Below are 72,089 nucleotides of genomic sequence, written 5' to 3' on the forward strand. Positions count from 1 at the left end.
GAAGAAATCAGAGCTCTTGACAAGATTTAATCTTTTTTTTTGGCTTTTTATCACTTATTCCTTACAAAATAATACCAATATAAAAATTTATAAAAATTTATTTACCTTAATTACAATATAAAATGAATAACAAATGATTGAAATAAAAGAGAACCAATAACTTTTTAACAGAGGTAAAAATTAAGAAAAAAAGACTAAAAAAGGATTTGATCACGAAAAGAAAACTGATCGATCTTCTGTATATCCCTTGGAAATTTATGGTTTTCTTTATTTTTTATATATTTTTTTTTCGGACAAATTTAGCACGCATACACATCCGGACATTAGGATTTTTGGGTATTGTTGAGAGTGGTTCAACGTTGTAGGAGCTAATGAATAAGAAATGAAGTCTGAATGCTTTGTCTTCTTTATTCGGACAGCCTTTAAGCTCACTTAATTGTGTTTAAGTTTCAAAAAGAATGCACTTCATTATCGATTTATGACTATGGAATAATCCTATTCGGACCAACATTAATATCTAACGTTTTTAAAATTGATTTGAATGATTTAATGACGTAACGTGTGAAAATATTCATGTTTCTTATTCCAGTAGAATCAACAACAATATTTAACTGCTGAGAATTTTGTAATACACAAATCAAACGAATTTTATTTTATATATTTTAATTTTTATCTTTCTATATCTTATCTTCTATCTTTCTATTTCTATTTCTATTTAATTTTTGATAACCATTCATACAAAAAAATAAGCATCCAGAATGTGCTATTCTTCTCTATCCTTGCGGAATTTCTTTGAAATTTTTTGCCTCTTTTTTTTCTCGATTCTAGAATATAATAGATTTAAATTTTTGATCACTGTAATTAAAGTCATGGCTTTTATGTAAAATAAATCTTAAAAAAATAAATCGTGAAAAAAATGAAATAATAAAATAAATTTTGAAAAGTCCTGAACGTCTTCTTCGATCAGTATAGCTTTGAAACATTAAAAAATTCTACAGAAATTTAACGTTTAATTTTTTTAAGCAATATTTATGCAATTGTTATACCGTATTTGCTAGGAAATTTGCGTGATGCTCGATTTTCTAACAAAAAACAATGTCATATCTTCCAATGCCATCATATTTCTGGCGAATGTTGTTTGATATTCTGTCATTCGCTTTAGAAAACATATTTTAGGAATTTGCTCGTTATTTTTTAAGTGAGAAATTCTCACTTTCTTACTTCTATATTGTCATTTATTCTAGAAACATCTATATAAAAACATCATATATGTACATTATGACTCGATGAAAAAAAACTGTAGTTTTTATTCGAATCGTATATGGAATACTACAATATGATGACAGAGAAATTGTATCTAGTAAGTATCTAGTAAACTAGATTTGTTATTCATTTCATAATTATAATTTCTTCTCTAGATCAATTTCTCATGCTTCATAAAGTTCTACGAATGTTCTCAGTCAAAGAATGATGGTAGAAATAGGCAAATTTACTCGATAATGAGGGATTTAGTCCGTGGAATTCCCGGAATATCTGCCTCATCTTGTTCATTTATTTGAAGTGTTGTCTGTTTTTTTAAGTGTTTACTGGTGTTTTTTTTCTGCTGAGATCTTCTTTGATGATAGTAAACAGATTCAACTTTTGTTATTAGTTTTTTTTTTCTGGATGAGAAGTGAGCATGGATTAACAAACTGCCAAACAATGCCTCATTTTAAGCGCATTTAAGAACATACGCCACCCATTCGAGTGGTTACGAGTTGCAATTTATCTTTACTTAACGATTTAGTGATTATCCAGAATAACCCATGATAGAATAATAAAAATTTATCTATTTTTAAATCATCTTTTGTTGCTTTTCTCTAAGAAAAATTCACTGATGATGTTTAATTCTAGCTTGGATGACGTCTCCAGGAGTTTACATTTGTAAATTTATAAATTTTTTGTGATGACTGACCTCTGGATGCTTCTATGCTTGTCAATCCTAGGAATCCTCGCCAATTTGCTTCCTTTATACATCTGAACTTTCCGAATCTTCCACGATAAACTTGTTTCACTTTGGAAAAACGAGAGATTCTAGGAAATTCTTCGACAATAACATCGAAACAAATAGTAGTTTTCATAAAATTTTCCACTTTCCAATAGCTTTTGAACAACTGTCACCAATAACCGCCTGTTTCATTCATTCATACACAACTAGATCATAAGCCTCATCCTCTTATTCCCTCAAAATATGACTCAATTTTACTTTAATATGTGAAAAAAGCAATGTGCTCGAGATATCTCTTATTTTTACGATTTGCGTCATTCCTTTTCATTCGTGTATTTTGATCCTTTCGCTACAGACATTTGTTTTCGGTAGATCTATTTCATCTGAAGATAGTGAAAAATTAAAATTAATATTTACTACCAATGTAATTTTCGAACAATCACACTAATTGTTATGCTATATGGTTAGGAATTTTTTTTTTGCTGTCAATGTATCAAAAATCATCTCAAAGGAATAAAATTAATTGTTAATTATAAGTAGAGATCTCTCAAAAACAGAACAATAAACAATTTGTGTGATGTTTTTTTATATGGGGAAGATGTCAGATGTCTTTATTTGCTCATATCTTCTTTTCCTGACTTGTAATAGATCCACAACTCTTCTATTACAATGTTCCGAATAGTGGTGAGAGTTTTAAAAAGGGGAATAAAGTAAACATCATATGTTATTCATATTCATACGACATAAACATCTGTATTGAATAGTGGATTCGCGTTAATTTAGGAGGATTCTCCTCAATAAAAAAAATTGAGTGCCATTGTGTACCTCGTAGCCTCGTACGAGAAACAAAAGCTCGGCCGTCTTTCAAGTTGTAATCTTGAACAAAAGGACCAAGTATTTGAAAACTCTCATCAATATAATTCCATAGTTCCAGACCATTTCTCCATCTTTAGCTCTTCCAGAAAGAGGGCGAAAGCGAGTGTGTGAGAGAGAGAGTTAAAGCGTAACTTTTTATTTTTTTTCTTCCCTATTGGTGACTTCTAGCCGACCTAGTGAATTGAATTTCAACGTGCGCGTGTGTATGTGTGTGTGTGTTGTGACGAAATGACGTGTGGATTTTTCCCTCCTCTTTTTTTTCCCCTGGATTCAACGTCATTCAACTTCGAAACTTATGTCTTCGACGACGACTGCTATTGTTGCCGATGATGATGTTCAACGGGTAATTCATGGAAATTCACCTTCATCCACACGGCAAATCCACTATGTACGAGAACTTATTGAATTTTACGTTCGAATAAATAGGGGTGTGGTCGAAAAACGACCAACGATACTCTCTCCGTACAAGCAGCGCTCATTAGAATCCAACAGATCATGTTTCAACCATCGAAAATGCCATTACGAGCTCAGTGATGCCTGAATATGCCCGTATATTCGTTTCCTATCCAAATCCTTAATCCTTAATCAAGTATAATTATTTTTTCCCCCTCTCCAATTCATTATACAATTATTTTCTATTAATTGGATTCGATAAATGGGCGATATAAATAATCAAAGGATTTTTTCCCATGCTACTCTAATATTATATTATGTTTCAGACACTACTCTTTTGTTTCATGTTCTCAATCCTTGCCTTGGCAACTCATATCCTAGCAAATGTTACGGAAGCAGCCAAGGTTCGAAAAAAATAATTGTATTTTTTTCTGTTTTTTTCCACAATTATTCATCGTATAGTGTTAAATATTCTTTTTTTTGTAGATGGTCGATGGCAACGATCTCGCACCTTCAAATAAGGTTATTTTAGTTCTTTTAAGTTAATTTTAGTTTTTTTTTTCGCTTTATCATCAGGAACGTACAACTTTTTGCATTTAAAAAATTCTGCTAGTTTTTTTTTTTTTTGCGTCAGTTGTTGGGAAAAAAGATTGTCATTTTGTTATTTTTAAGATCCGGAACGTCATCAATCATATGTTTACACAAAACATGAACTTGACAGGTGCACAAAGCTTAAGATCAAAACTAACGGATGACTTCAAGAGTTCCTGGATTTCAAAAAAAAACTGATGAAATCTAATCGCTAAAAAATTTTCTCTGTTAAGGTCCGTCAAATAAGGATAGCCGGCGATTTGATGTTGGGAGGTGTTTTCCCAGTTCATACAAAATCACAAAATCCTGACGAACCTTGTGGAGAAATTGCCGAGACGAGGTACGAGAAATTTCATTTTTTTTTCTCGCATGAAAAAAAATTTTTGAGAGAAAATTCGAGAATTTTCCAGAGGTGTCCATCGAGTAGAAGCTATGTTATACGCTTTAGATCGAATAAATGCTCAGAAAGATTTTTTACGCGGGTATAAATTGGTAAGTATGCGATTATTACTCAAATTACGTCTTATGGTGTTGGAAAAAAAAATGGATTGTTCCATTAAGAATCCTTGAAAATAATCTTTAGGGAGCTTTAATACTGGATTCTTGTTCAAATCCAGCATATGCTCTTAATCAAAGCTTAGAATTTGTTCGTGATATGATTGGTTCATCGGATGCTTCGGATTACGTATGTAGGTATGGATTTAAATTTATTTACATTATTTATGTGCCTAGAAAATATCTGAATAAAATAGTATTGTAAAAATTATTTATTATTAGTGATGGAAGTGATCCTCTTACAAGAAGTGCTAGTAAGAAAAAGAATGTTGTTGCTGTAGTTGGTGCCAGCTACAGTTCCGTCACTGTACAGGTTTGATGTTAAATTTCGTATAAGAATAAAGAAAAAAATAAGGAAATTTTTATTTTTAAAAAAATAATTTTAGGTAGCAAATTTACTTCGATTATTTCGTATAGTACAAGTTAGTCCAGCTAGCACTAACGCTGATCTCTCCGATAAAAGTCGTTTTGAATATTTTGCCAGGTTTGCTGTGCAATTACGGACACAACAACATTATGAAAATATTTCTTTTATTGCTTAGAACAGTACCATCGGATGATTATCAAGCGATGGCGATGGTAGAAATTGCTGTACGATTTAAATGGACGTATGTGTCTCTCGTTTATTCCGCGGATGAATATGGAGAACTAGGTAATCGTATGGATCCTTGGATAATTTTCAGTAATTTAAAATCTTGAAAAAAAAATCTAATTCTTTAATTTAGTACACTTTTCGCTACATTTTCGAATTCAATTCATAGTGGTGATTTCGGATTTTTATTCAGTAAAAGATTTTTTCCTGATTAGATCCTATTATTCAGCTTTACAGTTGTTTTATGACTGTTGTAGCAAATTTACTTCCATAAAAATAATGTTTTTTCCCAAAAATAGAATCCGTGAATTTTTAAATGATGATAGTGCACCTTAGCTTATTTTTTGTCTTTTTTTTTAGCTTTTTTACTCTTTTTGTTCATCTCGCATTGAAATCTTTGTACATATTTTTTCTCAACAATTAACAATAACAGAAAACTAGTTTTTATTAGTAATTTTACCTAGTTAGAACTTTATGGATTTCTATGGATGAATATATCAGAGTGTGAACAGAATCCAAATTTTAATGAAATGTATGGTGAACAGAGACCGGGAGAACTGAACTGAACCTCCGAGTTCGGAGTTTTTCTCCCTCAACATTTCATTCCATGCCGTTTTCGACTTCATTCACACAATTATCCCGTTCTTTAAATAAGGAAAAAGAAACTATTTCTGATTTTTTAAATGAATTTTTCCAGGAGCGGATGCGTTTAAAAAGGAGGCTCGAAAAAAAGGAATTTGTATAGCAATTGAGGAACGTATACAGAATAAAAAGGAAAGTTTTGTGGAATCGATAGATAATCTTGTAAAAAAGTGGGTTTTATAGATTTTTTCCTGTTTTTTTTTGTTTAATTCTGTAAAAACAGGAGTTTCTAATTTGTTTTCTGTTGATTCGGTGAAAAGCTTATACCACTCAAACAGAATTCTTTTTATACTTTATTATATTTTAAAGGTTACAACCGGATAAAAAAGTTGGTGCTCGAGTTGTCGTACTATTTGTTGGGACTGAATATGTTCCGGAACTACTAAAACATACAGCTGAACGAATGAAACTTTCGGCAGGATACAGTAAAAAAGAAGATTATATGGTAAGGTCCCATCTGTTTGGAAGGTTAGACTTTAGAAGAAAAAAAGGTCACATGATATCCACATCGTGGACGAAGGTATCGTTGTGAAACTTCTTTTTTTTTCAGGCAACAATCGAATTTAAATATATTGTTAACATTTTAACACATTTTAGCATAATTGCTTATTTTGTATTTTAGGTTAGCATCCGAAAGTTGGGATCGAAATAACGAAAAATATATGATTGGACATAATAGATTAGCTGCACAAGGTGCTCTTGTTTTGATGTTGGCCTCACAGAAAGTGCCTTCATTTGACGAGGCAAGTTTCTCTTACTTACTCGTATCACCTCAACCTCTTCGTCCCGTACATATCCATAACTAGCGAAAGGGATAATTAAGCCCACAATCCACTATGGTGCAGTTGGAACTAATAATGAGTAGCTGCTATATGTGCTTATGTATGAGGAGGGAGGAGGGTGGACAGAGTTGCTGAATGAGAACTTAAAATGGATTCAAAAAAGAGAGAGAAAAATCGACAGAGGAATATGAATGAAAAATGAATCCTCGTGAGAGAGTACGGTGGAAAAAATTGAAAATGAAATCGAAGGAAAAAATTGAGGAGCTAACAAAATAAATTTGAAGATTAAAATCCGAAATCCTACCTTCACAGAATACAACTACTAAAACTATTTATTCTGCTTCATACCTGCATATTTAATAATTTTATTAGAATAATTTTTTGTACAGCTGTATTTAAAACTCAAAGTGAACGTCATTTCTGCTTGAATGCCAAATGAAATTCTTTTTTTTTCATTTCATTGTTCGCATTTTCATCTAAAAGTTCTGCAAAAATTCCGCTTCTTTTCACATCCTGGGAAGATCCGAACTTAGAAATGAGGTAATTTTCTTGAAAAAAAAATCTCCGCTGACGTTTATTTATCGAATTCGCTAGAAATAAGTGCATTATTCATTTAAATGAGTCAATTTTCTTGAAAAATATGTTTTTCAAGGTAGCAATTTCACAAATTACTCTTTCTTGGTGAATAAAATGGAATTTTCATAGATCTTTCTCAAAAGAAAAAAGAGAAACAAGTTTTTTCCTCCGTATAATAAATTATTTATAAATATTATTAATTATTACTACTACCTTTCGTTATTCCTACATGTTCTTAGAATTACAAATTTAATGTACATAAGATCGTCTACATAGCCTGTGGTTGAATTTTTCAAGGATCTGAAAATCTGTTTTATTTTATCTAATAAAAATTTTGAATTCACCATTAATAATGAGGTTTATTGGACATTAATTATAATGATAAGCTTGACTGAAAACGAGAGGCGACTATTGATTAGTAATAAGTATTTAAGGGTGCGATCCTACTATTTTCTGGATCATGTTTCTCCATTTCGTTCATGTGTCCTCCTTTTGTTTACTTAAGGTCACATGAATACCTTCACTATCGCATCTGCAGTGAAGAACAATCTTTAAAACGCGTTATTCAGCAATATATTTGAAAGTGTGCGTAAATACATTATTTACATTTTAGGATTTTCAAGGATTAGATCCTTTTTTAGCACTAGTGCTTATCACTGTGAACCTAGTTTTACTGATTTTTTTAAACTTAATATCTTGCAGTTGTTGATTTCTTTCGTGGGACCGTGTTGTTTCACGTGTGCTTTATTTTTGCTATTTATTTTTACAACATTTGATGTGTGTGTGTGTGTGAAAGCGGGGGAAGAGAAAATAGGCGCTAATAGTCAGACCACACAAATTATAACTACAACCTCACAGCTATTAGGAATCCCTTCATCTCAGCTCATCCTGAATATTGTTGTCGTCAATAGGCTACGAATAAATGAAGCAAATTCGTATGAAATAGAAAGGTTCAGACAAACAAATACGATCATTATTATGTAAATTTGTTATTTAGTATCTACTATCTCTACATCCGGGATCGGAAAAATTTGAACGAAATAAATGGTTACGCGAATTGTGGATATCTAAATACAAATGTAGCTTTGATCTACCTCCAGAATCTACAGAGAATCGGTAAGAACCTGACAGGTTGCAGTTGACTCTTTTTTTATTGTAATAACATGTCTAAAATATCATCAAAAGTTTTTTTTTTCAAAAATAAAATTCTATACTTTGAGGAATCTATCTAGTAATGTTCTGGAACGTTAGTTTCTCGTCAGCGCTCACCGATTGGAAGTTCTCACGACCAACGTCGATGCAAATTAGTACATGATTTTAATCTTCCAGACATTCCTAGAACTCTTTGGGAAAAGATTATAAGCGAATAGTCGATAAAAGCATTGCGCAGTGGGATTCCATTAATGGGAATGCATCGAAATTCACAGTGAAGCAAGATGCCCTGGGAAACTAGACTTTCTGGAAATGTAATGCCTCGTTTTTTTTTCTTCGCTATCACAGAAAACTGGCTTCTTTCAATTTTGCACAATTTTGCGTTGCCTCCGGAAGCGCTCATCGACAGCTGCCGGTTTTTTTTTCCTCCGTAAGGGATCCGATTTTGTTTAATAGTCGAACTCAAATGAATTATTATTAAACCGTCTGTAAAACAATCAAATAATCAAATAATCACACCAGAAAATTTAAGTGAAGTACCGAAAAAGCACTTGAAAACGTTACATCTGAAAAATTTTGAAGTTTAAATGGAACTTTATAAAAGATCCGTTTAAATCTGGATTTTTATCCACCAATTATATTTTTGAACGTTACAAGCATTAATCTTTGACAGCTCAAATTTTTGCAATGAAGGATTTCTATCATTTTTTTAATTTACGTATATTATTACCAAGTAGGCCAAGGAAAAAGCAACATACTTTGTTTATACGTTTCCTTATTTCGCGTTCGGATATCGCAGAATTTTGAAATCCATTGAGAATTTTTTTGTTTCATAAATTCAGTACTTGAAACTTACGTAAAGTCAAAAATTGCTCTTTCTTCGAAAAAAAATAGTGATCTTCGATCACTCAACTATTCAAAAACTGTTAAATTTTTTAAAAACATTTTAAATAGAATTTTTACTGTTTCCATTTTCTTTTCTTTTTCTTAGATTAATGACAGCTTCTATCCAATTCTTTCTATGCACATACACAGGTCTTTTGGTTACGCCTACAAGCTTTAAATGGTTTCGGGGTGTTTTTTTTTTCTCTGGATAGAATTGTAAGGATTTAGTTCTTTTGAAAGTACACTTCCGGAATCTATTCCTAGATGTGAGGACGCTCGACAAACTAGTGAGAATTTTCATGCGGATGATAAGGTTCAATTTGTAATCGATGCTGTCTATGCGATCGCCCACGCACTGCAGGTGGGGAATTCAGTGGAATTTTGAGGATTCAAATTCGTAATCTCTTCGATTTTTTTCCCGCCAGTGTTATTCTTACAGGCAATGAAGAGTACGGTTTGTCCAGACGATGTGATTGAAACATCCTGGATATCACGATACTCGAAAAAGCCTGACATTTGTCATGCAATGCAAAGTATTGATGGTGACGAATTCTATCAGAAATATTTATTAAAAGTTCAATTTGAAGGTAAGTTTTTTGTTTACCTTTACTGTTGGTTACTTGTTGCTTATACGAGAGAAAACTGAAAAGACGGGAATGTTTAATGATTTTTCTTCTGGATCAATCTATGTATACCAATCAAATATTCTTTTCTATTAATTGCAAGGAAAATGTTCGAGGAAAGAAAAAGAAATGAGAAGGAAAAAGATTTGTTCTAAGGAAAAAAAACTGAGGGAAGGATTTATGCAAGAAGAAAATAGAATTCAGAATAACCAACTACTGTGCTGTGTTACCTCCATCACATATGTATTATAAATTTTCACATTTCCCGAAAGCACAAGTTTTTTTTTTCGCGATTACAGAGTTTTCTCTTTCTATTTGATAGAATTCTTTTTATTCTTATCATTAATATCCGGGTTTTTTCCTATGGAAAAAAAACCTTCAGTATAGTTATATTTTTAAAAAATTCACTATTAAAATTTTTCTGTCAAGGATTGAAGTCTCACACACATACATATTGAATTATTTCATAGTCGATACCGTTTTTTCAGTTTATTTTTTCCAAGAACCTTTTTATAAGAACATTTTCCGTGACCGACAAGTGAATTTTGAAGAAGATGCACTAAAGGCTTTCCAGAAAAATGAAAGAGAATTATAGGAAATGAATTATAGTGTAAATTAAATCCTAAAAAAGTTTTGTTCATCCTAATTCTGAAGAAAAATTATGAAAAGGATAGAATACCTCATATTTTGAAGAAAAGTTTAGAATAAAATAGAATAGAAAAATACCTTATTGATCATAGAATAGCCTAACGTTATTCCCAAACATTTCCTTTCTTAACGAGGAGAAAACAAATTAAAAATAAATAAGAATCTTGAAATAAATTCCCAAACTCTGCTTAGTCCTAGTGACAGTTTTTTTAGTATTAATAACTTTTTTAGAAATAAAAATTTCTTATAAATAAAATCTGAAAGATTTCTTTCAGTGGACTATAACAGGATTTTCCACAGGAATTTGATCTTTATAGAAAAGCAAAATATCTTAAATATCTAAAATTTTACTGTAAATAAAGACAATAAATTTATCAACTTAATCAATCTTTGTTGATTTCCTGAAAATAATCATCTTAAGGATTTTCTTATGAACTCTCCTATTTTTATCATATGCCATCGTTACTACTATTTCATTCTCGTTTTTTATCACGATTTCATTTGTTTGCATTTTCTGGATCTCCAGGAATCTTTGTGAAAGATGAAGTTCGTAATTAGGAGATATTTATGAAACTCATTATCAGTATGAATATTCTGAGAACAATCTTAATTGCACTTACGGCAAAGAATAGGGGCAGACCGAGTAATTAACATTCGAATCGCATCCCGACGACGATGATGAAGAGGAAAAATGAAATTCCAGTAGTTGGAACTCATTCTCAATGGCGGGAGTGCATTATTTTCCTGGAAATGAATACATACAGCGCACTCTTGCAAAGCGTTGAAATCTACAACACACAATTTGGATTTCTAATACGAATAGTGCGATCCTAAATTTAATCTACCAGCTAAAAAAAGAAAAACATCTTTGAAACTAGTAATAATATTTACTCTATTTATATTTTTTTCAAGAAAAATCCCCCTTCTTTGAAATTAAATACTGTTATTTAAATCTGAAGAAGTATAATTTTTCTAAAAATACTACAATCAAATTTCCAGACATTGTGGGGAAAGATTTTCGATTTTCACCGCAAGGTGATGGACCAGCTAGTTACACTATATTGACCTACAGGCCGAAATCATTAGGTATGAATTATATTTAAATTTACATTTAAAAAAGTTTTAAAAATTACGCAAATTTACGTAAATTTACCCAAAAACATTCGTTCAGATAAAAAACGTCGCGTGTCCGAAGACGATGACGATCCCAGTGATGGATCGGATTACGTTGAAATTGGTCATTGGTCTGGCAACGTCAGTTTTTTCATTTCTTATGGTGTAATTTGAAAAACACAGTTTCATGGAATTTCTGGATGGGCAACTTTCTATGTTAATAATTTTGCTCCTGAAAGAGTAGTCCATATTCGTTTCCTCATCCAAATCCTTAATCCTTTAATCAAGTATAATTATTTTTCCCCCTCTCCAATTCATTATACAATTATTTTCTATTAATTGGATTCGATAAATGGGCGATATAAACTGTAATCAAAGTTGATTTTTTCCCGTACTACTCTAATATTATATTATGTTTCAGACACTACTCTTTTGTTTTACATGTTCTCAATCCTTGCCTTGGCAACTCATCCTAGCAAATGTTACGGAAGTAGTTAAGGTTCGAAAAAAAAATAATTGTATTTTTTTCTGTTTTTTTCCACAATTATTCATCGTATAGTGTTAAATATTCTTTTTTGTAGATGGTCGATGCCTAATCGTCTCGCACCTTCAAAAAAGGTTATTTAGTTCTTTTAAGTTAATTTTAGGTTTTTTTTTCGCTTTTTATCATCAGGAACGTACAACTTTTTGCATTTAAAAATTCTGCTAGTTTTTTTTTTTGTGTCAGTTGTTGGGAAAAAAGATTGTCATTTTGTTATTTTTAAGATCCGGAACGTCATCAATCTTATGTTTACACAAAACATGAACTTGATAGGTGCACAAAGCTTAAGATCAAAACTAACGGATGACTTCAAGAGTTCCTGGATTTCAAAAAAACTGATGAAATCCTAATCGCTAAAAAATTTTTCTGTGTTAAGGTCCGTCAAATAAGGGATAGCCGGCGATTTGATGTTGGGAGGTGTTTTCCAGTTCATACAAAATCACAAAATCCTGACGAACCTCGTGGAGAAATTGCCGGAGACGAGGTACGAGAAATTTCATTTTTTTTCTCGCTTGTAAAATTTTTTGAGAGAAAATTCGAGAATTTTCAGAGGTGTCCATCGAGTAGGAAGCTATGTTATACGCTTTAGATCGAATAAATGCTCAGAAAGATTTTTTACGCGGGTATAAATTGGTAAGTATGCGATTATTACTCAAATTACGTCTTATGGTGTTGGAAAAAAAAATGGATTGTTCCATTAAGAATCCTTGAAAATAATCTTTAGGAGCTTTAATACTGGATTCTTGTTCAAATCCAGCATATGCTCTTAATCAAAGCTTAGAATTTGTTCGTGATATGATTGGTTCATCGGATGCTTCGGATTACGTATGTAGGTATGGATTTAAATTTATTTACATTATTTATGTGCTCTAGAAAATATCCGAATTAAATAGTATTGTAAAAATTATTTATTATTAGTGATGGAAGTGATCCTCTTACAAGAAGTGCTAGTAAGAAAAGAATGTTGTTGCTGTAGTTGGTGCCAGCTACAGTTCCGTCACTGTACAGGTTTGATGTTAAATTTCGTATAAGAATAAAGAAAAAAATAAGGAAATTTTTATTTTAAAAAAATAATTTTAGGTAGCAAATTTACTTCCGATTACTTCGTATAGTACAAGTTAGTCCAGCTAGCACTAACGCTGATCTCTCCGATAAAGTCGTTTTGAATATTTTGCCAGGTTTGCTGTGCAATTACGGACACAACAACATTATGAAAATATTTCTTTTATTGCTTAGAACAGTACCATCGGATGATTATCAAGCGATGGCGATGGTAGAAATTGCTGTACGATTTAAATGGACGTATGTGTCTCTCGTTTATTCCGCGGATGAATATGGAGAACTAGGTAATCGTATGGATCCTTGGATAATTTTCGGTAATTTAAAATCTTGAAAAAAAAAATCTAATTCTTTAATTTAGTACACTTTTCGCTACATTTTCGAATTCAATTCATAGTGGTGATTTCGGATTTTTATTCAGTAAAAGATTTTTTCCTGATTAGATCCTATTATTCAGCTTTACAGTTGTTTTATGACTGTTGTAGCAAATTTACTTCCATAAAAATAATGTTTTTTCCCAAAAATAGAATCCGTGAATTTTTAAATGATGATAGTGCACCTTAGCTTATTTTTTGTCTTTTTTTTTTAGCTTTTTTACTCTTTTTGTTCATCTCGCATTGAAATCTTTGTACATATTTTTTCTCAACAATTAACAATAACAGAAAACTAGTTTTTATTAGTAATTTTACCTAGTTAGAACTTTATGGATTTCTATGGATGAATATATCAGAGTGTGAACAGAATCCAAATTTTAATGAAATGTATGGTGAACAGAGACCGGGAGAACTGAACTGAACCTCCGAGTTCGGAGTTTTTCTCCCTCAACATTTCATTCCATGCCGTTTTCGACTTCATTCACACAATTATCCCGTTCTTTAAATAAGGAAAAAGAAACTATTTCTGATTTTTTAAATGAATTTTTCCAGGAGCGGATGCGTTTAAAAAGGAGGCTCGAAAAAAAGGAATTTGTATAGCAATTGAGGAACGTATACAGAATAAAAAGGAAAGTTTTGTGGAATCGATAGATAATCTTGTAAAAAAGTGGGTTTTATAGATTTTTTCCTGTTTTTTTTTTGTTTAATTCTGTAAAAACAGGAGTTTCTAATTTGTTTTCTGTTGATTCGGTGAAAAGCTTATACCACTCAAACAGAATTCTTTTTATACTTTATTATATTTTAAAGGTTACAACCGGATAAAAAAGTTGGTGCTCGAGTTGTCGTACTATTTGTTGGGACTGAATATGTTCCGGAACTACTAAAACATACAGCTGAACGAATGAAACTTTCGGCAGGATACAGTAAAAAGAAGATTATATGGTAAGGTCCCATCTGTTTGGAAGGTTAGACTTTAGAAGAAAAAAAGGTCACATGATATCCACATCGTGGACGAAGGCATCGTTGTGAAACTTCTTTTTTTTTTCTTTTTTTTCAGGCAACAACCGAATTTAAATATATTGTTAATATTTTGACACATTTTAGCATAATTGCTTATTTTGTATTTTAGGTTAGCATCCGAAAGTTGGGATCGAAATAACGAAAAATATATGATTGGACATAATAGATTAGCTGCACAAGGTGCTCTTGTTTTGATGTTGGCCTCACAGAAAGTGCCTTCATTTGACGAGGCAAGTTTCTCTTACTTACTCGTATCACCTCAACCTCTTCGTCCCGTACATATCCATAACTAGCGAAAGGGATAATTAAGCCCACAATCCACTATGGTGCAGTTGGAACTAATAATGAGTAGCTGCTATATGTGCTTATGTATGAGGAGGGAGGAGGGTGGGCAGAGTTGCTGAATGGGAACTTAAAATGGATTCAAAAAAAGAGAGAAAAATAAACAGAGGAATATGAACGAAAAATGAATTCTCGTGAGAAAGTATCGGTGGAAAAAATTGAAAATGAAATCGAAGGAAAAAATTGAGGAGCTAACAAAATAAATTTGAAGATTAAAATCCGAAATCCTACCTTCACAGAATACAACTACTAAAACTATTTATTCTGCTTCATACCTGCATATTTAATAATTTTATTAGAATAATTTTTTGTACAGCTGTATTTAAAACTCAAAGTGAACGTCATTTCTGCTTGAATGCCAAATGAAATTTTTCTTTTTTTCATTTCATTGTTCGCATTTTCATCTAAAAGTTCTGCAAAAATTCCGCTTCTTTTCACATCCTGGGAAGATCCGAACTTAGAAATGAGGTAATTTTCTTGAAAAAAATCTCCGCTGACGTTTATTTATCGAATTCGCTAGAAATAAGTGCATTATTCATTTAAATGAGTCAATTTTTCTTGAAAAATATGTTTTTCAAGGTAGCAATTTCACAAATTACTCTTTCTTGGTGAATAAAATGGAATTTTCATAGATCTTTCTCAAAAGAAAAAAGAGAAACAAGTTTTTTCCTCCGTATAATAAATTATTTATAAATATTATTAATTATTACTACTACCTTTCGTTATTCCTACATGTTCTTAGAATTACAAATTTAATGTACATAAGATCGTCTACATAGCCTGTGGTTGAATTTTTTCAAGGATCTGAAAATCTGTTTTATTTTATCTAATAAAAATTTTGAATTCACCATTAATAATGAGGTTTATTGGACATTAATTATAATGATAAGCTTGACTGAAAACGAGAGGCGACTATTGATTAGTAATAAGTATTTAAGGGTGCGATCCTACTATTTTCTGGATCATGTTTCTCCATTTCGTTCATGTGTCCTCCTTTTGTTTACTTAAGGTCACATGAATACCTTCACTATCGCATCTGCAGTGAAGAACAATCTTTAAAACGCGTTATTCAGCAATATATTTGAAAGTGTGCGTAAATACATTATTTACATTTTAGGATTTTCAAGGATTAGATCCTTTTTTAGCACTAGTGCTTATCACTGTGAACCTAGTTTTACTGATTTTTTTAAACTTAATATCTTGCAGTTGTTGATTTCTTTCGTGGGACCGTGTTGTTTCACGTGTGCTTTATTTTTGCTATTTATTTTTACAACATTTGATGTGTGTGTGTGTGTGAAAGCGGGGGAAGAGAAAATAGGCGCTAATAGTCAGACCACACAAATTATAACTACAACCTCACAGCTATTAGGAATCCCTTCATCTCAGCTCATCCTGAATATTGTTGTCGTCAATAGGCTACGAATAAATGAAGCAAATTCGTATGAAATAGAAAGGTTCAGACAAACAAATACGATCATTATTATGTAAATTTGTTATTTAGTATCTACTATCTCTACATCCGGGATCGGAAAAATTTGAACGAAATAAATGGTTACGCGAATTGTGGATATCTAAATACAAATGTAGCTTTGATCTACCTCCAGAATCTACAGAGAATCGGTAAGAACCTGACAGGTTGCAGTTGACTCTTTTTTTATTGTAATAACATGTCTAAAATATCATCAAAAGTTTTTTTTTTCAAAAATAAAATTCTATACTTTGAGGAATCTATCTAGTAATGTTCTGGAACGTTAGTTTCTCGTCAGCGCTCACCGATTGGAAGTTCTCACGACCAACGTCGATGCAAATTAGTACATGATTTTAATCTTCCAGACATTCCTAGAACTCTTTGGGAAAAGATTATAAGCGAATAGTCGATAAAAGCATTGCGCAGTGGGATTCCATTAATGGGAATGCATCGAAATTCACAGTGAAGCAAGATGCCCTGGGAAACTAGACTTTCTGGAAATGTAATGCCTCGTTTTTTTTTCTTCGCTATCACAGAAAACTGGCTTCTTTCAATTTTGCACAATTTTGCGTTGCCTCCGGAAGCGCTCATCGACAGCTGCCGGTTTTTTTTTCCTCCGTAAGGGATCCGATTTTGTTTAATAGTCGAACTCAAATGAATTATTATTAAACCGTCTGTAAAACAATCAAATAATCAAATAATCACACCAGAAAATTTAAGTGAAGTACCGAAAAAGCACTTGAAAACGTTACATCTGAAAAATTTTGAAGTTTAAATGGAACTTTATAAAAGATCCGTTTAAATCTGGATTTTTATCCACCAATTATATTTTTGAACGTTACAAGCATTAATCTTTGACAGCTCAAATTTTTGCAATGAAGGATTTCTATCATTTTTTTAATTTACGTATATTATTACCAAGTAGGCCAAGGAAAAAGCAACATACTTTGTTTATACGTTTCCTTATTTCGCGTTCGGATATCGCAGAATTTTGAAATCCATTGAGAATTTTTTTGTTTCATAAATTCAGTACTTGAAACTTACGTAAAGTCAAAAATTGCTCTTTCTTCGAAAAAATAGTGATCTTCGATCACTCAACTATTCAAAAACTGTTAAATTTTTTTAAAAACATTTTAAATAGAATTTTTACTGTTTCCATTTTCTTTTCTTTTTCTTAGATTAATGACAGTTTCTATCCAATTCTTTCTATGCACATACACAGGTCTTTTGGTTACGCCTACAAGCTTTAAATGGTTTCGGGGTGTTTTTTTTTCTCTGGATAGAATTGTAAGGATTTAGTTCTTTTGAAAGTACACTTCCGGAATCTATTCCTAGATGTGAGGACGCTCGACAAACTAGTGAGAATTTTCATGCGGATGATAAGGTTCAATTTGTAATCGATGCTGTCTATGCGATCGCCCACGCACTGCAGGTGGGGAATTCAGTGGAATTTTGAGGATTCAAATTCGTAATCTCTTCGATTTTTTCCCGCCAGTGTTATTCTTACAGGCAATGAAGAGTACGGTTTGTCCAGACGATGTGATTGAAACATCCTGGATATCACGATACTCGAAAAAGCCTGACATTTGTCATGCAATGCAAAGTATTGATGGTGACGAATTCTATCAGAAATATTTATTAAAAGTTCAATTTGAAGGTAAGTTTTTTGTTTACCTTTACTGTTGGTTACTTGTTGCTTATACGAGAGAAAACTGAAAAGACGGGAATGTTTAATGATTTTTCTTCTGGATCAATCTATGTATACCAATCAAATATTCTTTTCTATTAATTGCAAGGAAAATGTTCGAGGAAAGAAAAAGAAATGAGAAGGAAAAAGATTTGTTCTAAGGAAAAAAACTGAGGGAAGGATTTATGCAAGAAGAAAATAGAATTCAGAATAACCAACTACTGTGCTGTGTTACCTCCATCACATATGTATTATAAATTTTCACATTTCCCGAAAGCACAAGTTTTTTTTTCGCGATTACAGAGTTTTCTCTTTCTATTTGATAGAATTCTTTTTTTATTCTTATCATTAATATCCGGGTTTTTTCCTATGGAAAAAAAAACCTTCAGTATAGTTATATTTTTAAAAAATTCACTATTAAAATTTTTCTGTCAAGGATTGAAGTCTCACACACATACATATTGAATTATTTCATAGTCGATACCGTTTTTTCAGTTTATTTTTTCCAAGAACCTTTTTATAAGAACATTTTCCGTGACCGACAAGTGAATTTTGAAGAAGATGCACTAAAGGCTTTCCAGAAAAATGAAAGAGAATTATAGGAAATGAATTATAGTGTAAATTAAATCCTAAAAAAGTTTTGTTCATCCTAATTCTGAAGAAAAATTATGAAAAGGATAGAATACCTCATATTTTGAAGAAAAGTTTAGAATAAAATAGAATAGAAAAATACCTTATTGATCATAGAATAGCCTAACGTTATTCCCAAACATTTCCTTTCTTAACGAGGAGAAAACAAATTAAAAATAAATAAGAATCTTGAAATAAATTCCCAAACTCTGCTTAGTCCTAGTGACAGTTTTTTAGTATTAATAACTTTTTTAGAAATAAAAATTTCTTATAAATAAAATCTGAAAGATTTCTTTCAGTGGACTATAACAGGATTTTCCACAGGAAATTTGATCTTTATGGAGACGCAAAATATCTTAAATATCTAAAATTTTACTGTAAATAAAGACAATAAATTTATCAACTTAATCAATCTTTGTTGATTTCTGAAAATAATCATCTTAAGGATTTTCTTATGAACTCTCCTATTTTTATCATATGCCATCGTTACTACTATTTCATTCTCGTTTTTTATCACGATTTCATTTGTTTGCATTTTCTGGATCTCCAGGAATCTTTGTGAAAGATGAAGTTCGTAATTAGAGATATTTATGAAACTCATTATCAGTATGAATATTCTGAGAACAATCTTAATTGCACTTACGGCAAAGAATAGGGCAGACCGAGTAATTAACATTCGAATCGCATCCCGACGACGATGATGAAGAGGAAAAATGAAATTCCAGTAGTTGGAACTCATTCTCAATGGCGGGAGTGCATTATTTTCCTGGAAATGAATACATACAGCGCACTCTTGCAAAAGCTTTGAAATCTACAACACACAATTTGGATTTCTAATACGAATAGTGCGATCCTAAATTTAATCTACCAGCTAAAAAAAGAAAAACATCTTTGAAACTAGTAATAATATTTACTCTATTTATATTTTTTTCAAGAAAAATCCCCCTTCTTTGAAATTAAATACTGTTATTTAAATCTGAAGAAGTATAATTTTTCTAAAAATACTACAATCAAATTTCCAGACATTGTGGGGAAAGATTTTCGATTTTCACCGCAAGGTGATGGACCAGCTAGTTACACTATATTGACCTACAGGCCGAAATCATTAGGTATGAATTATATTTAAATTTACATTTAAAAAAAATTTGAAAAATTACGCAAATTTACGTAAATTTACCCAAAAACACTCGTTCAGATAAAAAACGTCGCGTGTCCGAAGACGATGACGATCCCAGTGATGGATCGGATTACGTTGAAATTGGTCATTGGTCTGAAAACAACGTCAGTTTTTTCATTCTCTTGTGGTGTAATTTGAAAAACACAGTTTCATGGAATTTCTGGATGGGCAACTTTCTATGTTAATAATTTTGCTCCTGAAAAGAGTAGTTTCTGAGATGTAATTACTTGTTATTATTTTACTCAACGATTCTAGGTCCCTTGAAAATGAATTCTTGGAATTTTTCATTACAGCTTACAATTTACGAAGATGAACTATGGTGGGGAAAAGATCAAGTTCCTTTTTCACAGTGTTCACTGGAATGTCGTACCGGATACAGAAAACAGCTAATAAAGGTAGTAAGATAATTGTTTGCTCTACTTTATTTCTCAATTTATCACCTTTTCTACATTTTTTTCCACTCCTTACTTCTTTTTTTTTCTCTTTTATTGGTCATTCACTAATTTAATTATCGTTTTCTCAGGATGAACAATGCTGTTGGGCTTGTAGCAAATGCGAGGATTACGAATTTTTAATAAACGAAACTCATTGTGTGGCTTGTGAACTTGGATGGTAGGTTAAAAGCAATTTTGTTTTCCCATCCGTAAAAATATAGCTTCCTTCCCTTAGGTTTTTTCGACAAGGACTATATATTTATTTTTATCCGGAAATTTCTTTAAAAAAAACTGTAATTTTTGCAAAATTTTTCATTTCTACTGGAGCTTGATCTCCTATATACTCATTCCTATAGCAACTAAACTCTTCAAATCTATGTGACCTCACTTGATTTGTGGTCATCCGTTGTTTTTACTTTAAAGGGATTCCTAGAATTTACTTTCCTGGAATCTACACATTAGCTGTTCCACAAAAACAATTCCTATGTGCAAATAACTCAATTTTCTTCCCTTATCTAATTTGTACTCGACGACGAAGTCGGACAAGTACAATACATTCTCTTTTCATCGGAAATTTTCTAAGGTATTAATTCAAAACCAGTCATCCGTACTGCACTTTTTCCCTTTATTTTCTTGTGAATACAGAACCCCGAAATCCTTGTTGCACTTTACCTTTCTTTTACAAATATTTTCAATATTCAAAATTTTCTGGATTCGTAGAAGTATTCCGTGTACATAATTTTATCATTTTGAAAAAAACAAATCTACTTAAAGAATCGACTTAGAATCCTCTTTTGTCCTCATCGGCCGCAGAACACCAGACACATTCGAAGCAACAAGAAGAGAAAATCATGAAAATGAAAATTTTTACAACTGTTTTTTCATCGAGTCAATTAAAAATGAGATTTAAATATGACGAAATGATATTATACGAGACATTATATTATACGATTATATTATACGAAATAATGTAATAAAAATAAGATATAATAGAACAAAAATAATTTTTTTCTGCTTATTGTAAGACAAAAATAATTTTCGGTACACATCTACCAGTTGTTTTTAGTTGATATTTCTAAATAGAATTACAATAATTTCTTTTTCGACTCAAACTAAAAAACTCGATTTATTATAGGAAAAAAAAAGGCATTTCCCACTTCTATTACTATTTTTTCATTCTATTTTTTTTATTCTTCCTAATTTTTGAGGTGGCCAACGGAGGATCGTAAAGGATGTTATGATCTATCGATCACACATTTAAGACATATGAGATGGAGTTCACTTTATTCAATTGTTCCTGCTGTATTTGCTGTAATTGGTATTATTGCTACATTATTCGTCATTGTCATTTATATAATGTACGTAATCCATAAGAATTAATCCTTAATTTTCTTTTTTTTTCTCTTTTTTTTCTCTTTTAAAAAAGAATAATTGAATTCAGGTACAATGAGACACCAGTGGTAAAAGCATCAGGTCGAGAATTAAGCTATTTGCTTTTGATATCAATGATTATGTGCTATGCAATGACATTCGTGCTACTTTCACGACCGAATACGGTAGTTTGTGCAATTAAACGTACAGGTTAGTGCTAATAAGCATCCATATTCGATTTATGTAAGGATTTTGCAAAAATGAAATTAATCCTACACGTGGTGAATAGGTTAAAATTTTTTAAAAATCGTTGTAGTACAGACATATAGAATAGAGCAAAACTGATCTCAATACTCTAGGATATTTCCATAAATCTCCATTTTCACCCAATTTCATTCAGTATTAACATAGGTTAGCCGAGTAACAGCAGCAAAAAAAAAATCCTGGAAAAATTCTATGTAGATTTTTCGTTCTCTGCACAAAGTAATCCAGAAAAAATCCATCTACCACAAGAAAAAAGTTTAAACAGTCAGTAATGTGACTTCTAAATATGCAAATAAACAACAAGCAAAAAAAAACAAACAAATAAATAAGTAATAATAATGCAGTTCCCCTTAATTTTCTCTATTTACTTGTTTTTTTTCAAGGTATTGGATTCGCATTTTCTTGCCTGTATGCAGCAATGTTAGTGAAAACGAATCGAATTGCAAGGATATTTTCCCAGGCAAGCCTCTCTGCACAACGTCCACTCTTCATATCACCATTGTCACAGGTAATTTTTTTCTATTTACATAATCTATTCAAAGAGGAACTTCATGTAAAAATTAGAAACGATTATTGCTTCTTCCTGAATTTTCCACTTCCATATACAGTCTCCTTTATTTTGGCAGTAGTATAAACAAATTCTAAAATGAGCGGATTATGAGCAGAGTTAACTTTGGATATGCTTGGAAAATTTTTCATATCACGTGAGAGACAAATTCCTAGTACATAGGACTCTTTCGTTGGATTTCCTAGCCTACTAGTGCATGAGCTCATAGCTCCGAATGATCAAAAATGCATAAAATTTCAAAAAAAAAATCAGACTATTAAATAGAGGAGCTGAAAACTGTTCACTATCAATGAAAAGAGCATTCAGGAAAGCTGCGATAATTTTCTTCCAGAAAAATTGTGCTTTTATTTCGAAACCACATTATTTATTCATTTGTACATGTGTTGGGACCCGTTCCTCACAGTAACTCCTCTCTTTCATTCCACTCTAACTCATATTTTTTTTCTCATTTAAAACTTGATGTGGAAGTCAGAGGGCCGATTGGAAAAATCCTTAGCATCGAGTCCAAGACGGAATAAATAGGGGAGAACTTTTGGTCGTATCATATTGGTTACTGCTTTAAATTTGAACGATTATAAAAATGACAGTGATCTCTGTCACTTCCTTTACACAGCAATCCAGAAAAAAAATATTACAGGTTGTCATGACAAGCATGCTTGCTGGTGTTCAATTGATCGGCAGTATAATATGGTTATTCGTTGTTCCACCCGGTAAGTTGCTTCCAGGATTTTTCCGATCCTTAACTCATAACCATGAAAAATGTTAAGCTCAATCTACTGTTTTCTTGATCATCCTTAAAGGCAACGTACCACGAAACTGACGTACCACGGAAAATTCAGGGAACCAGTAGCGTTCGGATGGTAGATCATGGGACCCAGTGTGGCTCCGCTCAAATTCCCCTTATCGTCGTAAAAAAACATCGTGGAAAACGGGGTTCTTTCCTACGAGGGAACTTATAGCGCACCTCCACTGTGGATGCGCCGCGTCCACGAGCAAGCAGTCGAAGACCAATGATACATCCGCGGGAGCCTATTCAACTAAGCCTATGAATTGGTTGCTGTGGGGCCAGAACGTGTACAAAGGAACGTGTTCTAACGTACCTCGTAGGAAAAAACGTCGTTCCCACGGCGTTCTTTACGGTGACTAAGGGGAATTGAGCCGAGACACGTTGGGTTCCGTAACTTATAACCCGAATCGTACGGATTCCCTATGATTTCCGTACTACGTCGATATCTTATTACGATGCCTTTAAGTGTATCACTTATTTAAGAATACAATTTCTGTTGGACAGTTAAAGCAGTGACAGATCACTTAAATCTGTCTAGTACAGTACAACATTTTTGAACTTGGTTTTCAAAAAAACATTTTTTTGTGAATGGTTGCTGATTTATTTGGCTTTTTTTTTATCATTTGATGAACTGCTAAAGTATTTGACTTGAAATACAAAAAATACTTTGAAGTCAAGTAAATTTACGAATTCAAGGCCTGCCTTAGTGTAAAGGTTAAGTAAATTGTCACAGAAAATTTCGCAAAAAAAAAAAACTCTTCCATAACAATACTATTATCCACGAATTATACATATTAATTTACATCAACTACCTACAAACGTACCTCAGTGAGAGTGCAATTCCAAACCTTGTTTATCCTAGGATTTTCCAGGATCACGACATGACTATCCTACACGTGACCAGGTGGTTTTAACCTGTAACGTTCCGGATCATCATTTCTTGTATTCACTTGCATACGATGGAATTCTTATCATAGCCTGTACAGTATACGCTGTTAAAACCAGGAAGGTTGGTAGCAAACTATTTACGGATCCATTGGTCGTAATATTTGAAAAAGACCTATTTTAAAGAACTCACTTGCATTCTTAAAAGTCGCAGTTTTCTTCAGGTCCCAGAAAACTTTAATGAAACTAAGTTTATCGGTTTTTCCATGTATACAACATGTGTTGTTTGGTTGAGTTGGATTTTCTTCTTCTTCGGAACTGGAAGCGATTTTCAGGCAAGGCTTCTAATTACCGTTGAAAAATATTTAATACGTTAAAATGATATAAATACTTGTAGAAATAGTATGCACCGCAACTACAGTTGTATTTAACAATAAACAAAAACAAAATTAATTGAAACTTCTCGTTATCTAATTTTTATACAATTATGAGTTAATTAGGCAAAATTTCAACGTCAGATTCATTTTATAAATCATCAGGACTAAAATCAAACAGAGACATGACTTCCAAAAAAGAAGAAAAGGATCTTTGAAGGATTTATTCAAATGTGCCCATCCTAACACTATTTTTTGGTCGAGCATACCTATAATAAATCCACAAAGCATAATCTGCTCAATTCTAGAACGTAAATGTATTCTAACTTGAAGTAAAGAGAAAAATTTTTACTTATAATAAAGCAATAACGAGATCGAAAAATGAAGGATAAGGGATATACTGGATGTTCGATCATTATGGAATGTGCCACTGCGTTATGGAGTACAATTAAGGATCGATTTAGATCATTTTAAGATCACTGATCTTTCATTCTTTAACTTCTTGCTCGTTAATTGAGAAATTTTCTTAATTTATAATCCTGTTACACGTAGGACAAGGTCAAATCCAAAATTCGTTCCTCTAAGTTTTAGGAGGTTTTTTTTTTGTACATACAAATCTATTTACAAATTATTAATCAGCGATAATTAATTACTATAAGTTTTTAAAAATCTGTAAAATTATCCACGTCTAACATTTTTAGTGATTTATTTCACTCACCTCTTATTAAAAAAGAGAAAATGAATGAAAAAATAGGGAGATGACATAGGAGAAAGATGTGGAAATTATTTCCTGGTTTTTGACCAACAGATGCTATTTTTATGGGATATTAACCATTTGTTCGATAGCTGCTACTGTTATAAAATTTAATCCAATACATAATGTAGTTGTTTTCTTACTTTTTCTATTTATTTTTGTCTATATATGATTTTTTTCTCTAAAAAATTAAAGGAGCCATGTTTAGATTCAAACCACCTCGTTATGTATTTCGATCTCGATGTCAGCAAATGTTGCTTTGGTCTGTATATTTTCACCAAAATTATGGATAATCCTATTTGAGAAGCACAAAAATGTACGAAAACAAGAAGGAGAAAATATGCTTAATAAGCGGTAAGTTTTCTCTATGGATTCTAGGATTCTCGAAGAGAAGAATCGATTGTTTTCCCAGGCCGAAAGAATCGCAAGAAAGTGCTCAATGACAGATACTGCTTTGACCGGGGCTACAGTATGCTTCCAGGTTGTTTCTGTATAGACTGGCTGAACTGCCTCAGCTACAGCTAAACCCTCTGAGCTACACCTGCATGTGCTATCATATAGCGCTAACATTAAATTTTTTCCCACTATGCATGCCCCTGACAGAATTTCCTTTTTTTTAATTTTTTAATCCATGCAGAGTATCTAATAACGGATCCCCTCAACCTGCTCCACCGTTTAACACACCTTTATTTTTTTTTTCTCTGCAAGGTGGTATTTCAAGGACAATCGATCCATGTATTTGAATCCACGAATTATTGTTGCTGTTTTCAGTTCACTTGGGAATTGTGGATCACGTTTGTATGGATCGACAACAGAGGAACCAAATCAGTATACTGCCCTACTCGGAGGTGATCGTAAACAATCGTCACGAAAATTCTCACATCCCACAAGCACTACGAGTTCAGCCCATGACACATTCCTTTAATTAAAAGGAATTTTCTTCATAGGACATTTTTTTCCCACTAACCTCTATCATCCCCAAAATGCTACATCGTCATTGTCCAGATCCCATCCGAGACTAAGTCGTGAAATAGTTTTGTCTTGTATGTTGCTATCTGATCAAAAATCCTCGACGGAAAGTGAATTAGGATTTTTATTGATCGGTTAGAATGTTATAAGAGGATTTTTGAATCTTTATTCACGATCTTTGTGAAAGATTCCCATTGAAAAAAAAACGTACGACTATCTATCCTGAATTTAGTCATCCTACACCACTTTTGCTCCACTTTGTGCCTTTTTTGTGCCAATATTACGACTTAGTGTCATATATATTCTATGATTATTTCTCTCATCGTTGTTCTCAGGAAATTTTTGGTACGGTAGCCAAGGAGAGTTCCATTTTTAGTCAAAGGTATTCCCTTTAACTCACCCTCTGAGGTGATAATTCTAATATGTGCTTGGATAACGTTACGGACAATACTTCCTCAACTATTCAGAATGAATTCGCTCATATTGGCTCAGTTAAAAAAATTTCTTTTCGCTTTGGGGAAAAAGCTACAAATTTACGGTCTAAGATCTACAACTAATCAATAATGCAATAATCATCATCATTTTCAATAGTGTTCAATTATTAGTTGGGTAAATTCTCAGTGGAATTACTTTCAAAAGACTGATGCTGCCTATCCAGAAACTTAATGAGTTTTGGATGGTAAGAGTTCCCGTTTTATTCCTCACCGTTCCGACAGTCTGACGGCGCTAGGATTAGGTTGTAACATGGAAAAAGAATCAAATTTAATCGGAGTTCTCCACAAATCCTATGATGTTTCATTCAGCAAATTTTACTCCCTTATCGCTCGGATCACATCGCTTGGATGGCGACACCTCATCCAAATTATAATCTCATCCTGGCACCTACAGATTATTATCTCTTCACAGTCCTGAAACATCATATCCTTCAAGGAATAATGAAGGGCTACGACTATCACAGAATTAATCCCTGAGGTTTTGGCCTCTAGCTTCATTCTTATGGTTTAGCTGGATCCAAGTTATATCCACGAAAAGGTTCCTGACACTCGTAATTATTGTATTTTCGATTAATCATAAGAAAAAAAGACTTATGAAATTTTTCAAGGGATAAAAACTTTCTGACCAACTTAATAACCAACTGGGTTGTTATTTCACGAAAAAAACGTTCCCAACAAAATTCGTTACCAACCGCAGCATCCGAAGGCAACCGTACCGCTCTATAATATTTCTGAGTTCAACTTTTCATTCTTCCAATTACTTATCCAATTAATTCCTTATATTCCAGAACATCTCTAATGAGATCTCTTTCATTTTTCATTTCATTAATTTTTAATGATTTAAAAAATTTATTCTAAAGAATATTTGACATGTACAATTATGTATTTCTTCTAATGATGATGATGATGATGATATCCTGAATATCTATGAACTCTTTCATTCGAGAAATGAGCTTCTATCGAGTACTGTGATCTTTATTTCAGGCATTTTACTGAAATTCATCAAATGTTATTGTTTTTATTAGAATAAAAATAATATTGGATATTTTGTTGCTGAGTTGATATGGAGTAATCGTATGTGTTTCCTTGAGTTTATTTTCGTTGAAGAAAAAAATATTTTTTTCATTCTCATCCGTTCAAATCCAACAATATGAGAATATTTGCAGTTAGGTCAATATGATATTATTGAATGGGCGATATTTTTTTTCCTCCTTTCGACACATTTCTTTTAACACTCTAGGGGTTCGTAATTGAATATATGGAGACCCGTATGTGGTAGGTACGAATGCGTACTCGTCGTTAATGAACCGATCTATGTACTGCACCCAATGTTGCGATGACCACTGAGTCCACGAATCCACAAAATTCCCTCAACGAACGACGTAAAAAAGAATTACTATTGAGCGGTCCATGTGACACTTCTAAAACTCGTAGCTAACAATATATGTGGATATCGAATCCCACGTACTGTTTGCATATGATCGGATTAGCCGTCATTATGCTAATCAGACTCGGATTTTTATAGTATTTCTAGGACATCTGTTGCACATATCTATCCATAAGGAGAGCACCAAATATCCATTTGACCTAAGCACCTGAAGAAGATGTTCGTTAACAGCATGTGGATGTGGATGTGGATGGTGTGAATTTCTTCAAGAATTCTGGAATAAGGAAAAATCCAGAACCTTGGGATAGATTAGAATACACAATCCCAAAATGAGAAAAAATAAGCAGTTTTTCAAGAAAAACTCCAAGAAAATCTTCTACTTCCTTGTGGTTTCTAAAGCTTCAACCTTCATCTACAAAAATATTTGTTCTTTTTTTTTAAATACAACGAAAATAATACGCAATTTTTTTGTCTTTGTGTAACTCAGCGTTTATTTGAATAACCTAACATCAACACGGATATGACTGAAAGAAATGATGTCACCATGTACATATGTACACACGTCAACACTCAGGAAAAATTTCAGGAAAAAGGGGTTACGGCAAACTTTCCCGTGAGAATAAAAGACATCAATAGGTTCATTTTCTTGCAAACAATGGAGGAAATTGCGTGGAACTAGAACAAGCCCAAAATCTTTAACCCAGAAATCATTCTACAGCTGCGTTTCCAGAAATTTCGAAAACAGGATACGAACTTATCCTAAAACAAACACATGGTATGAACTCAATCTCACAATCTCAATCCGAGAAAATCATGGAATTGTGAAAAATTCTCTACATGGGCAGTTTCTGAAGGACTTGATCCTAGATCTTTGTGTGAAACACAAATATTTAAATAGAAATTTTTGAAAATGTCAGTTTACTACTAACACAGTCTACTGGGAATTTTCATCTATATTCAGCATTATACATATATTTAACACTATTTTTCCAAACCTTCTTGAACTTCGAAACTCGAAACTTCGAACTCTCATGATGTTCCTCTCATAATGTAATTCATCCACTATACAAGTTCCATCCTGACACGTTGGGATTTCATAGATTATCAAAAAGAAAAGAGCCGTCTTTCATCTTTGCCGCTCATCATTTATTCTAGTAACAGTACATAAGTTACTTTATTCCGCTGGCGTGTTCTTTTAAAAAGTGTCCAGAAAAACATCCGCTCTTTTCTAAAATATTGACTATGTCCGAAACGGAGAAAAAAGTGGTAGGATTGAATAAAACCTCAGACATGAGGATTATTTTCAAGTCTTCTCTTGCATGGATGAGTTTGTACATGTTATACACTAATATATATCAAAAATGTAAAGCTATATTTAGTACGAAGTGTATAAAATAACAAAAAAAAAGTTTTTTTTTAAACAGATTTATCAACTTTGTAACAAACACAACACACCACTGTACACAAAGATGCTCATATGAGATAATAATGACACATTTGATACAGAAAAAAAAAACAGTTCACAACCATTCTCCTGCTTATATTGTTATATAGTAACATTAATCCACAATCCAAGCGTGGATTTACATTCATAATTTAAATATTATATTTTGAAGAAAAAAAAAGTAGATGAGTGTAGCTAAAATCTGCTTATTTTGAGAAGACTCCGCTATTAAAGCGTTTCATGATGAGGGTGAGAGGGTGAGGGAGACGGAGAGGGAGAGAGAGAGACAAAGACAGAGAGACAGAGATGAAATAATAAATTGATATCCATGATATGGCAGCGAAAATTAAATGATGACTGAGTGGATGAGTTCACTCGGAATTTTTTTTTTCTATTATATTGAGAGAAAAAAAAATATGGTGATGGGTGACAATTCAACGACAACACAATACCGATAAATAATAGAGAACAGTTTCTTACATCTATTTGAATGTATTGTAAATAAGATCGATCAATATTCCATATTAATATCTTCGAACTGTTGGACATTGACCAAGTTTGTCTCGTTTAGCGAAACGAAGCACCTAAATACAATGTAATTTTTACAAAATAAGGTGATATAGTGAGAAATAAACAACGAATTTTATTTGTATTTTATATTTCACATACATATGAGAATAGATACATTGTAGTTTCTAAACATCTTTTTACTAACCTGCATACCAATGAAGATATAATACGATTGAATTATCGATCGATTACCAAGCTCAGAATTCTTTTTTATGGCAGAAATAATCCTAGTTGGAGGTGCAGAAAAGAGAATGACTAATTTTATGCACCTCTGGTTAAAAATCATAATAATAAATACATTCGAAAGGCTAATATATAAAACTGAAGTAAGTTTTTATCATTTCATTGGGGTAAGGGGTAAAAACGCTCCCCAAAAAAATTCTCCTTATGAAAAATTTTTCCCTTTAATTACAATTAATAGCTTCATGGAATTATTGAGTACAACCATATTTTATGCCATCAGAGTACAATTGTGAATACGAGTGTGAATATAACATGGATGGTAATCAGTTCTGCATGGATTAGAATCCAAATTATTTTTCATTAATGTTAGTTAAGGTTCGAAAAGCTTAAAAATACTATAGATAGTCTCAAAAACCGGAAAAAATGATATATTTTGGGATTTTCATTTAGCAGAGAGGAAACGAGTCAGACATCTCCCTTAACAAATCAATTGAACATAGATTTTACTTCTTTTAACAAAACGTCCTACTGTAATTATTTTTAGTACTACTATAACCAATTCATTATTTTATAAAAAGTATTAATGTCAACTATTTATATACATGTTAGTGATATTGGCTATGTGATAATTTATATTTTTTCATTTCAATCCGGTAACTGTATATTAAAAAATTTGTTTCATTCATTCATACTACCGTAATCACTTTCATTTCATAAAATAATACCCAGATACATTACCTTATCCATGGTATCGTCATCCCATTCTGCTAATACTGTCTTCCCATTCACAATAAATCCCTGCCTGTTGTTATCTTCATCATCTTTTCCTGAAAAATATATTATTTAATATTCGTGTCATTCATTAATTATGTGTCTAGTTCCACAAAGTATGGAACAGGGTTCTTCTTTATTCTATAGTTCTTTTGTTGCTATAAATAGAAACGATTCGAAGACATCCCATTAGTAGTATATTTTAAATAATTTGTTTTAGTATAGTATATTTTGAATGAATAAGTTATCACATTGCAGTTGTATTGAAATTCGAATGCTTCTCCACTTTTTCCCCCGATGAAACAGTGAAATATGAGTGAAATTTTCGATCTTTGAAGATTTAATTTTTCGAATAATTTTACTAGTTACACATTTAAAAAAAGCTCCGACATTCGAATGATTTATTCATTCGCGGATTATAGAAAGAATAATATTAGTAATATGAGATTCGGATTACTTTCAGGAAAACGATGGTCTTAAAATTCTTCAGTTTTAAATGAATGAGACACTCTGACGTTTATTTCCAATGAACTTTTGATTATTTATTAGTCATAGAGCATTCTTTCGAGTACCATTCTTTAATTTCTGGATAAAATATCGGTCCATGCTTGTGATAGATCACATAAAATCCGAAAAACACAAAAAGCGATAGCAATTGTTTTTCTCATTTTCCCTACCATATATATGAAATCCATTGAAAAACAACAAATTGCTTTCTTTCACATCCCGATATTGCAACATTTCACGCTTTTCGCATCCGGAATGTAAGTGCTCATAGGAAGTGATGAATTTCATTCTCCCATGAGATCGGAAGAAACCCCCGTCGACGACAGTTCGTAATCGATGTGACAACGAAATTTGCATGGATCCACAATTTATCATGACGTAGCCGACGAAACCCGTGTTCATAGTTTTGCAACGAAGTGTTATCGGATAATATATGCTTACCAAGAAGTATATAGCGACGACCGACACGAATTTTTGGACATTTGCACATTACGGAATGTGATGACATCCAGAGATACGTTTCACCACGTCGACCTCGTAATCCTTTCTTGAAAACATTCTCCACGACTACACGATATCTTGCCCAACCATCCACCATTTCTCTGCCAGTAACGAATAGTTGTAAAGCTGAAAATGATTGAAATCAGGTAGAATTCAAAACGACGGGAAAAATATTTGCTGCTGTTAGCAATTTAACAATTATAAATAAGATATAAATATAGTATATTATACTACATAGTACAATAACAAATATAAGCTTCTAGCAGCTTCCTGTGACTTGGCATTACGCCAAAAAAAAAACAATGCTAGGCCAATTTCATTCTTTGAAAAGAGAAATGCTGTCAACTCATGAACTGTAGCAATCCTGAATAAAATTGTGTGACATAGAATTCTAAGGTTAGGAATAAAAATAAACAAGAAGAATTATCCATGCAATGCTATAGAGATAGAATTTACTAGTTACAGATGTAGAAAGCGAATGATAGTAATTAGCTGAATTCTATAAGATTTTGAAGAGAAACAAAGAATTTTTGGCAAGAAATTGAATGCTTCTATTATTTCCATTTTTTTCCTCAAAATCAAATACTTCTGAAACTTTCCGCTTTCGCCCAATATAACAAATTCCTTGGTTGCTCGACCTATTCCATAGCTACTTTTTCAAATTTGCTCAATTCAAAAGTGATCCACAAATATTTATGATTAGTTTTCTGGAAGGCATCCTATTCAAGAATATAGTATAAGTCTATTTTCATCGGTGATTTTAATTGGTTCCTTGTAAATTCGATACAAAATCTGGATCGTTTGAAGTTGCAAAATTGAGGATGCGTAAACTTCATTTCTCAATCCAATTCCAATAGGCTATTTTTTTTATTATTTTTGAAATTAATACCGTTCACCATCACTCACCATAGTCCCTCTTGCAGTATTTCTTCTGATTCAATCTTTTCGGAACAACTCGACATTTCGGGCAATCTCCTGGAAATATTAATTACAGTACATTTCAAAGTACTGTATTCTGATCACAATCCCCATTTCTTTTTTTCGTTCTCTTAAAAGTGATTTCCCTAATTGATGATGGTGGATGGCATTGAAATGGAGGGAGATTGCGTTCAAAAGAAAATGGATGTCACCTTGTTCGGAGGATCCTGTGACACTGCCGCCGCCTTTTGCCGGAAGTCCTGAAATCAAATGAATGTGGTGAACGCAACAAGCTACCGTAATATGCTTCTATCCGAAAAAAAAATGCGGATTATTTAATGATAGAACATCCACAAAGGCACGTATTTACTCATCTTAATGCGATCGTAGCTTGGCATATTGTATAACGAAGGATTAGCGCATGCTACTATGCGCAAAGCTGGCCTACGCCGTTCCGGACAATGATAATTAGCAGCGATGAGCCGAAGAACAACACAGCATATAGTGTTTAGATAGAAAAATATCCTTCACATTACTAAACATTAAATAGTATTAAAAAAACTTACTTATACATGGAGTTACTGTAGATCTGCTTTGTTGATAACCTTTTGCACATCGATTACATGTTTGTCCAGTAACTCCTGGCTTACAAACACATTGACCGGATGTCTGATTACAGCTTCGGCTAAGTGATCCAACAGGATGACATCCACAACCTGGATAACAAAATAATTCATTCGTGGAAGTAATCTACTCTCTTGTCTCAAATAGTAGCCTTAAAATCAACTTTTGAACGATACTAAGACTTCCCTGGATTTCAAAAAAAAAAAAAAAAAGAAAAATGTAGATTCTGGATAATTAACTGAAGCAGAATATTTAAATGCGCAAAAAAAGTGCTTTCTGAGAAACATTTGCTGCGTATCCATCAAATTTTAGCAGATCCAATCCAGAGGACGCTAATCAGTCAAAGTCGGATCTTCTACCTCCGAGGAACTAATGGATGTCAATGTTCCGGTTCTTGCTGGATGTATCGTTGATCTACGATGTGCTATTATCGATAGAACCTGTAGAATTTTCTCGAATCACCCGCACTAGGATTATTTCCTAATATTTCCTGCTGTTTACGTCCAGCAATTTTAAAAATGTTTTAGAAATTTCTTAAAGGATCTTTCCATCTATATCTATAAGTCTCATTTTGGATTATTTTTTACTATAATGGTAATATTATTAGGTTTAGTGTACTAATATTGACATTAGAATACCTTTTTTTTAAAGAATTTCGTCTGAGAGTTGATTTTTTACATTATTTTTTCTATAAAGTAGTTATTATGTGTAATCTTCAATTCAACAATGGTTATGAAATTTTGATAACTACGAAATTCACATATGATTCCCAGGTTTTATATGATTAACACAATTATTTATGGTTTTCGGTTAAAAACAACTTTTTTCTCCATAATCTCTGTTCATCTCACATGTCAGGATGAGTTTTCTAACATTGTTAGCTAATCTTGCACTTCGTAACATATGTATGCACATTACAAGGATACTTAGAACTCCAGATATCATATGTCAAACATAATCGAAAAAAATGGGAACAGTTGCAGTTTATTTTTACTAAAGCTGTTCTTAAACAATTGTTAACTTGTTATGAGAGCGTATATGTTGGGAATATGTTGTGAATAGAAGATCATGGAATTTAAAAAAAAAAAATTCCGCTGTTAATTTCATATCGATTGTATGATCCGGGATTTTCTTTTCCGGCAAATGTTCATAAAAACTACACAAGTGTAGCAGTCTATAATTCTTTAGAGCCAAAAGTGCAAGATTTGACTTATATCGCTATTTTTTTCTTTGTGCAATTGTTCCGTACCACTGACGAGTCGCGCAATCGAGCAGAGAACGTGTGGAGAAGAGAATTTGAAGGGATTTTTTTTCCCCGGAGATTTTCTGGATTCTTCTTGGATTCTCCAGCGACTCGTTGAGTGTGTAGGTCTTCGTTCAGCTGTGATGTGCTGATCTGGTGCTCATGTGAAGTCGTTCAGTCCCCCCCTCCCCCTCTGTTAAGTTCACGACAGCGGCTTGTAATCGTGATGTTGGCAAGTTGTGTAACTCGATGTTTTACAGGCGCGTCGTGTTACGCGCATCGATCACCAGCGATCACTGCCAGAGGGCAATTTGTCGAAGGATCCCAATTGCCAGGAGCTGTTCCGTTAGCCGACACAATATGTGTGTGTGTGTGGCACATCCACACGGATTAAGACCTCATAATGTGCACCAATCCCACGCATGTCACATTTTCAAACGATTTTCGTCGGTATACTTGACGAAAAGCCAAAGGAAAAAAAACAACACAAATCACGCAATATAAATGCTGTATCCAGAGAGAGATTGGTGGATTTTCTGCAAGAGATAGAATGAAATCTTGGATTTGTTCGCCACACTAATGTGATTCTTTGCTTGACTAGCTGGGAAGAGTAACCAGCCGTGTGGAGTGGGGAAATTTGTTTAGAAAAAGCGTGAGAGTTGCCAGTGCAGAAACTAATCATATTCTCTCTCTTTCTGGATTTGGGTGAAGGGGGAAACTAGCGAGAAGAAAACAATCTTATTTCGTACTTTTTCTCGTGTGTTAGCGTTAATGAAATGTTCCTCCGAAAAAAGTGTCTATTGGATTTTATCGCACTGCAACATGATGGTCAGAAATCTATTCGTCGCCGAAATGGATAGCCCTTTTGGACGTAATTGACCAGCGTCCGACCCGGGGCACATATTCGTTTGGCCGGGCCGGTGCGGAATGTTGCGAATCAACAGCATCCAGGAATGAATAGGAATATCGATAATGTTGTTGACGTTTTTGATACTTCAATCTATCGTTCCCTTATTTTTCTTGTGGTTATAAAACGAACGCACGTCGTACGAGGGTAACAGTCGTAAAAAGAACTAATCGTATTGCGTGTTCCGAGGTTATGAACACCATTTTGATAAACGACCGCGCACTACGGACATAAAAACGCTCCGGCTCGCGCCACGTAATTACCAACGTTTTGCTGAATTCGGACCGATGCCAACGACAGCAAACTTAAAGATCACAAAAATAAATCCTCGCTAAATCTGGCAGAAAAATGTCCAGTAGACTCGAAATAATTTCTACCCTATCTAAACTCATAACCAGAAAAATCCCGAGATCTCAGGACGTTTTCTTTTGTCGTCGCGATCATCCTTCACAGGATTAGGTGACCCTCTTACTTGTTGCTCCGTTGTTTCACAGTTGCAAATTATCCGGACTTTACTTTCAATCACCGTTTTTTTTTCCCTTGCGCGGCCGCAAAATTTCGGGAAGTACTTTGTGACCTGTATAAGAAGTGAATCGACACTATGTGAATCATTGCAAGTACGAAATAATTGAATGGAGGTGAAGTTCAGGTTCGAAAAAAAAATTCGACGAAAAAAATCCGGAACACCCTCATCCTGTATGTGCCGAAGATTTTACGATGACTCCCTGTGACGTTCCAGAAATTCAAAAAAAAATCTTACTTTTACATGCTTTCTTATTTGTGATCGGTTTGCTTGTATCCCTATAGAATCCATGTTTGCATAGGTGGCAATTACGTCCGATAGTGTTGTGTCGACAATTTATACATACTCCTCCGCTTCTGAAGTGGTCATTCAGTCTTTATTATTATTTTTTTTTGTCTGGATAATTATAAATTCATCTTCGAAAGCATGTCCAGGACATTTTTACACCTACCTATTTCCACTTAATCGATACAATTCCTGATCAAATCGACACCTTTTCGCGTGAAGATTGCAATTGCATGCTGGAAATATGCACATTAATCGTAAACACACGTGATCATGCTTATGCGCTTTAGGAATATTCACTATCTTCCAAGATACGATAATTTACAGCACATCTGCTCTGCCACGCAAAGCTCACACACCCCGCCAAACGGACGGATGAACGGACACCACGATCCACAGAGCATTCCAATAACAACCACAAATATTCCTAAGAGTCTTGAATAGCTTCATTTAGCAGGAAGACGAGGAGGAAAAGAAGTAGAATTTTCTTTTATTTTTCAAAGATTAAAACTACACACTAAGATCGACTCATCCAGAAAGGAACAGGAAATCAAATTCTCTTTTACAACCACATCTCAATAAAATCGACGGGGGATCCGCGTGAAGTACCCACGTATCCGTTGATGGCCGACCTCCTATTGCACATCCATCCGGGATTTTATTGCCGAAATCTCTTCTCGAATTGACACCTCTCATAGCAAAGGTGACAGAAAATCTTTGTTCTCCTGGCGACATTCTTTTTGATCTCATGATCAACCTCGATCAATAGGGCATTATATAACGTTGGCAGCAGTAGCGTTGAAGTATGAATGCCCTTAAGCGGTACCTGTCAACTATTAAAAGCGTCATAATTTCTGCACCAACCTATATTTTGACTTAGTACTTTTTAGACACTTAGAATTTTACTTTTTACTACTTGAAAATACATAAAAGAACTGTTTTCATGAAGAAAAAAAATTGCGCTTTTTTTTATGAGAGCGGCTCGCGGTGACTTCTATAAAGTTACAAATTGTTTCGATTCTTTCTCCGTGGTTGTTAACCGACAGCAATCGGTTTGTTTATCGCAACCCTAATATGGGGTTACGAGAACAATACGAGCGACACCTGCGTTAAATCGCTACCGTATTGAGGGTGATGGTGGGGGGAACGAACGTATGACGCTGTGTTCACATCCATATCCACACACTTCTCACTTCGGTTAATCACATTCATTTCATTTGCATATCCACATATGCTAGGCCAACCAAACGATCATCACCGTATCGCTTATGGGGCTGTTTTGGAATTTTTCTATAGCATCTGGTCCGCTATCGGCGCTAATAATACTGTAACTTCATAACTTTTTGTTGAAAAATACCTACAGTAAGATTTTGAGGGAAAAAAATCATATTTCCGCGAAGAAAAAGTCCTATCAGAATTGGCCAAACTCCTCCCAAAGTATATTTCTTCAACTAAATTTTTAAAGAATATTTTAATGGTATGTTGACAGATTAAAAAGTCAAAATCCATAAATAGAGTTTATTTAGCTAGAAATATACATATATCCTGCATACGTCAGAGTATTCTCAATATTTTCGAATTTCCTCCTTCAGATAAGAAACCGGTCATTTAAGTTCAGATTTATTTTTCCCCTAAATTTTTGAATATCGTATCATTCCCGGATTCTTCGACGACACTACATATTTGTTGTAGTATCGCGTTTCTCATTGATATTTCCAATTTTTATCGACTAAAAAATTGTTAGTACACGAAACAATATCGGTTTTGTTTCGTTTGTTGCGTGACGAATTAAAAAATATGATTGCCATTAAAATACACACCTATACACAAAAAAAAACACCTAGGAACAAAAGAAATCGAAGCGACTTATAGTATGAGCCGAAAAAATATTAGCCAAATACACAATATAATCCATAAAAATTGTCGAAATAACGTTATTGTTGTTCCAGAAAATATAAACAAAATATTTCTCTGATTTCCCCTTTCTTTCGATTCGATTACTTCGATTTCGATTCGAATTTCGATTATATTTATTTTATTATGGGTTATTTTTTTTGTGGATAACTCAAATAAATAAATAGTTTGGGATGGATCATGCCCTATTATCGGATTCAGATCTCCTCGGATAGTAGCGTCATAAATGCAAAAAGGATTCACGGATTGACCGTTGCCGTCTGATCGTTTGCTAATCCACTTTTATTTATTGCGAGAACAATAATAATCGCGGTATGGATGAGGGCAGAAAAAGGGGTCAAAAAATAGCGGTTAACGCTTTGAGCTCCGCATAGTGCGTGATCACTTGAAATGTGTGACAGAAGGTCCAGGGTACGTACGTATATGTATGACAAGGATTTCCCATCTAAAGATTACGTGAAAAATCTGAGAACGAATCTGGTTCAGAATCCAGAAATGAATCTTCACATCACGTCACAGTTGTTGTTAATGATTGTTCTCGTGTAGTGTGGTGGTGATGGGAATTTATTTGGATAGTACGCAGGTGAACGATACGCGAACGGATGACGGACGGAAGTGCGCCATATCGTACGCACAATAGAAAAGCCTCCGTATGAGCCTTTTACCCCCTTCAAAGGTGTCAATAGCGACGACGACGACATTGAACGCCTACAAATTGTCCACCAAACAAAAGCTACCAGACCAACGTAAAAACGTGCATTATTAACGCATGATAGAACACATCCATACATACACACACATATACACACATATACACATACAAGCCTATACACACACACATGTGCCCTTTTAATCGTTATTGTCTTTCTTTTTCGAGGAAACCACGAAAATGATTAGTAGAGGATCGGAAGAAAAAATTGATAGGTGAGAATTGGAATCGGAAAAGACGGAAAAGAGAGAAAAGTGGCGAAGAAGAAAAATTTTGTTGCTTCTTGATGCTTCCTGTAAACATCCTCAAAAATAATGAGCGTATGCTAATTATCTCAAGTTAAATTACTTCCCGTTTAATAGAAATGAGTTCCTTCTCTTTTTTTCTGGAAAGAGAAGTAGTAAACGAGGTAAGTGAACAAAACATGTCATAGATGTTCACATTGGGATCTTTGCCAAGAGATTTGATGAATCCGAAAAAATTCTCCTTCTTCGCATGCATATGAGTACAATATTGAGGTAAAAAATTGTTATTTCATCCATAAGAAATTTACTATAAAAGTTTTAAGGCCAGAATGAGAGTGAGTAGTAGTAGAAATCCATTCTGGAACGAGTGAACATAAATGGACGAGTCTGGTTTTTTACGGCGAACACTTTGTTTTTGTCCTAGTTTGTATTAACTCGAACTTACTTTACTTACTTACATTTAAAATGGATTATTAAGGAAATGTAATTGTGCACATCAAATGGGATTCAATTCAAAGTTGTAAAAGATGTGAATAGGGGAAAAAGAACGGTAAAGAGATGGAGACAAAGCGGAGAGGAAGAAAGGGATTGGAGACAGAGAGAGAGAGCAGAGAACATGAGTTATATGAGTTGCGAATATGCGACACGAATATTTTCACCATGTCCCGGAAACATTTTCAAGGAACGCAATAATAATCCTTGTAATTGCAGGATCATGATAAAAAGAGAAGAAATATTTAAATTACTTCAAATATCTTCTATTCAACCTACCAACACATGCATTTGCGTTATGTGATGTGGCACGGCCCCATGGACGATCAAAATGAAATGGTTTACAGGTTTCACATTCGGTTCCAGCTGTGTTATGTTTACAATCACATGTGAACTGAAAATAAGAGAAAATTAACATTTCTATCTGCTTAAAAATAATTTCTCTCTAACCACTTACTCGGCCCATTTTATCAAAAATACAACGGCTTGCATGTCCATTACATTTACATCGACCACCAACCGCAAGCTCACCCATCGCATAGAAATACCGTTGCTTAATATTCTCCTCGGTTGTTGTTGTATTACTCGGCGTATCGTTCACATCGTTTGAGGATGCGCCATATAGATTCGTCTGAACGTGTACAGTCATCCATACTTACGCATTGATTAATAAAATGAGGGGGGATGGGACCTTACTTGATCGGCGCTAAGACGAGTGAAAACAATCCGTATATCTGTAGCAGTGACCCAATCCTGAAGTACTGGTGATGTTTCGAATAGAAGTGCAGATGGACGATTTTCCAGGAATGGAAAAGCGATTCTATTACCGCCTGGAGCAATATTATGCGCATTGGTGCAGACGGCTTCCTAAATTTTTTCCAGTAGAACATCTTCCATTTAATCTTATTTTTTTTATCTATGAATTAATTATTCCTCAACTTATGAGATCGTATTATTCAAAAATACCTGCTCGTTGTGTTTTGTTATAGCTACGTCAGCTGCTTTCCCGAACATGTTCTTACAATCAGATGAATAGTACTGGAAGGGTATCCATGTTTTTCCATGATCCGTCGATTTGTATAACGCCATCGAATCCGGTAAACGTGAACAGAAATACATCGAGATGTATGTGAGCTCGAATTTCTTCCCAAGTGATAATGTAAGTGACACATTATGTGGATTCAGTGACGGTTCCGAGACCCAACATGTCATATTTCCAGGTGAATTCAAATCAGTAAGTAATGATGCAGGATGTGATTGTCCAGGTACAGATGCGTCACATACATCACAACGTTCTCGCATAATACCATCAGCGCCTTCCTTGATAGTGCAAAATCTGAAGAAGTGAATAAAATAATGTGGTCTTCCTCTTTTTCTTTTTCTTTTTTTTTTGCACACATTTCCACTCATCATTCCGCAAACAACCGAAGCCGCAGTGGTACGACCGCCTGTTTCGCGCTAATCCAATCAAGACGTACGCAAGAAGCAGCGCAAGAGTTCTCTCGAAAAGGCCATCGAATGACTTTACCAAACGCCTTTAGTCTTCCACAACATCAATGTACATTTACAATGAAAAGAACGAAAAAAAAGAAGAAGAGAAAAAAAAAACATCAAGAACGTAATCACCTTGATGGACCGTTCATACCACATGTATCGGATGCAATGACCGGTTTACCAAATGCTGCATTAATAAACTCCGGTACACATCGTATTGGTCGTCCAGTTGATTCGTAACATGGATCATGATCAGGTTCCCTCATAGAGAACTAAAAATCCGGGAGGAAATTACGATGCTTAGATGATTTATTGCGAACCCGTCATCATAAACCTCCCCCCTCTCGCCCTCCTGCTCACCTGTGAAAAGTAGGCGGCTTGTGCCACATGCAGTGAGAATAACACTGCTAATAGCATTAGATACTTCTTCTTTTGAATGCTTTTTCTGGAATGTATAACATTTTTTCTGGATGTTATCATAGCGTAGTTCATTAACGAACGTTATAGATTACATTGTATTTACGGGAAAATACTGTGAAAAGAAAAAAAAAGTTTAAACGAGAATTTAAAGGTTTTAGTAGTAAGCATGATAAAATCCCAGTAGAATTCTACATCCCGTTGTAGACGTTACTCTGACTAAGCACTGACTAACGTTCTTTTCAATAGGTAGAGATAGATGAGAAGACGAGAATTGAAAAAAAAAACCCAGGGAAAGATTCTTTGTTCTTTTATGAAGTTTAACTTTAAAAATTTGAAATTGGATGGAGTTCAGGATAAAATTGTGATAATTATTAGTTGTTCTGCTTTTAAGAGAAAGCAGGTAATCTAAATAAGAGGCGTTGGGTGAGGAAAGGCGGCATGTGAAGGGGGGGCAGACCGGGGGCGTTGCAGATTACTCCGCCCACTTTCCTTTCTACGGTAGGCGACCACGGATTAGAACGCAATCCTATCATGAGATACGCAACTCTTGAGGAATAAATGTCATTGAATAGATGGCATTGTCCATCATACACAGGTGTGTATGAATGAGAGAGATAAAACTGTCAAACTTCTTTCCAAAGTGCATTGAGGATGCATAATTGTCCAGTAAACTTAAATCTAATTAAAATCCACATAAAGAAAAAATCCTAGAATGTCGCGTCTTTCAATAAAAATCCACTAAACTCTTTGAAGGAACTCGTTAGTGGAAAAATTCCTTCTTGCGATCAACCACAATCCCTAAAATAGTTCCGATATGCGTAGTTCACACGCTCTAAGCTGGTTGCCTAAGGCGTATCCTGAAATGGAATAATGTATAGTTTCACTCATACGATATCATCTACACGGCCTTACTATGATCATCATGTTTCCTAGTCCTTATTAATTAATTATTTATTCAAGTAAAATTATATTCTTGCCTTTAGAAGAGAATATCCATAGACTGGATGTATTGAGAAAAAAATTATTCATGTTTTTTCCACACGTTTACGGACGAATTTCACGTTGCGAATAAGACACATAGAGCATATAGAAAGCAATAAATCACTATGGATGTGAAGAAATCAACTGAAGGCTTTTTTATCCGACAAAGAACACCATTGAAATCATTTGTCAACAGAGCAGCTGTGAGAACGAAAAAGAAATTGAATTCCATTGTTGAATAAGAACAAACTATTATATTCTAAAGAATTTCTTTTTGTTTTTTTTTTCTTTCTTTAGTTTAAATTATTGAAGAAATATGTTCTGCTTATGTCAGTAAAACTGTTTAGATATTTCGTTCTGTCTTCTCAAAGCCTCAGTTATCCATAATAATGGCTGTGAAGAGGTATTATTACAGATATTCATCTGTAGAAGAACATACAAGTTAGTAATTAAATTATAGGGATAAAGGAAAGATTCTTTATTATATTTATTATATATTAGGTCTTTTATTATAGGGACGAAGGAAAGATCAAGGCGTATTTAAAGAACTCAAATGACAGCTAATTTTCTTCAAGAGTTCTCGGTATCAGATCCATAACCATGAGAAATTAAACCACACATCATTAGAGGATTCCGGATATTAGTTGCAAATAAATTTATACTAACCATTATATGTAACTTTCTCAAGCCATCCGCTGGAAACTGGAAACTGGACAGGTGGTAGAAAAAAAAAACGATCGGAAAGAAATCGAGTTATAATACTTAAGGACCACCAATTACAAGGGAAATTAAAGGAGAAAACGATAGAAAGAGGAGTTTTTATCCAGTTACTTTATGTTTATTATTTCTTTTCATTTGTATACATCAAACTCTTAGAAAATTACTGAAATGATAATGTTGGTTAGGATAAGATTAGGTAAGATTTAAGATGACTACAAGTGGGGAAAACAATCCAGAAATGTGACCAAATACCTCTCATCCTGGTTTCTTTCGACTTTAACCGATACATGACAAGTGGATCCACTAATTAAGCCTTGTCTGTATCCTTTGATTGATTGCTAATAGCTCGACAATCTACATCCTTAGATGAATCTTCGTATATTATTCTTTTAAGATTCGTAATAGAAAAAAAAGATGAACTTAAGAGTTCAATAAAATATTTCCTGTTGACCAAAACTGGATTAACTCGCTTCATGCGTTGACCATTGAGGAAATAAGACGTCTCATATATGCATACTCACTCACACAACCATACACACACACACACATGATTGAGGAATACAATTTCCTCTATTTAGATCTATTAGCAGATAAGAACGAGGTCTGTCAACAAACTGCCATCCTAAAGACCTAATCAAGTCAGAAATCATGGACTTCCTCCTATTATCCTTCTACTCTACTCATGTCGTCCAAGAAAGATATGTTGGTACGGGAAGGTACATCTATATACATACATATATATGTATAGTGCAATAAATTGTAATCCAGTGAAGGAGAGGAGAACAAGAAAATTAGTGACATAATTAGTGTTAACCTTATGCTTAAGTTGTTAATGGTTCCAGAAATAAGCGTAAGGATTCTAAAGGATGTTCTTTACGAATACTTTGTATACAACTAGTCTACAGCTACAAGAGATCTAACAATTAGCGCAGCTGTACAACAAGAGGACACGACAGGTTCTCTAACCTACTAAGTGTCGCTAAAAGAAACATCGCTACGTCCAATACCGTTACTATATTACTGTTAAGTACAAAAAAAAAGAAGTAGTAATCGAGTAACTATTAATATTATCAATAACTGGATGTTTTTTTTTCTCAAATTTAGCTTTATTCATATGCCAAATATTTCTTCCATTTGAAAAAAAAATTCGGGAAGCTGTTCCTCTTTTGAGGTAAAAAAAACACATACATACATTTATCACAATGATGACAGCAGAACACTTGACAGAATGTCAGTTACTGAAGTACATACATAAGTAAAAACATATAAGTACAGTTACATAAGTAAAAATATGAGTTATCCTCTATCTCTCAAAACTATAAAGATCAATTTCGACTTCTATTTCTCCCTTTCCAAGAATCCAAGAATCTAGGATCGACACGGATATGTGTACATAAAAAAATTTTTATAAAATAGAAATTAAAACAGGATCTAGATCCTAGAGGAGGAAATATAAAGTTAGTGGAAAGAAATATCAATAAAAAAGATAAAATCTAATGAAATAACTTGAGAAATCCCGAATAAACTGAGAAGATTCATAAAAATACATGAATGTTTGTTGATCGATTCTTCGAAAATTGTTTCCCAGTAACGAAATTTTTTAGGAATTCACCTTCGAAGGTCTTAAGAAAGTGCATTCACCAATTTGATGTGCAATTCTTCCAGAATCTGATTCAATGATTTCATTATCACCACGCGTTTTCTCGTGTTTTCAACAAAATACAGGCTTACATTTCTGGAAGTCGTACCGTTCAGGAATCTGGCAGTACTCTAAAAGTGGATGAACATATCTACTCGAACTTGAAGCGCTTCACAATAAGAATTTCTCTTATTTTTTCCGGATATCTGTAATTTTTATAATTTAATCTCTTCTTCATTATTTATTATTTACCTTTTATTATGTACATAGTTTTGATTAAACAAAATTAGCAAGCTAGAATCTTAGAAATGTGTCAGTAACCGGGTTGTGAGTTTGTTTCATTCAAATTTTCCAATATTTTACTAAATTACTTATTTTATTGTTTGGAATAAAATTTGGAAAAAACATTCAGAAAAACGTAAACGGTTACTCCTATCATAGATTAGGACTCTATATGACGTTTTCCTGAAAAGAAATGTAGTAAGTTTACATTTTTTTCTAATCATAGAAATCTTTTAAAAAATTGTTTAATATTTTAATTTTTTTCTACAGAAAATTCGAGCTAGAATTCAAATAAGGATAGTGGACAATGGTTCGGGAAATCACATACAAAACTGTTAAGCACAACAGCTACCGAACGTGTCCTTCAGGTGGTATACGTTGTTTGCGTAGCATTTGCATGCCATCATCCTAAACGCACGAACAGTTTTTTTTTTCGTCTCTCCCCTATGTTCGCAATGTTTGGCATGTTAATAGAGAATTATTTTGAAAACGTACACGCGAAATGTGTATCCGTAATCATGTAATCCATAATGAAAATCTGTAAAATCATCACTACAACGAACAATAAACGAATAAACGAACTGAACAGCACAGGAGTTTAAATTTGATTATAGGATGAAAATATGGATAATTTAGGCGGATATCTCAGCTGTTTCTAGTCCCATTAAACTCCTTTACAAGTAACTTGAGCGCATATTGCACTATATTTGATATTTCCACTGTGAGAACATCCTTAAAAGTATCCATACATATCCATGTACTCACTTCCTTTTGACTTTCGTTTAACTCTAAAATATTTATATAAATTGGTTGAATTTTATATATATTTATATGTAAAAAAGAACTAGGAAAAGATCTAGATTGAAGGAGGAAAGAAAGTTATTGGGAAGATATCTATTTAAAAAAAAAAGAGATAAAAGGTATTGAAACGGGTTGAGAAATTCCGAATAAACTGAAACGATTCATAAAAACACATCAATGTTGAAATTTTAAAAAAACAAAAACTAATACTTGCAAAAATATAACTACGAAAAGTGAAATTTTCTAACTGAAAATTTTGATTCTATTTTTTTCAAAATTTCTCTGCGTAATTGAGAAAAACTTCAAAAATTAATTCAAAGCAAAACATAACTAAAACACTGAAAGTACTAAAAATTAGTTTAAAAATTTCCTTCCTCCTCATACCCTCATTTGAACTGACCATGACCGTAGATGGTATTGTCTGTATTGTCTGTATTTGTGTGTTTGTATGTATGCGTGTACATTTTTCACATGATTCGATTAAATTCGTGCACAAATAAAGTTGTTGACAATAAACACATGCACTTAACTATTTATGTGAATGTTCTCGGGATGTATGTGTACAGTTTATGAAAGAAATAAATGTGATTTAGACACACACACAAAATTTCCGGCTGTTCTATTGACTTTGTATCGTACTCTTAAAAGAATAATAATAAAACATGAGAACAAATTTTAAAAAAAAGTGGAATATAAAAGACGTTCATGTATTCATGCAGACAATGTTTGATAGTCCTATAAACACATGGAAAAGTTGTTTAGCAATAACAGCATTTCTTGGATTTTTTTTCAGTTTTTTTTCACTACCGGAAAAAAATATCACTTATTTTAGACGATACCATTATCGCAGAAACACTCATTTTACTGTAAACAAAGTAAAAACTTCTGAACAGGATTAGGTACGTAATTAAGAATATTAAGAAAAATTCATAAATTATTAAATTATTAAGAAAAACGTGATGATATCTACAAATATCAGTTATACGATGCAAATTTTTCATAATTTTAGGAATTGTGTGAGAAATTTGTTTTTTTTTTCGCACAGAACTTCTGTAAGAATAGTTTTTTTTCAAAAATGTTTGTCATGGTTTTTGAAATAGACAATAATTCGGTTTGACATTTTAAAAATCAAACTAAATGATATCTTCTCTCCTATTTCTTAACTTTTTGTGACGTAAAAAAAAAACTTTTACCAATCATAATTAACCGTACCTGACACCTTTCACGCAAATATACTTCGAGAGCAGGAAAGTTAACGTTTTTGCAAATTTTTCTTAACAATATTTCTTTAAGAGAATCCGAAGAACACATACCTAATAGAACTGTAGATCAGTGTTATCCACGACAACTAGGACAATGAACACTCGACCATCACCACGGTTCTTCCACTTCTTTTGTTTTATTTTCAAAAAATATCCTATTTTAATTTGGTAATCGATAATTTTTTTTATTGAGCTCAACTCTTCAAGCACTCTACATGATTCAAGACACGTTACAAGTGACATGTAAAATCTTTAGCTTTTCTTACTTTTCGGGAAACATTTTCACATCTGCTCAGTTCCAGCTTCTTAAGCAATAACTGCAAACTTTCTAAACTTGGAAAGTGAACCAGTTTTGAACGAGAACTATTTACACCTAAACTTCTTTAAACAATGAAGAAAATGTATATTTGTAGGAACCTGATTGAAGCACTTACAATGCTTCTTCCTTTAGTAATCTCCTCAACGGTTTCAACATAGTTTTTCTTCCCACATTTTACACAAACGTGTACCAATCAAGTGCGAAAATGTACGCATCCTTAAAAAACTATCCATAGAAACATCTCTTTACTACTATTTCCCTTATGGTCGCTGTTCATTCGTTACCCGAATACATTACCACATTTTGACTAGCTCTTCATTTTATGAGGTACCTTAACAGAGGAACCTCACAAACATTTTCACTTAATGAGTGACGCAAAGGAGTTAGAAAAAATCAGAAAAAAAAACAACGGAACAGCACGAGGGAAAAGTGAAATTGTGAGAGTAGACATCTGTCTATTCTCTAAGTCTTGAGCTATTTAATAAATAATAAAATATAGCATAGTTCCTCTATTTTTCAAAATCAAAACAAATGATTTTTCCTGAATCAAATTATACACTCTTACATTTTCTGCAATACCTCACTTTTGTCTCCCTAATAATTTTAAAAAATTCCTCTTTCTCTGGAAAAATTCCTGCTCCACTTCCAAAATTCTCTTGTTCAAGACAAAAAATGCTCTTCCACTGTTGTGTTATTTACGGGATTGGATAACCCAATCCATGCACAGTTCTGCTTCATATGTAGCTATTTACTAGGTCACGTTTAATGATTTTTTTCCAGTATTCCAGACCAGAATTTTACTCAGAATCGGTGGCATTGTTTTTATTTTGACACATGATAGGTTCTCTTTATATGATTTTGACATCGAAGAATTGTCAGGAATGGTTCGAGTCTTCACAAATTATTGATTCTGTAAATTTATATCTATTCTGCTATATATTCGATTTTGCTGTTAGATGTTAGCACTTTCCATTAGCACTAGATGTAGTAAAAAAGTATGAGATAGAAAGAAAAAGATCTGAAATTTAGAAAAAAACTTCTCTCCTGCCAAAATTTACGATTACGTAAAGATTCAAGATTAACGGGTCAAGGAGGAAGAAAGTATGGAAACGATAGCTACGGTGATGTGAAATAAAAAGAAAAGTGTTTTGATATGATTCAAAGAAAATTGTTTTGATATGATTATGATTGATATGAATGATTCATATCAAAAGCGAGGTAGTTGCAAGACCCTTTCTACCTCCACAGGTATTTCTAGGATCTAGCATAAGTTTGATAAGCTGATACTAGATCCTAGTTATTTTTTACTGTATATTTTTAAACTAGGATCGTTGCTTTACAACCATAACAGCCCTTTCCTATCGAGATGACAGTTCTCCGTTGCACAATGAATACATTCGTGGATTGGATTCCTTGATTGATGGAAGTATCGGCTTTGGAAGAGCTTCACTCAACACAGAAACGGATTTTCTGACTAGAGGCACAGTAGGACAGTTAGGAGATGGATCGGCTACTTCTACGATAGGATTGAATGAATGATATTGTTATCGTCGTGGCGGACGAGATTTCATTTTCGGCGCTTAGGAAGTTTCCTGGTATAAGCCAGCTTCCCAGGAACGTCCGAGTATACCACCTGTGGAGTTACTGATAGATGAATGATCGTTAGCTGGACAAATGGCTGCAGCTTGTACAATGTATTCTGGTTATATTTGTGAGAAAAAAGAAATCAACTTCTTATTCGTACTACACGTTACTTGAAATCCTTTAATTTCCATAATCACAATAAAAAAATATTTAGGAATTCATCTTCGAGACTTCCTTTTTCGTAATCTTACGTAATCTTACTGTTAAGATTTTTCTTCAATTTTGACCGAAGTTTTTTTTTTCAATAATCCAACAATAACCATAATGATATAATAATAAACATCTAGCGTAATAATAAAAGAAAAATGAAATAATAATAAAAATGAAATGTAATCATATTTAACAGAATAATTTTCCTAATCACCATAAAATTAATTACAAAAAACTTACCTTTTATGGATTAATCTTCCTATCAAGACGGGCTGGCTGGACATTTTATCCATATTCAATATTTTTTTCTTAATTTAACAGGAAAGGAAAAAAATAGGCGCTGACTTAGATTCAAGGGGAACATAATGTCTCAGCAGCAATCTCACACACAAAGGCTACGACAAATTTGGATCCTTCCTGAGATCAATCGAAGAGCTCTCAGGATAGGTATTATCCCTAGCCCTATATGGGGAATACACCTAAATATTCTTATCCACGTCAGAGGACCTATTCCTTTATAAACTCAAAATTGAAAAATTTCTGGCGCCCTCATCTGATGTAGTAATGATCAGTTATCGATTATTGAAAATTTTAACAATGTTTATTTGAGTAGAGATTGATCCTACCCAAATTCTTCCTCTTCCTTATCTGATCGATTCCACACTCTTAAACTGTTTGTCTGTATCTTTCTCTATGCCGTTGTGTACAATCGTTATCAATAGCTGATTAAAATGTTTGAATCAATGCCCAAGTGTAACCCATTCAACCTTATTTTTACATTTTTCTTTGTTTTTTTTATTATTCTTTAATAGTCGCAGTAAACCATGGTTCCATCTTCACAGGAAGTTTTTTTCCGTGTCATTCTCTATCATACTTCAACAATTTTAACAAGAAAATATTTTTATTTTTCTTTTTTTTTTCTTTCCCTTAGATTAAAGACAAAAACATATTTGGCACTCTTCTTCCAATCACTTCAGAAACTAAGTAACTTAATTTTAAGTTATCACATGATATCAGCAACTCCCATTCCTGGATGCCTTGATGTTCTTTGTGTCCTTACACCCCTGTTTTCATTTCTACTCTTAAGATGTCAGTAGTACTGTCTGTCAATTTTTCAATTTTCGAAAATTCCCACTATTTATATGATCACTACTTTTATATAACAATTTTCAACATTTTTTAAGTTATGTATTCATTAATAATCGATCAATTCACGTCAATAAGCATGTTATGATAAGTGGACAAATGCTCAACTTCGTCTCCATTGAATAAAATCTCATGAGAGTTCAGGAAGAGTTTTGAGGCTTCAAACTAAAAATTGACTTTATTCTCTAACTCATGAACTCTTAATGGGACAAATAAGACTTATTAAACATTTGGAAATTTCTGTTTATAAAATGTTTTTGTGAACTAAAAGCGAATATGTCCGATTAATGTTTGTTGGCTTCATGGATACGTCTTGATGACATAAACGTGCTTTCAGCCTCCTGTCAGAATTCATCCAGTTAATTGCTAATTAACACCTATTGTATGTGTTTGTGTTGAGTTTTTTTCTTATTTTTTCACTAACCTGGATAACATTATCCAGAAAGAATTTTTTGCACAAAAAATCATTTTAAGTCAAAGGTAAGTTGATGTTCTACGTTAATTTAAAGTTTTAACAATAATGTGTCTCAGCAATTATTTTCGTGTAAACATTCACTCAATCACACTTTAAAAATAATGTCAGGTATATGTGTAAGATTTTAGAAAACTAGTTTTTTGACTTTTTTTAAGAGAAAAATTTAATATTCTCCCTAAAATAGATTTCAAGCGTTCCAAACATATTCCATTTTGATGAATTCCTTATAAATGCTTTTTAAAAATGTTATGTCGACCTGAAATGTTCAAACTAGGCGGTACCGTAACTTTTTCGAAAATCATAGAAGTGGCCATTCCCAGCAATCCATCCTTGTTAATCCTTAAAAATCCTAATCTCTCAGAGCTTTTGCTTTTTTTCATTTTTCATGACTAACCAAAGGTTGCACTCTTCCAAAACTTGTAGTGATCCATTTAAGAAGGAAAAACTGTCATTTCTTGTGAGCCAAAAACGCTTAGAAGACTGGATTTGTGACTGTTTCAAACCCCAAGTTGCTAAATAATCAAAAAATTGTTTAGAAGAACCCCTATAAGTACTAAATATTTGAATTGAATTCAAAAGATGCCTAGGTGTAAGGACAAAACAAAGAATATGAAGTCGACGAGGCAAGAGAACGTTATAAATTTTTTTTCTTAAAAAAAAATTTTTAAGTTTTTCTGGGATATTATTGTTTTTTCCAGGCTTTTATGAAGGCGATAACGCCGAAACATTAGTTCTTAGTTAATAAAGAAGATCAATACTAATCTAGGCTACAGCTCAGGCAAATCAATCAAAACAGCATTGAGTTTGTTTTTAAACATAATTTTACTGAATCCAGAAAACGATTCCTTCTACTATGTTATGGAATTCTGTAACAGTGTTAGTAATTCCTCATGTTGAACAGCGTGTGAACCAGATGTGACGCAGGTGGTTGCACTATTCACTCCCTTCCTCCTCTTAACTCGTTTTTTCAAAGGCAGACGGGGCAGAAGTCCTTGTAGAAATACTCTTCGTAATGCACAGCAATCAACATTGACTTCTTCCTTGAGAGTTTCCTCAAAATTTCCCTCCTCTTTTTCGTTGCTAAAATTTTAATCATCTCCAATTTATAATCTAACTCTGAACTTAAATATAAATTTTCCTATAAATTTTAACTTAAATAAAATTTCCCTTTTTTCCGCATAAATTATTCTTGCTTTGTTTATCCAGATCTAAAATATGTGGTACCTGTGGTTGAAGGATTGTCTAATTAAGCATTTTAGAATGTTTATTGATATTTATTTATTTATTTATTTATTTGAAGACACCCATATGTGTCCCATGCGACAGAAACAAGAAGGAACAAATCTTACTAAAATTTCGCCTAAATTTTATTTTAAAAATTTAAATATTGATTTCATATTGTGACAGAGTACCTGTAACAATATGATAACAATAGTAACACATTACTAAATATAATATAAATATCGTACTAGTGTTAATTCTACTGTTTTGCGTTAAGTAACTGATTTCTTGAGAATTTTCGGAAATACTTATTCAATAAGGCAAAATGTTGATTCTAGAAGAAAAACAACACGAGATGCTTTTAAATTTAGTTTTTTTTTCTTTACATGTTATCTGTTCTATTAGATACCTATCGCATTAAAAAGTATAAATACGAGTTAGTAAGAATTAAACTGTTTCCAAACAAAATTACCTATTAAACCTTTGTTCTCCGAAAATAAATAGGATTTTCAAGGAAGTGAATTTTGTTTCCAGGTCTTTCTTCAAATAACTTTGCTGTAATTACGTATTTCCGGAAGTTTTATCAAAAACACGTCTTTGAGGTTTTCGTTAGTTTCTCCTTCATATGTGTGGACCTCCGTTCCACATCATTTTGAATCTTTTGCCATTTTTTTTATCTTGTTTCCTTTTTTTTCACTCAAATCTCAAATTCACTCTTTTTAAATCCTTGAACCGGCTACAGAATAATTCAAATGTTTGTGCATTGTCTTCGAATCTGTCGGCTCAGTCTGTATAATTGTTTATACTCCACTCTTTGAGGTACAGACGCTATGACAGACACCAGGATGAAGTGTCATTGTTGCAGCGCATTCCACTCAACGGTAAACTTGTATTTATTACTGTACTTGTACTTATTTAATTATTTGTTTAATTACAAAGTCATTTGGTAAGGATTTATTAGTTAGAATCTGTTCGTGTAACTCTGCGTAGAAAAATACAACTCATGCTTTTCATTTGTTGATTTTCACCATTTTTGTAGATACCTTAAAAAATAGTCCCAACAATAAATTGATTTAAATAGGATTTTAGATTTATATAGGATTTTTAGAAGAAAATAATGTACGATCGAGGAGTACAGACAATGATCATTATGGCTATTGTTAATATATGTAATGTGATACTTGTAGGTGTTAAGGTAAGTACATAAAAATTGAAATATTCCAGAAATTGAACTAATACCTAAGCAATGAGCGATTTCAGGCTGTTGTCGCATATCATACAGGATCATTCTCCATAGCTAACTCAACTTTAGAAACGTTTGGTGACGTTTTTGTTGGATTCCTTCTACTTTTACAACGAATACAGGTAGAAATAATACATATTTATCTTTACGAGTTGTTCTAATAGTAAAAGTCCCGCATGGAAGGCTAAATTCTACCTCCAGAGGTGGTGAGAAGAAAGCTAGGGGCATCCACTTTGCATTTTTGGATAATCTTTCGAAACATCTACTAAATCCTTAAAATAATCTGTGTAGACATTGTAGGATTCTGTTCCAAACATCCTTGATAAAGCGTATTTTGAATCCTTCCACAAATTTTTCCGTTAGAGCACTTCCCAAAGAACCGTCGTAGAATTAGACATGTGTTGTTAAGTCTATTTTTTCTAAGGAATCTGGAATCCGTATATTCCCACAAAACATGAATTACGTCCAGAAAAGAGTTAAGATTTTGTGAACAATTTCACTATTATTATTCTTAATAAGGATAGGGATTTAAATTACTTATTTTTTCTCATATGAGGTGTCGTAGTAGCACTTTATTTAACTGCCGAAATTTTCTAGGCATTCTTTAAATTTCTATTAATTTAGGCTCGCGTTTTAAAGGATGATCGTTATCCTCGAGGAAGAGCCACAGAATCTCTCTCAAATGTAAGTAATCTTGACTTTCCTTCTTGATTTTTGCAATCTTCTCTTCTCGAAAAAGAAAAAAAGACGGAATCATTTTGAAGTCTTCGCTATTTAGACCGGTTTTCACTATCAGTCTTAACGAACGAGAAATTCTGAAATTCAACCTAATAGAAAAAACCACCGCCCTCACACTATTCCTCAAATCCATTCATCCGTGCTTTTCTTCCTCATTTAGGTTGTTGCATCGGTAGTTATGCTCGTTATGGCATGTGTTAACGCTGTGCTCAATATCGATAGATACGTTTCAAACAAGTAGGCCTTTCACTTATGTTTATTTTTTTTTACAAAATAATATTGAATTGTTTCCAAAATATTACCATTTTTCACTATTTTGTTTCCTGTGGAACAAGATGTATACTCCATCGAGAATGGACATAAGCATTCTTTAACGGGTTGATTTTTGTTCTGATATCCCGAAAACTGCCGGAAAATCCCCTGTAGTGTAATCCAGCGGCCAATAAATAGGGTTTGGAGACCATATTTGATATTTTGCGAATTTTAAAATTTTTCTTTTTCAAGATTCGACCCTCATATGGAACTGGAACATATAGGAGTGGTGGCATTCAATATTCTTCTCAAGGTTATTTTATTTGGAATTTGCTACATGTAAGTTTTTCTTTCGTTGGATTATTTTACAAAAATTTTTCCTTCAAGAAATTTGAAGAGATTTGTTAGGAAATCATCGCATTCGTAGGACATAATAAAAGAATAACCTAACATTTTTTAGCGTATATTAACTTTAGACGATTACCACACATATCCAGGCATTGGTTGCATCCAGAACCTCTCTACTTTCTATCTCAAATTTCAGCAAAGTTATTTACGGTGCATCATATAAGTAACATTGAAAAATATGTCAAAAAAGGCTAAAGCTAAGTACTTGAGACGTTCAACTTCTTATGTATAAGAACTCCAGAAAAAGTGTATAAGTACTGTAATGTACTCCAGAAAAGCTTGGCTTTTTTTTGTTTGTGTTTCCGATATTGTTGACAGATATTGATTCATTGAATATAGATATTAAAGATTTCCGGTTGTATTTTTAGCAGAAAAGATGTGGATCAAGTGAAAGTTCTATTAAAGGATCAAGGTGTGGATGTTATCACTAATGGAACAGCTGTTATATTTGCTACACTTACTAGATATTTTCACAAGGTACAGTAATCTATTGATAAAAATAAATGCAATTATTTTAAGGACAACATTATTTTCTAGAATTGGGATATCGTTGGAGCTGCTATCATATTCTTCACAATTTGCAGAAATTGGTTACCTATTCTATTTACAAATTGCAATCGGATTCATGGAATTGCTCCAAAATCAGCAAAAATGAAGAAAATTTGGGAGGTAAGATTTGCAACAAGTAAACTCGTATAAATTTCCATTTCACATCATCCTTACATTTACGAGTGTTCTTATTTGTAAATATATGATGCATAATTACTATTTCTCTCCAGTTTACTGCAGGGAGTACAAAAAAGAATTTTACCATATGAAGGATCACAGATTTAATAAGTTAACTAACTTAAACTACTTCAATTAATGCTAACTAACATTCTAATATAAAACTAATATAATGAATATGACTTCTTTTTTCTTTTTTTTTCCTTTTTCTTTTTTTTTAATTTAAGAATTTTAATTCCTGCAAAATATGCAGCTCATTTTGATACTTCTTTCTCGAAGAAAAAAATCCTCGTTTATGTGGGAGGTTTTACTGAACTTGACGAATATTGCCTTTTTTCCTACTCCTGCGATCCCTGTAGTTCTTACAAAACTTACACGGCTGTCTTACTATCCGGTCGTTTCTAGGAATTTCGAAACTTCTGGGAAGATCAAAGTACTAATTTTAGGTAGTGAACGAACTCGACGATATTCAAACGGTTCATAATCTTGTTGCTTACCATAGAGGGCAGGACGTTATTGTCGAGGTAATCATTTCAAATGTTTTTAAAAAACATATTTATCTTTGTTATTGTCATAGCGTTTCGACGTAAACCATAAACCGTTCATGCTATCTTCACGCCGATCAATATGTCCCTTTAGGATGATATTTTTTTTTTTGTTTTGAGCTGATGAAGTGTTCTAATTCACAAATTTGAATAAAAAAGGGACATTTTTCTAAATGTCAAAATGATTGAAGAAAATTAACGGTTTCCTGTATTGTATATTTCATTATATTTCATTATTATTATTATTTATTATGTATATTTCAGTTCTATCTCTATCAAATAATTGAATTTTTAGCTCTATGGTGAAATAAAGCTGTGCATCCCAAGTACACACGAAGCTACTCGTTTGAAAATCACCATGGCTTTGGAAGAAATCGATTTTGTGGGAACAGCATATGTGTTCCATAATGTTGCTTTGGTAAGATATTCCGAAAAATTCTTTTTTCTCAAAAACAAAAGAGCTATTGATTAGTATTATTGATAATATGACAGAAAAGGGATGCGCATGACGAGAACTCTCCAGCATTCCTAAAACTCCAGAGAAAATCTTTTTTTTTTGTGAGTAAATCGGAAGTTTATATTTGATTTATTCTCAAAAACATGTTTTGAGCTCATTTCAAAACTTCTTGGGTAATTTCTAAGTTATGGTGAGCACTAATAGAAATAATGTACTTAATCATATTAATTATATCATATTATTTAGAACTGTGTTTTATTTATTTATTTTCTGATAACAGTTGTATATGAAAAAATTAGCAACGTGCAGTTTGCACATAATCTACTCTTGATACTCAGCCGAATTTTATAGCTTCCATATTCACTTCTGGATTAAGATAGGATAAGGAAAAACAATCTACTAATCACAATATAAATATTTTTTGAATAAGATAATCCATCTTATTCGAGAAATAATCCAATAAATTGAAATTTGCCACTATTGTACAAGTCCAAGTGCTGCAGATGAAAACAAATCACTTAGTAGCCTTATATAAAAATTCAAATTTATATTTTAATGCAGAACTGATGCGAATTCATTCATGAGTTCACCAAAAACAATCATTTTATTTATTAAACATTCTAACTTGTAACTTCTTGGCTTATAATTCCTCTCTGAGTCAATTCGTTTACAGAAAACACCTGATGAGGATCAACAGTCACCAGAAAACGATGCAAAATGTGACGATCCACTTCTTAAAATGGTCTAGGATTTTAAAATGGTTCTTGAAGACGACGTCTTACACAAACAAGGATAATACGGATTTGACATATCGCGTCATATTTATTCCGTACAAGCAAACTGTGTACAAACATATACACAAAATGTGGACTAGTGAAAAACAACGATTATCGTCGATGGTACAATCGCGTTTTTTTTTTCTTCTTCTTCTGTGAATGTACACCCTGACAAAATTTCGTGCTTAACATCAAAAGAGAATTTGAAAGCAAGGATGACTTTTGTCATTTAATGACAATAGAATAGGGAAGTAATGATATTAATTAAAACAAATTATAAAGGGGTCTTCGACCACATAAATAATATTGGCAAACGTGCACAATCGAGGATAGAGGGAGTAGGAGTAAATTGAGAATACACTAATTACTAGCACACAGACACCAATTATGCGACAATTAACGCAAAAAAAAAGTGGAAAAGTAGGGAAAAATAAGAGAATATTATGACATAATAAGTGACCGAATGTGAAAAGCTGCAGTAGCACCGCACAGATTTTTTTCTTCGAGTGAAAAAGAACAACCGAATAATTAAAAGCTTAAATTCGGAATATATCGATATGATTACTGTATCCAGACGTGTATACAGTCAACGACTTGAGGTAAACGATTGACTGGCAGTTGCAGAATATGGTGGTGGAGGTGTACCGTGTCGTATAGGTTCCCATCCGGAACCCATACGTAATGGTTCACTACGTCGTCTTCGTTGTGCTGCACCCAATAGTTGAGAGATTGGAATTTGCTGGGATGATGATGGTACGTGAAGTTCACGTGGCTCTAGTGATCTGAAATACAGTAAGATCTTTTTTCTCTCTCTCGAAAAAAAAAAAACGAAAACAAAAGTTAAGAAAAAATGGAAGGAGGGAGAACGAATATAAAGCTACCATATTCAAGCTTATCCTGATAAAAATCCTTAACTACTAACAAGTAAATTTTCTACTTCGAGATTTTTTGATTATACCATATAGATTACAAAAATCATTATTCGCTCACCTACGAACTTGTTCAACTCGATCCCTCGAAATCACGGCACCTTCATATTTCATATATCTTACATCTTCTGTAGCTATAGCTGGTACCAACTCAGTTATTTCCCTTAAATAAACTAAGATTTTCAAAAATATTACAGTAAACTAGTTACTATCTACAGTTATAACAATTAAATTAACGCACCTATGGCACCCAAAAATATTGTATGCCCGTTCTGAGTAGTCCACATATGAGTCGGCAATCCCCTGGAATACGTATATATCCAGAGAAAAAACACCAATGAATGAAATTACGTTTACTTTTTCTACAAAAAAAAACACTTATATAAATTATTTATAGTCAGTAATGTCAGTGAAGACAAATCTAGCCATTTGTAGTCAAGGCGATGCGCGTTCAGTTTGAAGAGGCAGAGGAAGAGCGTGCATTGCGGCTGATGCGTCGCGTTCATCGGATTGAACATATTCGATGCCAACTATACACGCAAACCGCTTAAAGGGATCGTATCAAAAGAAATTGACGTGGTATCCAAACCCTGGGGAAAACATAAAGTTTAGGTTACGGTAACGAAGGTGGCTCCGCTTAACCTCCTTTAAAAACCGGCGTACAACACGCCGTTCTTTCCTACGAAATTAGGTGCAACGCGCCACCTTTGAGCACGTGCCACGCTCGCCAACGAGAGTTCAAAGACTAATAAGATCTCTTCACCAGCTTACTCAGGTAAAACCAATGAGTCGGCTGCTGAGACTACCGAGAACGCGTACATAGAGACGCGTTCTAACGCGTCTCGTAAGCAACAAAGCGGTTCCCACGCCGTTTTTTACGACGATTAAGGAGGGATGAGCGGGGCCAGGCTCGTTTTCGTAATCTACACTCCGAACTCTACGTTTTCCCTGCGATTTCTGTGACACGTCAATTTCATAATAACCGTAAGAGAGGATGGTAATTTGGAGATCTATGGAAGAGAGCAAAAAAAAACGAGTTTTTAATTTATGCGGGAAACACCAATAACTTATTTTTAGTAGTAAAATACTTAAATAACCTTCATTCCATGACGAAAACGATACATTTTAACCACTTCACATTCGGCTCTTGTATCCGCTAGTTGACGTTCAGCTTTTTCACGCTGTTGAATAACCTGCAGCAGCTAAAAGGAGATTACTCGAATGTGACTGCACAATACTCAATAATTTTTTCTTACTTTTATTATTTACTTTATTACTTATTCATTACTACCTATTTTTATTCCTATTATGCCAAATTATTTAACAATAGCAAGTCATTTTCGGGGAATTTCGCTGCTTCTTTTTCTCCTCAAAATTTGACTTCAAAAAGCGACAAATTTATTTAGTTTCTATATTCCTACCATATCTACCATCTACCATCTTTATCTTTTACCTTCTATTAGTATAAATATCTATGTTTTTGGTTAAAAGCTAAACGTATAATCAAAATACCTCTCTAAGTTGATTACGTATCAACATTGTATCATCCGGTTTGCTCCTTGAGAAAAAACCAGGATGTTGTAGACGGTGTAATTCTTTTTCCATACGTTTCTCCTTTTCCAATAGTGTATTCAAATATTTCTCAGCTTCTCGTACCTCTGCCTCCGCCTCTTTCATCTTGCGTAGATGCTAAAATAATGTGATAATTATTATTCGACCTAATCACAGTTGATGGCAGGCGGGCAAAAACCATAAAAAGTAGAGCTCCTATTTTATTTTTTAGAAAAAGTTTTTATCCAGTATTAGGCATCATCCTGTGAAATGTCATGCTATTTGTGTTCCGATGGTTGAATCATGGCTTGTGTCTTACTCAGAAATGAATACACCGCCGATAGTGAACGTAGACGAAGTTCAAAACAAAGAACTATGTGCAGCTGCGTTGTTTGCGTTGCTTGTTTGAAAAAATTGAAAGTGTAGAGCTAGTAGAATTTTAAGGATACCAGGATAAAATGTCAATTAGACACCGAGTGAGCAAGTTTTCGAAGTTTTCTCAATGATTTTTTGAATTCATTTATGATTTTTTGAGTCCCAAAGTAATTGAAGGGTTTTTTCTCGGATATTCTGCATTTAACACATCAAAATCCATAGAATATCTGGAAAATCCCTCTTACATGAACATAATTAGCCACTTCATCGGCCAGGATTGTTTGTTGATCAGCATGTAAATGCATTAGATCTCTTATCCTTCCAGCAATATCATCGATGGCAGCATTTCCGCCATCCCTTGCCCATTGATAGAACCGGTCGGCTCCACGTCGTTGAACGGCGGCATTCTTCTGAGTCAGCTTCCTGAATAAATAATAAAATGTTTCAGAAATATTTGACAATATTATTATTTCAATTTTCTCTTTCTAACAATATATACATACGTTGCTATCTCGAAATCATCCAGAGCCTCATCCAGATTTGATCCTCCATTTTTAAATATATCACGTAGTTTGCTTGTGGATGCTGTACGGCGATCTTCAACTGTATTGCCGCATTCTGGAATTTTACAAACTTGAAACTGGATCAGTGAACAAATAAAAAACAATTAAGTGATGGATACTATCCAGAATCCACAAAATACAGTGTTGTGCCCACTTATAAATCATCTTATAGGATAATTAAGAAATTAATTACCTGATGATCTACTAACACCTGCAGACCTTCGTCGTAACATCCCGAAGCACCCCAGCACCCCCTAAAGAAGTAATTATGGAACTCATTATCCAATCTAATCCAGAAAATATGAACGGCGAAAAGAAAAAATGATTACATGGAGTATGAGGAATTTGAGTTTGAGTTAGAGTTGAAGGAACCAGTATTCGTAGGATTATTGGCGAGGATGTGGACATAATTGAATCTCCAGTTATTATCTATCAGTTTTTCCAGTTTTATCCCAAAGATAACAACTATGTTGCAAATGGAGCACTGAATTACTAGATCCTTGTTCTTCCTTTAATATTGACACAATTTTTAACAGTGAGAGAGACATTAACATAAAATTTTACGGGCGAACAAAATGATAACTTCCGATGACCGATAAGAAGGAGCCATATTGTCGAGGAAATAATTTGATGAGATCGATGAAAGTACACAGAATTCAAAACGCATTTCACTCGTTCCACCTTTAGGAATTATCTTCAATTCCTGGAAGGAAACATATGTTGGAGAGTACGCTTGGAACTGAAGAAGAAACTACTGGTGTAAACAAACAAAACATGTTGTTGACTAAGTAAAGTGTTTACGGTTTTTCAGAATGAATTCGCTTATGGTATTTAAATTTTTCAGCTTAGTTGCAATGTCGAATCCTTCTTCAGAAAAAAATTGATTTTTAAAAAATTGAAGAAAATGTAAATATAAATAAGGAGCGCATTGAAGAATATCATTCAGTATTAAATTTGAGAAATGAACGCTTTCAGATAAGGATTTAGTTTAAAGTAAGTTTTCGTGTATCAAATGTGTATCAAAAGTTATGGAATAATATAAAAATTAAAAAAAAATAAAGATATAAATGTAGAATTATAGAATGAGGAAATATGTATAGCAGCGGTAATATATATGACCTATCGGTATGAAATGAGTGATGAGGAATAAGATTCTTAAGGTTGGTGTCATAAGTAAACAGGCCATTACGATGCCTTGGATGCAAAGTTGTGAGCGCAGTCTCACACAAAGGATCCTCGTGGTTGAATAGAGAGTGAAAGCGGAAATACATCGAAGTCGTACGTACATCACGCATATATCGTGCACTAGCGTCCATACCATAACACATACACAAACATCCACGATCGTTCTGGAGTCCAGGATTAGTATGGAGCATTGAAAAGTTCTTTCACATCATAACCTTTTCTTTCCTTCATCGAGAAAAAAAAAACGCTAGACGATGGGATCAAAAGAGAACTTGAAAATCATTACCTAAAGCATGATAACGCGGCTAATCCTGTCTAAACAACGTCATTAATCCGAGAAAATTCGTAAATTTCATGCAGAACATCCACGTGAATCAAGTTAATCCACGTTATGTCAGAGCTAAGCATCTGTTCCGATCCAATGATGCGTTTGAAAGCGATTTTGAGGCGAATGTGCTTAATCGAAACTGGTCTCCCTCCCTCGCTCCCTCTCTCTCTACACGCAACACGCAATGACTTTAGCGCCAGAAATGGATTGTTACGAGAAATCACACGACACATTTATTCAATTTCATTTCGTATCTATTTTTCTATTCTTTCATGCATAAACAAATAGATTCGCTTCTATGAGCAATGTGCAACTCATAAATAATACAATTATCGGTTCAAATGAAATTTATGTGAATTTTTCGGGACAAAATATTTGTTCCTGTCCGTGCTACAGCAAAATTAATAAGGCGAAATAATAAAAAAAAGAATTAACAAGATCAATTAAGATGCTCGCCAGAACGAAAATAGAACATTTCATTCGACACATTAACTTTTTTTTAGCACCAATTATTACCCAATAATCTATTGAGTCTTATGTTCACGGACAAAAATAGGACGAAATTACCAAAATGGGAGTAGTATGTTGCGATTACTGGAATTTGTACCATAGAATTTAAATCCTGAAAAGACTCCTATTCAATTCTAGTGGAAAAACTCCCTCAGTAGGGATCTTTAAAAAATAAAAAAAAAACCTGCACTGAGTTACATGAACGAGAAAATGAGAGAAAAAAAGATCCTATTTGTCTTAATGCAAAAAAAAAAACAAGCGATGATTTTCTATCCAAGCAATACAAATCTTTATCTTCGATTCGAATGAGACTCTTTTGTTCCTTAATCGACGGTCACTTGGTTAAATTTCTTATTTATCTGAATCAAAAATCCTTGAACGACAAAATCCTGAGCAGCATTTCATACAACATCCACTGAGAAAGTCCAGAAAAAGTCCCGTCAAGTAAAATTTGTCAAGTAGAAATTGTTAAGTAAAAGGTAGTGTCGTGTGATGCAATGGACTCAATTAGAGGATCAATGAAGCTATTCCAAAAGAAATCCAAAATTATGTTTGCATTGATGTACGAAGAGGAACAGAAATCCACAATGTAATTAAGGAGTCCAGAAAAAATCCAGCTGAAAACTGATCTGGAAGTGTAACGACAACACGAATAGTAGATAAACATTAAATTATTATTATGTAAAACATTTATAAAGATATAAATATGAATCTACGGTGAGTGAAACAAAAAGCAATGGTCACTGGCACTGCTGCTACTTACGGCAAACAATCCTCTATTTGTTCAGAAGTCAATAACCCATAGATAAAGCAGATGGAACTCATTGGACCAGAGTAAAATAAGTAATGTGGATGAGACAGCTGCTGAAAGACAAATGACCAAAGATGAACATGATCCAGGATTTAGTTCAGGATTCGCAACAATCATCTTAATAATTCTGCTAGCTTCCAATTCATGAACGCTAAGAAATAATCGCTGGTGAAAATCGAATGCTGCTGATTTATCAAAATATTCCAGAAGTTATACTGAATAAGCACATTTCCATAGGAAATATTTCAAAATATTAATTCATGTCAAGGATTCCAATCCTGTTTGGGTAAAACAAAAAGAAAAAAAAAAGAAATAAGCGGAACAAGTTGAAGTGGAGTAAGAGTAATACTCATAAAACTCATAAAAACGAGAACAATGATGTGGACGATGTAGAATGTCCGGCAAGTTCCTAAACCTGATCAATAGTATCCCGCCCAATACTAGGATGGTCATTTGCTGTTTTGTAGATCCAGGATTTAAGCTATAGATGAAAAACTAAACACGAACAAAAATTAGGAACACTACTCTTCTCGTTTTTAAGATGGATAAAATATAAAGACAAAGATGTAAAGGATAAGACATCTACAATGCGTAGATCTCATCGCTTGACTTTCAACGAAGATCACATTCTTCTGTGTATGTGACACCATTGCCACATGGTGGTATTCGATCAAAATCCTTGAAATCCTGAAGGTCACTACCACTAAAAATGAATGAATGCGTCCTCAGTATCGATCTGAGGAGGTAGTATGCAAGTGGAGGTCGTTGACGAAAAGACAACGCAGATGTGCGGGGGTGGTCCGCAGATCGATTAATGACCTCGATGTGAGGTCAGCTGGCTTCGAAACAAAGCGATACGTACTGTAGATATCGTCAACGATTACGCTGAAGTTACTATCCGTGAAATTATTGTCCGTACGATCTACGTACGTACGATAGAGACCGGTAACTGCGATAAACCCGTTGCGTAAGGTAGTGTTAGTTGAAAACAACGGTTACAGGAAACGCTCAACACACGGATACGTTCCTTAACGCCTACCGTATTTCTGGATTTTAAGCAAAGAAATGTCAAAAATAAATTACCATTCGAAATATCATAGAAGAAAATAATAGGAATTTTTTCTATTGTCCCCAACTTATTTCAATTCCTACTTTTTTTTTTAATAAGAATTTGATGATAAACGAAAATATTGAAAATTTTGGAAAATTTTGAAATATTAGAAAATATAATAAAATAAAACAAAAAAATGATATATAGTAAGCAGTAATGTATAACAATCCAGTGCAATAACATATAAAATAATATGCATAATAATATATAGAATAATAAATAATATATAAACGATGAGTCCTACATGTGCAAGAGCAATATTATTTTATTGTTTAGCTGTTGTCACAACATGCGCTATTGTTAGTGGACGTATATGACAACGATATTGCACTTGACAACATAATCGAAGAAATAGAGTGACAAATTTCCCTCATAGCCATTCAGGGACGAATACGACACTTCTGGACAGCACATTTACATCAATTTATTTATATGATGAATATTTCCAATGATATTTATGTAGTTCTTAGTAAATAAGGAATAGGATGAACACAGAAAAGGCTTAAGAGGACCAGCACTCTTCTCTTCCTCAGATTTCGGGAAAACAACACGACTAGTTCTTCCTGAACACATTCCCTGATTATTTACTTCATTCACCAAAAACCAGCTTGTTGTGATGTGAGTTGACTAAACAGAGAAACAAGAACACTGAGTTTTAATTTCTGGAAAAGAATAAACATCAATGACCATGAAATCAGAAGTCCTGGAGCAAAAAAAGGTAGATAGCTAGATGGATAGGCAATATATACATAGCAGAGAAAAACCGCACCAAAACAGGATTCCCTCAAAGACCAGGATATGGCGATGAGAAGAAGCATTTGAGGAAAAAAGTTGTTGTTTCATCAAAGAAGGAGATAATTGTAGGAATCCAGAAATCCAGCACTAGAACATATCATCCTTAAATCAGACGTTTCACACATATGCTATTTCCTAAACTAGCTCAGAAGAATCCGAGAGAATCATGTCGTGAAAGAATCCAGAATCGCTCATCTAGGAGAAGAAGTGAGACATTTTAGATCCCATACATTTTTTCATTCAGTTTTCCGTTAATGTGGAAGAAAGGACGTATTAAAGGGCATAATTTAGGAAAAGTACATCAACTGGGGATCCAGCTGTCAACGACAGCTTCAGTGAAGACGAACTCATTTAAATAACATTACCTCATTATTCTCCCAAAAGACAAATAATGAATAAATGAAATACGTAATGAAGTGAGAAAACGCAAAGGACACTTTTACCGTCCACAATGACATGATTTCCATGTAAACATACAACATAACATAAACATACAACATACATGTATACAAAAAATGCGTTAGATAAACATTGATGATTGCTATCGACGTGGTTATCATTATACACAATGCGGTGGACGACCACACACTGCGATCAAAGCAAAAATGACTGTTCTGGAAGAGTTGGAAGCTTTGTCGGCACTGATTTATGTGATTTCAGGCACATTTCTGTTACGCGATACATGTCAAAGGTCAAAGATATCCGTTTCACACTTTACAATTCGAACAGTTGTTTAGAAATTTTAACATAAAACGAGATGGTCCCTTCGTAGGAGCACCGAAATCAAATGTCTACGCCATTAAGCAGAAATTACTTAGAGATATGTTAGAGATTGTTTATTTTAATTTTAGCAATTTATTTTAAATTAATTCAAATCTAATTTTTAAGTTGTTTCTTTTTATTTTTTTCATTTTAAATTCTCAAGGATGCGAGCTGCTTACATAATATGAATAATTCCTATCGGAACTATGCTTTCGTTTTTTTTTTAGTTTTTTTTTGACTCCATTCTACACAGAGGAAGAAATCCAGCCTCTAAGAATAATATAGCTAAGAATCTTCAGCGCTGCACATCATCGAACATATGTACTACGTATTCAGCATACTAAAGTGTGCAGAATAGCCATTCTAGTCGCAAGATCCTTGAAAATTCCGGAGTGATTAGATGTGCGACGCACTAGCGAATGAATGAGAAATAATTACACGCGTAGTTCTTCAGGAAAAATTGGATCAACTATCTAGTCTCTAGCTCAATTCTCCCACATCCATACATAATTCGAGTGGTTGTACTTACAATATGGTTATTTTATGATAGTTTTAATAAATTTTTATAATTTTATCAAACAAGTGAGTGTGTGAGTTCAGTGATCCTACAGAGTAATTCTTCAGAAAAAAGCTATAGCTTATTTTGAAGGCAGAATGAAGAGATTAATTTAAAAAAAAGAAATACAAGAAGAAATTCTTGAATTTAATTTTAAATATTTACTCGCAGAACAAAGTATTATACAAGTAAGATAAAGTTGGGTGCAAACACATAAACGTAAAGGAAAATTATTCTGTTACTACAAAAAAAGGCCAAAAAACAACAAATATTACATTGTACTGCGACACATTGTCCCCTATTACAGAAAAAAATCGAAGACGAGTATTGAAAAAAAAGAGAAAAAACATTTTTTTTAGGAAAAACCTCCAGCCACGGATTCTTACTGGAACACACAACTAACATTATTCACATTTGCCGACGGTTTAAGTATTTCTAAAGGAGGAGGAGGAGCAAAACGGAAGCAACTGAATAATTTACGCTAATGTTCCCTTACAAAAAAAAAAAACGCTTTAGAATCTGACATGAAGATTCAAGCGTTTTCTTTTTAATGCGCAACTATTTTACACATTTATTGTGCAATAAGAATTTATATGTTTCGATACAGTGACATAAACGTTTCGAAACGTGCATACGCATCTTAACTCTTAAGAGATTCACGGAATAGGAACATTTTTCTTTGCTATGAGAATTTAGCTGTGCGGTGAACGCATAATTCTTGAATTTTTTAGATCCTTAGTGAAGAAATTGTTCTAACGTACGTACGTAAGAGGTAAATATATTCTGTATAAGAAATATATAAATAATTGCAAGTAACTACAACTAACATGGAACAGTGATGGCTCTAAAGAAAAGCAACAGAGTCATTTACGTGCAACAAAATCAAAATGATTTTTTATATGTTTTTGTAGGAGATTTTTTTTTATTTTCAGTTCTAGGAGCTAGCTTTTTATTTTTAGTTTTCTATACGGTTCAAATGTTAAGTTTGACATAAGCGACGCGGTTATCTATCGGTTACCGGTTTGCTTATTTGTTTTTTTTTAGCACCATATTTATTTTAATTTAAATTACCGAACTTATCCAATGTAAAAGTGTATCTGAAAGTAATTTTCTAAATTTATCATTCAAACGAATAAACAAGCATAAAAATGAATATGTAATGTTTTCAAACTTAGTTTTGAATTTTCTAATTTTTAAATTCAAATTTTTCCAACTTTACTAAATTCGTGAAAAATTTCCTCTCGTCACGTGCTTTGTAATGTCCAATTTCTTAGCCATCTTAGAATAAAAATTTCTATCAGTCCCAGTAAAGCAGAACGGTACAAAACACTTCGAGATTTTTTAAATTATTTCTTTAATTTATATGATTTTCTGCAGAAAATTTCGAAGAATTGGTCATCATTGAAACAGTAAAAGTTTCTCTCGTGAATACAAAGTACGACGATCGGTGCAGATAAAAAGAAAATGGCATCGAAGAGGCCATTAAAAACAACATTAAATTCTTCGCGGAAATTTTCATTCACAGCTATAAAGCTAATTTTATTACAATTTTTTTTCATGAATGAAATGTACATAATTAGATCTTTCAGCGTGGAGTGGAGCAGAAGCGCTCTCTTTAAAAGGAATCCTGGATTTGTGGATACTATGTAGTGCTGATGTTCAGTTCCTCCTTTTCATGTCGTTAATCACTCGAAAGGAATTACTAGCTCGAAAAAATATAAAGCTATAACCGATGCATTGCAAAATGACGGAAATTTCTGATGAAATTGAAATAAATAAAATAAAAACTAAACAAAAATAAAGTAATAATATGCGAAAATATAATACAATATATAATGTCATAAAGTTTGTAGTTAAAGGCAGGTAGTGCAGTGACTAAGAGTTTCTGAATTGAAGTGGACGTGGTGGTGGATCCCAAGCGGATTGATTAACGCCAGACACTTTATCCTTTATAGTTATATAAATCAAGTGAACAAAAATACATTAAAATTAATCTAAATCTCGTCCTTTTACATTGTAAATTATTGGAATTATTTTACGATAGATTTAAGGAAGCTGAGCATATCGGAAGGGAACGATTATTTGCAGAATTCCATGGATAATTATACTGGCCAAGAAAGACACCACTTAGACCAGTTAATGACTTATTTATAGACTCATTTTAAATGGTTGGTGGGAAATAATTACACATGAACGTAGTGTTTGCATTATAGCACTAACATATGCACTAAAACACAATTATTTTGGTCTCTGGACAATAAACTCAACTATAAATGTCGAAGAGCCTAAAATTTTGAAGGAAACGGAATCGTCCTATTACGAAGGTGTTCCAGAAACGAATCCATAAAAACCACATTAGGGCCTACTCGCACTGAGACATGTTGTTGACACCTGGGTTCGCTACATAAACCTGTTAGACCAACACGAACCTGTTATTCTAAGCATAGGGTTACTTTCAAAGACGAAATACGAGAAAGCTTCAGCAATGACCAAGTAAGGCTATGACTAAAAGCTTAGGCGGTCTTTTTTCAAAAATAAGCATTTCTAGAAACGGTATTTTCCGAGTACTATTTTCCTAATCTTCCCAAAATCTTCCAGGACAACGACGAATGTGTCAGCTTGGTCTAGGATCGATGCTAATTATTGCAGCGACACATGGGAGCCCTACTTTGTCAGTAAATCTCAAGATCTCTCAGTTACTCTATATGAGAAGTATTAATTATGTGGTATGACGAAAAAATGGAACGTAGGCGGTTGCGCCATCTCTATAACGTATAATCCGTCAACTTAATTCAAAAAAATAATTCGGTTCGAATATATAGAAGCTAATCATTTATTCAGGTTCAGACAGTTCGGGTACAGTTTTATCTTATTATATTACAATGTGCGCGGAATCTGGTCTTTTTGGTAATTATATTCCATTAAATCCACTTTTGAATTGCTGAACACTACATATTCATATTTAAACATATATAAGGATATACAATATATATATATAAATCTTAAAGATGAAGACTTTAAAGATCCAATACATATATATATCATTTTATCTTATTTATTTTATTTTATTTTATTTTATTTTATATTGCAAAAGCAAGATTCAAATTGCATATCAGCTTTTCTTCGTACCAGGTTGCGCTACGAACACGAACGTATTTTGAGACGGTGCACACGATAATAAGTGCACAACGCATCGTACAGACGAAAGAGAAAGCAAAGCGGCAGAAATTCCTCTTTTTCAAATAAAATTTATTTTAAATAAAAATAAAAAACGAATGAAAGAAAATTATCAGATTCATATCAATGATTAGAACGTTCACGTGTCCTGAAAAATCGGCATATTCTAATTAGGAATTGATTGGAATAATGCTATGTTTATCCCGTAAAGTGTCACACTATCCTGGATCAGTGTTTCGATAATCGTTCGAGGTATTGGAAAATGTTTCAATCTCTATTTAGATCTTTGAAGACAGCGAAAAAATCGGCGGAAAAGTTAGGAAAATAAAAGTTTCATCTAAAAACCTCGAAGGCATACAATCAGAAAACTCACCTCAGTGAGTTCTTTCGAAAAAAAAATTCAAACTCGCATCACCTTCGATTAGAATCCTTTATAATCGTTTGTCTATTTTTTCTCTGATGAAAAACCCTAATCCTCAGAGGATTTGTGAACAAAGCAGATCCACATCCTTCAGATTCTGTTCAGGAGTTCTTAGGATACATATTAGGTACTCGAAAGTTTCCTGAAGATCGCACGAGAAATCATTGCCTTGTTGGCGACAAAGAATACTGTTTATTCTGTTCTCCTGAGAAAGCAGTAGGACTACCGAAGCTGAGAAATATTCTGGCAAAATCCAAAAGAAATAGGGATACTTAATTTCCTTCCTGAGATGAAAATTGTGCATCCTTGCTTTAAGATTTTTAACTTTGATGTCCATAAGAACTTTCTCTTAATGGAAAAAAGCCTAAAAGAAGAAGCTCTAAGGAAACGATCAAGATTCGTGTTTGAAGTAGGGATCTTGATTGCACTATACCCTTGGAAACACCTGTTGACAGAAAACGTTGGACAACTGGGGATAAGGACTCTATGAGCCGGCACAAAAGGTCACATGTGTGGCTGCACATATGGGTGCATAAGGTCATCCAGAGATTAGAGTAGTCCCACATTTCAAAGAATAGGATGAGTTTTTGTTCACAGTAAAGAAAAGGTCTATAAATTACTACGACTTAGAAAGTGATTTTTGTATGTTTGGGAAAAACTGGGAATAAAATTATATTCCGGAGAAAAGATTGAATTTTCAACACACGTTACAGGCTGGGCTCTCAGAAGTTATTTCGAATACGACTCGTTTTTATTTTTCAGGTCCAATGATCGATACAGATCTCTCTTTCTGACATCCTGGCTATGTACATACATAAATCTATGGATTAAAGCGTAGTTTAAGACCGAAATATACATGAGTGATGGAAAAGAGTGAATTCGGAAGCAGAAATGCTGAAATTGAAGTGCTCCATCGATGTGGAATAAGGATTGTATCGGATCTACGAACCAATTAAGGAGCATTTCACCTTTTTCTTCTGTTTTTTTTTCTGGCTCTATCAGAATTATTGATCACATTCAGAGGCCCTGTATATTCCTACCATCACAGAAAAATATGTAGCTTATATATCATGAAATATTTCGAGAAGTAGAGGATTTTTCAACCGGATGACCTCAATGTCTCTTTAACTGAGACACGGAAGAGGGATCAGGGAATGTGTGTTGGGCAGAAAAAAGAATGTGCAATGCGGCAGAGGCGTTGCGTGTATCAAGATGAACACATCTGGCACCGACTGTAAATATCTTTTAAGCGAGAAGATGTGTAAAAAAAAAATCCTGTTGATAACGCGAAGGTACCGTGAGGCTGTAGAAACTAAAACTTCCTTCCTTTCGTCACCTAAACAATCAATTGAAAGAACTAAGGCTTACCGAACTTTCACCTTAAACGATGAAAATTTAGAGAAAGAGTTCTTTTTTCTACCATTAGACGTTCCAATATCACAGTAGGATCTCATCCTGAGGAGTGACGAGTAGTGAAGGC

At 33.4% G+C, this 72,089-nt stretch overlaps 4 protein-coding genes across 6 annotated transcripts; 2 read left to right on the plus strand and 2 right to left on the minus strand.

Moving 5' to 3' along the window:
* Positions 1–3,158: 3,158 nt before the first annotated feature.
* On the plus strand, positions 3,159–26,075 carry RB195_021449 (uncharacterized protein; the record flags this gene model as incomplete). 2 transcript variants are annotated; one of them, XM_064208189.1, is made up of 38 exons in its annotated part: positions 3,159–3,206; positions 3,583–3,660; positions 3,743–3,778; positions 4,081–4,187; positions 4,258–4,339; positions 4,431–4,540; positions 4,625–4,715; positions 4,789–4,886; positions 4,945–5,054; positions 5,692–5,806; positions 5,946–6,104; positions 6,259–6,379; positions 7,992–8,110; positions 9,296–9,392; positions 9,471–9,618; positions 11,302–11,388; positions 11,474–11,556; positions 12,333–12,440; positions 12,507–12,519; positions 12,681–12,789; positions 13,193–13,302; positions 13,942–14,056; positions 14,197–14,331; positions 14,519–14,639; positions 16,253–16,371; positions 17,555–17,651; positions 17,729–17,876; positions 19,559–19,645; positions 19,732–19,817; positions 20,007–20,108; positions 20,237–20,325; positions 21,356–21,505; positions 21,589–21,728; positions 22,166–22,290; positions 22,988–23,060; positions 24,010–24,146; positions 25,359–25,504; positions 25,922–26,075. In XM_064208189.1, 38 exons carry the CDS (start codon positions 3,159–3,161, stop codon positions 26,073–26,075), a joined length of 4,053 nt encoding a protein of 1,350 aa, XP_064064070.1. The 2 variants fall into 2 exon arrangements, with proteins under 2 accessions (XP_064064070.1, XP_064064071.1); XM_064208190.1 differs by lacking the exons at positions 3,583–3,660; positions 3,743–3,778; positions 12,333–12,440; positions 12,507–12,519 and adding an exon at positions 13,114–13,134 and having other exon boundaries at positions 11,474–11,539; positions 14,519–14,621.
* A 3,893-nt stretch (positions 26,076–29,968) lies between these two features.
* On the minus strand, positions 29,969–41,747 carry RB195_021450 (uncharacterized protein; the record flags this gene model as incomplete). The annotated part of the gene is made up of 14 exons (XM_064208191.1): positions 29,969–30,028; positions 30,936–31,024; positions 31,917–32,102; positions 32,883–32,951; positions 33,107–33,154; positions 33,461–33,610; positions 36,429–36,547; positions 36,643–36,712; positions 40,116–40,230; positions 40,294–40,467; positions 40,533–40,703; positions 40,803–41,172; positions 41,463–41,602; positions 41,691–41,747. 14 exons carry the CDS (start codon positions 41,745–41,747, stop codon positions 29,969–29,971), a joined length of 1,818 nt encoding a protein of 605 aa, XP_064064072.1.
* Positions 41,748–53,220: 11,473 nt separating this feature from the next.
* Positions 53,221–57,507, plus strand: RB195_021451 (uncharacterized protein; the record flags this gene model as incomplete). Its single annotated transcript, XM_064208192.1, has 11 exons — positions 53,221–53,271; positions 53,499–53,585; positions 53,651–53,755; positions 54,258–54,317; positions 54,532–54,608; positions 54,876–54,962; positions 55,400–55,508; positions 55,569–55,700; positions 56,204–56,281; positions 56,598–56,720; positions 57,433–57,507. 11 exons carry the CDS (start codon positions 53,221–53,223, stop codon positions 57,505–57,507), a joined length of 984 nt encoding a protein of 327 aa, XP_064064073.1.
* A 614-nt stretch (positions 57,508–58,121) lies between these two features.
* Positions 58,122–61,186, minus strand: RB195_021452 (uncharacterized protein; the record flags this gene model as incomplete). 2 transcript variants are annotated; one of them, XM_064208193.1, is made up of 8 exons in its annotated part: positions 58,122–58,317; positions 58,526–58,627; positions 58,706–58,767; positions 59,562–59,657; positions 59,977–60,153; positions 60,636–60,813; positions 60,894–61,008; positions 61,147–61,186. In XM_064208193.1, the coding sequence occupies 8 exons, from the start codon at positions 61,184–61,186 to the stop codon at positions 58,122–58,124; spliced, it is 966 nt and encodes a 321-aa protein (XP_064064074.1). The 2 variants fall into 2 exon arrangements, with proteins under 2 accessions (XP_064064074.1, XP_013293601.2); XM_013438147.2 differs by having other exon boundaries at positions 59,562–59,666.
* Between the last annotated feature and the right edge of the window lie 10,903 nt (positions 61,187–72,089).

Source organism: Necator americanus, chromosome X (assembly GCF_031761385.1).
Source record: "Necator americanus strain Aroian chromosome X, whole genome shotgun sequence".
Classification (NCBI taxonomy): Eukaryota; Metazoa; Nematoda; class Chromadorea; order Rhabditida; family Ancylostomatidae; genus Necator; species Necator americanus.